General features: G+C 46.2%; 3 protein-coding genes across 5 annotated transcripts in view; 1 reads left to right on the top strand and 2 right to left on the bottom strand.

Moving 5' to 3' along the window:
* Positions 1-16,927, top strand: part of suclg2 (succinate-CoA ligase GDP-forming subunit beta) — a 76,183-nt gene extending 59,256 nt beyond the window's left edge. For both annotated transcript variants that reach the window (XM_053867797.1, XM_053867798.1), the window contains exons 10-11: positions 5,057-5,177; positions 16,402-16,927. In XM_053867797.1, coding sequence (XP_053723772.1) covers positions 5,057-5,177; positions 16,402-16,514 — 234 coding nt within the window. In that variant the 3' untranslated portion in view covers positions 16,515-16,927. The remainder of the gene's footprint in view (positions 1-5,056; positions 5,178-16,401) is intronic.
* Positions 16,928-46,251: 29,324 nt separating this feature from the next.
* On the bottom strand, positions 46,252-60,924 carry LOC128760478 (monocarboxylate transporter 2-like). Of its 2 annotated transcripts, XR_008414835.1 has the most exons (6): positions 60,839-60,924; positions 59,378-59,598; positions 53,379-53,522; positions 50,531-51,325; positions 48,022-48,381; positions 46,252-47,230 (listed from the first exon to the last, which is right to left on the bottom strand). XR_008414835.1 is itself a non-coding variant. In XM_053867910.1 (5 exons), exons 2-5 carry the CDS (start codon positions 59,592-59,594, stop codon positions 48,089-48,091), a joined length of 1,449 nt encoding a protein of 482 aa, XP_053723885.1. In that variant the 5' UTR covers positions 59,595-59,598; positions 60,839-60,924; the 3' UTR covers positions 46,252-48,088. The 2 variants fall into 2 exon arrangements, 1 of the variants encoding a protein (XP_053723885.1); XM_053867910.1 differs by having other exon boundaries at positions 46,252-48,381.
* A 2,030-nt stretch (positions 60,925-62,954) lies between these two features.
* Positions 62,955-69,649, bottom strand: kbtbd8 (kelch repeat and BTB (POZ) domain containing 8). Its single transcript, XM_053869294.1, has 5 exons — positions 69,602-69,649; positions 67,617-67,824; positions 67,244-67,550; positions 66,187-67,006; positions 62,955-65,168 (listed from the first exon to the last, which is right to left on the bottom strand). Exons 1-5 carry the CDS (start codon positions 69,615-69,617, stop codon positions 64,705-64,707), a joined length of 1,815 nt encoding a protein of 604 aa, XP_053725269.1. The 5' UTR covers positions 69,618-69,649; the 3' UTR covers positions 62,955-64,704.
* Between the last annotated feature and the right edge of the window lie 1,682 nt (positions 69,650-71,331).

Below are 71,331 nucleotides of genomic sequence, written 5' to 3'. Positions count from 1 at the left end.
AAAAACAGTATCACTTTATTTACCTTATTTATTCGGTGCTCCTGAGGAAGAGATGCTTCAGTCTCTGAGGATCCATCCCTGCCACCGACGTGGCCTCTCTGACATGTTGCAAAGACCCAAGAAGGCGCCGTCATGCTCCACCAGGCCGGACAATTATTTCCTTCTTATCTCCCCACACAGGAGCCGCTGGTGGCTTTTCAATAGATGCCAGTGAGCATCCCACTCCTCATCACCTTCTCTGTGTCTGTGTTCCCATCTCTGCTGCTCTTTACTCTATCCAGTCTGACTTTTACCCAAGAATGGCTCTTGGATTTCCAATGGTTTCACCCTGACAATAGCTTGTTGTTAAGTCATGATGGGAACATATTTGAGGAAACGCATGCACAGCTTATGGTGCGTCCCCAAACTTTGTTGGCGATGGTGATTTACATATTTTTTCCTTCCCACAATTGACCAACAACAACGTCCAATTTTGTTTCCAGCTGCTTGCTTTGCTTTGTCTTGTAATAGAAAATCCATTTGAATTTCCTGTTGGAAAAACTTTTACCTGTCAAGAAGTGGAGTCACTGAAGTATCGGAAAATAAAGGCAATTCCTTCAGGATACAAATATATTCTAAGTAGATTCAGCGAGAGGACAAAACTGTGGTGTATACGAATCGACGAAAGCCCGAGGACACGACAACTTCCTCCAAGTTTCATCGCACTCGGTCCTCAAGACAGAACCACTTTACTTGTCCAGTTACTCCGAGATATTTGATTATTGCTGGCAGGCTTGTCTTGATTTGGAACTCAAGCTTATAAACCTCTAGCTGCAGGGCCTTCACTCGCCCCTTCGACATATCGAGAAAACCCCCTGAAACAAATGAAGCAGTCCTGCCAGAGCAGCCGGTGACAGTACAGGCTGTCTGCAGCAGATAAGACAAGAACAATGGACGTTAATAGGCCACTGAGACACACAAGCAACTCCAGCCCTGTCTTTTCCCACTCCTATCTGCTCGCCATTAACAAAGAAAACAAGATCCCTCTTTCTTTCTTTCTTTCCTGCGGAGAGATTAGCAGTGCTTACCAGGCCTCGAAATGTGTATCTACGTGATAATTTAGCGACGCTTGGTCCGGAAAAGGATCCAGGCTCAACGAGAAGGAATACAAATATCCGCGGGGGCGATATTCACCTCTGCCGTATTTGTAGGAGAATTTTTCACCCAAAAGGTAGACTGATATTCTGAGCACACAGGCGTGACAAATCGTCTACGTTCGACTTCTTTCTCATCGTAAATCCATTTAGCTGCACTTACAATAGCCGACAGAAAATCCTGTTTCTCGTGTAAGAGGCACCTTTTCGCACTTGCAGCTCTGGAAGCTATCAAGTAGCAACCAGCAATGATCCTGAAGAGATGAATCGAGATTACGAATTAATAAAAATGTGGAGCTTTGTACATGGTGCTGTGATGCTGTAAATCCGCTCTTTGCCGGTCCACCTGCAAAGAATTTCTCTGGGGAATCAGGCTGGCCTGGATTTAAGGTTGAAGTGAGAAGAACCTGGATGTTTTTGTCCCAAGGAAGGTGTCGGAGACTTTGTTAGTAGGTTAAATCAAGGGTTTATTTTTTTTCACGCCAGAGCCATGTTAGAAGGGTCATTTCTGTTTGACTATGTCTTCATGCAGAGAGTAGTCAGACTAAACCAATAGCTTCATTTAGCCACAGAGTTGGATTGCAGGGGTTTTTCCTAGTTTACATGCAGCGGCGATACATCTGAATTGTTGAGCATCACTTCAGTGACAAAGGTGACGTCGTTTGGTAGGTTTCTGGATTAAAGTCACTATTCAGTTATTTAGAACAGACATGTTTTTCCACTCGTCTTAGCACGGCAAGGTAACACCACAAATTAAAGATGCTCCAATCGATCAGTCACCGATCGTGATCGGCAGATATCCATGTTTATCTATTGCTGGTAGTGATGCGTCCGCTCCTCCCTACTCGCTGCTCACTGGGCAGCAGTGTGTTTGCCTTGGTAGTTCTTTTAATCTGTCATGTACAGTTTGCATCCTGCAGTACATGAAAAATAAATACGCCATTTAAAGCTCTGGCACTTGATGGAGCACAGAGAGTTTTCCGGGCTCATGAAAGTGAGACCGCTGGTTCCTCTGCAGCAGGCTGTTAGCGCAGCAGGCTGTTAGCACAGCTGACGTTTCACAACACCTACTGGTCCTAGCAGGGAAAAAAAATTAACAATGGGTTCTATGGGGAGATCAAAGTTATTTTATGGTCCACTTTGCCTCATGGCCTCATATATATATATATATATATATATATATATATATATATATATATATATATATATATATATATATATATATATATATATATATATATATATATATATATATATGCTTTACCTCCATTTAAATGATAAATGATGCAACTTTCAACTACGTTTGTCATGTAATTTTTTGTTTTTGTTTATTGTTATTGTAACTACAAATCGATCATCGCATGTATAACGTCACAGCAGAAACCGTCTGCTGCGGCGCTGTCTAAGATTCTACTCTGTGTCTCACTCGACCGACTACCGCCGTCCATTGGAGTTTGGTAATACACATCACACAAAACCTTTTAGTGAAGTAACTTTTGATGGTGGTCGAAAATCAGTCCTTTCTTGGCATTGAAACATATCTTTCAAATTCAGAGACATCATATGTGAGATCTATGAAAAAAATCACTTATCTCTCCATTGACTCCCATTCGTATTTTTTGTTCGCTTAGATCCCGTGGGGCGGAAGTAGATGGGCAGGACTTAAGCTTCCCATGGTGGTGAAAACTGAATTTCACCGTACGGAGTTGTACTTGTTTCCTTGAGGATTGAATGATTTTTAAGTTTAAGATTTCTGTGGCGCCGCTCCATCCTTGAGGATCAGCTTGATTTCAGCTCAGTGACGCTTCACAGCAGCACAAATGCGGCTATCAGCCTCAGGAAACAGTTAAATATATTAGATACTTTGTCATCTTAACAAAGGCAGGAAATTCGAGTGTCCATATTTTCAATGTACGCTTCTTCCCTATAAGAACATTTCGCCCCAAAGGTGGCAAATTTGTGCACGTCAGGACACAAGCAAAACCAACACTCCCAGCTCGTACCTGAAAACACACCACAACCCCCACCACCTCCATTTTTTGGTGAAGTCCATTTACTTACCTGCCAAGCAACATAAATCATGTCCGATGTATCACTAATATACATGGATGTCAATAGGAGACGCTTGAATGGAAGAAATATGGCTCTTCCCGACTGAGACAGAGTTGAAAAATGAGCTGGAGAGAGGAGGAGAATAGAAGCCTCATGTGAGCCAACGACATGCGCCTGTGACTCTGCCGCCCCCTAGCGGGGACCTTTGAGGACCAGTGTGGGGGTGGTGTTTTTGAGAGCTGAATCGTTTGGACTGTTGAAGTCAGGCGCCAGTAAAGGCGTAGTAAATTGAATATTTGCTGTTTCACTAACTGCATAACAATTTCAACTTTTGGAAATGCTTCCAAATCTGGAAGCTGTTTGTATCATAGTGTATGCTTTATAGGAGCATGATTTAAAAGATCATTATGATGCCTCCTTTTATAACAAACGTGACATCTCTGTTCAACATTGTCATGATAATGTTCCTTGCTTCCTTACACATACTCATCAAGCTACTCTCGTGCTGATCAGAAAATCTGTTGAATTCAAAGTTCAAGAATTGAGCTGGATTTACCTGATACAACATATATCGCTCCATCCACCCTCCACCGTAGTCCTGCAAATATTCTGCAAATTGAATTAATACTGCTTCACCATTGTTTGTGATGATTGACCTTGTTGTGTTTTTAACGTCTTCTGGTAGTTTTGAGAGAGTTTCAACAAGAGAGCCCCCGAAATGCTTGTTGCTTCCTGTTGCTTCCTGTTGGTTAACCAAAAAAGTGCCGTAGGTGCTGTGTTATTGTGTACAACAACATCTTTTTCCATTATTGTGAGTAAAATAAATCATGATGATGAGACCGTTGTTAAAGTAGCGACCATAACTATTTAGTGCGTTTGTCTTTTTGGACATTTTTGGAAGAACTGGTGACTTTCATTCACTGATGTCACAAGAGTTTTCTTCTAGCAATGCTTATTTATTAATAATAGCAGTATTTTATGCCATCCAAAACACATACCTGCCACGTCCAGTGTTCCCTCCCTGCTGCAGCCCCCGAGCCTTGAGTTTGATGCACTTGTGCAACTGCGTCCCTGTGCTTCATTACTTGGTAGTCGCATTGTCTTCTTTGAACTGGGTCAGTGCAAGTCATCTTACATTACCTATCTGCAGCACCAAGGTTGGAATCAGGTGCCTGTCTGTGTGTGCTGCCCTGCACTCTTCGTTTGAAGCTGTTTTCTTCTCCTGTCTGTTTGTTCTCGCCGTCTTCCCGCCTGAGTGTCACTGTGTTTGTAATGAGATGTTCATTTGGATAACAGGGCGCAGACAATGCCGCCGTGATGGCCGCTCGCTCCCTGACTCTGTAAACATCATTACCAAAGACTGTCGCACCCGCCAGCCGCTCATCCGAATCCTCGCTAACAGATTAGCAGTGATCACAGACAAACATGAAGGATTAATCCTGTGCACTTTTTAAGTCTGCCTTTTACTACCAAGTGGACCGCGGCATCAAGTTCAGGAGTAGTTTGTGTAATTACACACATAAAGTGTAATGTTTCAGGCTGTAGTAAGCGCCGCTTGTGAGGTTGAGCGGCACAAATCGTGAGGGAAGCTCACTAGGGTTGTTTATGATGGCTGATGAGGACAAATGTGCAGCGTGACATTTGAAAAAGGTTGTGGGTGAATTTGCTGTACAAGTTAATTAGCAGGGACGGAATTGACTTTTCAACCAGCGACCGACTGTGGGAGTTTGATTATATTCTCCCGGGAAAGAGCTGCTCTTTCTCCGTGCCTTTCCTGCCTCCTGTTTAGAGAAAAAGGTTGTCGCATAAAAACACCTGTCTTCTTCTCTCGACTGTTGCTCCGTCTGACCGTCACCTCTCCGGCTCCTCAGGTGGAGGCCATCCTGGTCAACATCTTCGGAGGGATTGTCAACTGCGCCATCATCGCCAACGGCATCACCAAGGCCTGCCGGGAGCTGGAGCTCAAGGTTCCTCTGGTGGTCCGACTTGAAGGTAGGACACGCAGAGTACAGATTTATCGAGATCAATTTCTCAACAGCACATGAGGACAGAAGGGAAGTACATTCATAATTTAGTTAAGAACCATTTAACACAGCAGTGAAAACTGAAGGCAAACCTTGTGGAGCATTACAGTGTTGTGTCTGCTGGGTACTCTGAGTGGTAATTGTAAAATATTCTGGGGTTTTTGGCTGCCAGGTTTGACAGAGGCAGGGTTATAGTTTACTTTTCGTTCAGAAGTCTGAGGAGTTAGAGACAAAGATGCTTAGGTTGCCACTGGGCGTGACCAAAGAGGACCAGATTAGAAATGAGTCTATGAGAGGTGTAGAAGTTTGGAGACAAAGTTAGGGACAGATGGTTTTGACACGTGGTGAAGGGAGACTGAGATGGAGCAAGAATGATGGAGGTGAAGAAGGAGGTCATAGAGGTGTGTCAAGAGGATGATGAAGATAGATGAAGGTGCAGGCCTTCCTGAGCCACACACCTCTACAGGGGGTCTCCTGCTCTTCTACAAAGCCAGCATTCCGATTACCTTCCGCATCCCGCAACCCTGGTTGTCTACTGCTGGTCCAGCATGTTCTGGGATGACAGAATCCACAACCTGCCCGTGTGACTGTGTTATCTGCTGTTTCTCCGGTGTCGAGTCTCAGGCAGACACACACACCTCAAGGACGTAATATTGGGCATTTTTTAAGTTTGATTTTTGATCATCCGACTTTAAAAAAATGATCGGACAAGACTTGAACTCTCGTTCATACTTTCTTTCTGTGTTTGTGTTGGCTTTTAAAATCTATTCCTCCCTCAACTTTCCCACCGTCCACATCAAATGACATCACAACAAACTCACCGAGGTGGAAATCAAGGAACGCCTTTCATGTTCTCGGCCACACTTGAGTAAAGCCTTGTTTTTGCCTAGCAGACCCTCATGTAACCTTTTCCCCGCTGACACACACACTCACACTCTCTCACCCACTCACACACACATGCTTCACACTCCGCTCCAGAGGAGAAGATCATCCATCACCATCTCGCCCTGTGAAAGCACTTGACCTTAATGAAGGTTTTATGACTTTGGATGATTATAGCGACTTAACTGTGATCTGTGGACGAGTTTCCAACCCCCAACAGTTACCGCGTCTCAATGAGCAGTTAAAGCAAACTCTATATTTGACACATGAAGTGGTGTGCTGAATTTTAAATCTAGCCACTTGTATTGATATTTTCAAGTGAGTAATGAGCTGTAAGGGACGACCACTGGGACTTGGTTTTCGGCTCACAACAGCGTCTGTAGGACGCCCACAGTTTTAGTCTGTTTGCCTCTGATAAGGTACAACAACAGCAGGAGCGCTAATATGCTCTTATGCTATTGTCCACCTTGTTTTGTATTTGGACGTTTACCTGAAGTATGCAGTCTGATTATCTGCCGAGCCAACACTTGCGCTTTCATCAACCATTTGTACTTTGAACTATGTCCACTAGATGGTGGCAAAGTGCGTCAATGAGTTAAGTTTAAGAATTCAATTCAAGAAAACGTGCTGCGGCGCAAACTTAAAGTGCCAAATGTGTTTATTGGCACGGCCACAATTCACTTCACCTCACACTGTATACCATTATGCAGTTGCAGCTCAGGTCTCTGGAGTCAAGCTGTCTCCATCGTGGCCTGGAGTCCCAGTCTGACTCGCTGTGCATTCCTCATACATGTCACATCCTGCCGCTGCCGTCATTAGCAGCCACCAGGATAGCGGCACAGACCGCTCTGATTGGCTCACCTCTCGACCTGTGTATGCTAATAGAAGCAGCTATGTTGTGTGTAGGTGTGTGTGAGCGAGCCGAAGAGCGTCAGCGGCTCCCGGAGGCATCAGGCCAGTTGGTAGGTTAGCGTAATTGTCAAGACCCTGCTGAGTGCTGTGTGTTGGACCATGAAGCATCAGAGTGTGTCAGTAAACTAAATGGATTTCTTGGGAATCTTAGCCACGAACAGTCTTTCCACTCTTGTTCTACAATGACAATATACATTTTATTATCTTGCTTTTCATGTTTGGCTTTTTTTTTTCTGTGGGTTTAGCACCATTTCTTTTCTTCCCTTTCTTTTGTGAAGGCTTTTTGTGCGCTGTAATTCTTAGCGTTTACAGCATTTACATTTACAGCTTTGTTTTGTCTGCCCCTCTGTACCTGGTTCTTGACCGACATGAGAAGTAGGCACAACCCTGATGTCCTCATGAAGGTGCTGTTGAATAGATGGAAGCCTCTCAATCCGACTCCTGAACAAACCGATCCATGAGGTTACAGCCGGTGGTCCATCCAGCTGAGGTTCCCCGGCACCGGCCTAATCCAAGCTTTAGTTTCGAGTCATTACATCCTTAACTGCAGTCTTGCGAAGAAGATTGGTTGAGAATCAATCAGCTCAGCTCCCTCAGCTGTCTGCAGGGCTGCGGCCCCAGGCTCTTCAACTGGATCAGGATGGATTAACTGGCACACTTTTAATTGGGAAGCTTCTATAAATGTCCTGGTAGAGTGCTGCGGTTGGAGTCGTGCATCCCCGTCCGTGTAGGAGCAGCAGGATGTGGTCAAGATGCTAATAAACTAGTTGATTAAGACATGAGCTGTGGGACGCTCTTTCTGCTGTACGTTCTACCTCCTCTGACTGACTCGTCCTCAACTCAACAACCAACCTGAGATCTTGTCCCACTTCTGCTAATATAAAGTAAGCCTTTTTAATTCCCAAAGTGCTGCTTCTCTAGCTTGTCCATGGGAGTCATCAGGCGTAATAAATAGCTATTCTAGTTTATTCAATGCCGTCAATAGCATGACAATATTTTTTATCGTCTAACAATTTGGACCACTCGCAGCCAGACTATCTGCTGGGCCAACACTTTTGCTTTCATTAACCAAATCTTTTCACACCTCCTCCACCAGATGGCGGCAAAGCCCTTTATTTTGGATTAGACCTAGTTCTAGAAAGCCACTCATGAGAACTAAGCCAAGAAGGTTATGTTTCCAATTGCAATGGTTTGTCTGTCACTCAAAAAAAGTTTCAGGAAATGAGTGAAATGGCACAAGAGACCGTGATCCATGTCATTTTCAAGTCTCACGCGTACAGTATAAATGGTATACACTTTGGCCTGTGGTTGAGACTTGGACCTTATCCTCAAGTTTTAGCTTCTCAGCTGTCACCGTCATTATTTCCGTCAGGTATGTGTTTGCATTGGAACAAACCTGCAGAGCAGGAATATCACACTCAATTATCTACTGTGGCATGTGGTGTTTTAATCGTCTCCTGTCGCTGTCACATTCCCAGCATGATGAAAGTGTCTACATCACACTTTTCTGGTGGAGTAATCTTTCCTCTTATGTCTTCCTGCAGAAGTGATGGAGATGAGAAATGGCAGTTCCGAAGTGAAAGAGGCTTTGTAGTCAAACCGTAATTCATACAGCGATGTCAATTGGGGGCCCAAAGTCAAGTACTGCCATCCAAATCACTGCTGAGATTCTTCACTTAGTGCGTTCCTTCCTCTCTGACCATCTTTGTTGCTCATTGGGTGTCAACTCCGGCCGGGTTGCTCCTCACTCACTCAAATTTGACAAAGTCTGAACAAGGTCTGACGATGGTCTGATTTAGTGAAGCACGGTTTTGCGTGAGTCACTGAGAGTTCAATTCATAGCCTTTCAGAGAGTTGATGTGTGGATGATGAAGAGCAGACCTGCCTGTTTATGGAGGCGTTTCTGAAAGCACTGCACTGCCCCCTCTTGCCACAGTGTGAAAAGTCTTCAGCGTGAGGCTGCTCTCTGGAACCATGCGAAGCAGCCAGCAGGGTGAGGGACTGTGTTGGCTTCTGTTCCCGCTCTAGTGATCCTCTGCACTGCTCCCCAACTGTCTGTCAAGAGCTGCAGGCCGATTGCTCTCCTTGTCCAATCCTGAATTAGATTTATCCATGAACAATTGACTGTCTGAATTTAATTACAAGGGAAAATGGTTTCAGTCTCGAGCAGCTTCTTCGTGAAGTTAGAAAACAAACTCAAGATTTAGGTTTGATGAGAAGACTGAGCTACGAGGTGCCTCATCAGTGAGCAGATGGAGAAAGTGATAATTGAAGTGGTGTCTGAAGTCTTTCTGACACGTTGAGAGACGATGTTAAACTAACACCGAGAACTTCCACACTTTACGTGATGTCTTTATATTTAATTCAAATTCATACAGCCTGTCAAAGTCATTATTTCTTCAACTTCCAATATTTGGAATTCTTCCAGAAACCAAGCTCAAGATCTCATCTTGTTTCTGTTCGCCTCCTTTTAGTTTTCTTCAGGTCTCTGCGTTGTATGTGAGGTAGCCAGCATGTTGACCAGAATGCCTAAATCAGAGACCATGGTTCTCCATCACAAAAGGAGATGAGCTCTCCCCCTGGAAGAGAACTACAAGTATGTTATGGTCTTGTTCAGGAATGAAAGGAGGCTTCATATGGACAGATGCATCCTAAGAGATTCTTCATTCCTGAAGAACCTGTATCATGGTGGAGGAAGAGCTGAGAAGACCAAGAGCTAAAGCTCTAATTCACTAGTAGATTTTTCTTCTCACCTTCGGTCGATTCTGTCTGAATTCTCTCTGAGAGTCAGTCAGGTTGCTGAGGTGGCTGAGGCCTCCTGGACGCCCTCTTGGTGAGAGACACTCTGGGAGAACTGGATGGGGCTCCCTGTTGGTTGGCCACTTTTTCAGAACAGTTTTAGGACGTTTGTAGAGAGAAAGAAGCCTGGTCCTCTTTGAAAGCTGCCCCTTCGACCTGGCTTTAGTGTGGATACGGTTGGATATTAAAACTGCTGTTTAATAATGGATGCTAACTTTGTTGTGGGTTAGTCAGTTTTGGCATCATTCTTCCCTCTGTTTCTCTCAGCCATGCTGACCCACTTGCACACACTCCCTCTCCTCAAAGGCTGTCCACATGCAGATCTTTAGTGTTTCCCTCCAGCAGTGAGAAGCGCGTAGAAGACTGCTGTCAGACCTGAATGAACCAGATGACATCATTTGCGTGGCCGAGCTATCGTCACACGTTTAGTTTAGTTTAGTTTCGTCAGTGAAGCAGGGTGAGGGCAGAAGCACCGCTGATATTCTGAGCTCGGTCGTCTTCCGGTGCCGCCAGACTTGACAACGCCAGTCCAAACGCCACGAGGACGCTCAGATTAATGACTGGCGAGCACTTCAAAGAGACAGCGCCGCACCGTTCCACTATGAATTCAGATAAGCACCATTTGATGTCTGACCCGGGACGGCGAGGGGAGGAGTCGGGCTGGGTTTTGGCGGCGAGACGAGAACTCCTCCTGTTTGCTTGAGATAATTATGAGGATTAACAATCAAAGGGGGAATACAAGCTGATGAAAGAAGGCGGGCGAAGAAAGAAGTTTGTCAAGGTTATCATATTTTGGTGAAGTAATTGGAGCGGCCTAAAAACAGACCTCTCCACGACGTTTCATCTTGAAATGTAGGTCAACAGTTCTCCACATGTTCTCCTTGAATAGCAGCACAGATACAAGGCATTTGAAAAACATTCTGCTTGTTGCGGCTGGATCTATTTGAAAAAAGGAAAACGCTGTAAAAACCCTGCGTCACGTACAAGCACCGACACATACATAGAGCCATACATGCAAAAAAGCGACCTGCTCAGTGCCATTCCAGACCCCAAACTCTGAAGTCCACCCTGTTTGCCAGCGTCTGGACTGGCTCTTCACCGAAGTAAAAGTAAAGCATGTGCGTGTGAGTGTTTTGTCCTTATAGCTGTCCACTTTAGAAGCATGTTTGATGCCTAATAAAACATGTTCATCTCCCAGTAACGCTAGGAACCATCTCACTATTGTCCTTCACACCTCTTCAGAACCCACAAAACTCTTAGACCGAGGCACCACTGTTATATTTCCAAATGTTTTTGTCCTTCATAAATATTTAAATACATGGAGTAGCAATGAGGTGGTTTTATTTATTTGTTTATTCGTAGCGGACTGCAGGACCATTCAGGCGCCAGTGTTGCTCCTCACATAAAGCAGCACCGGCAGATCGAGTCTGGCCATGAAGGAGCTCCTGTAGCGCTCCACTCTGGCGAAGACCCAAACCTGATTATCCGCTTGAAAATACGGCGGCCACTAATTGACTCCCACATTAAAGTGACATTTCCACAATATCGCCAGCGAGTCGGCTAATTGGAGCGCGGCAGAGCCAGTTGTGAGGCGCTGGAGCTCCTTAATGTTCTTTTGTCTTTCCTGCTTTTTTAAAAACCAGAGCGGAGTGGAATCCTGAAGTTGAAGACATGATGGTGAGATCGAGGCTGATTTGGTCGGTGATCGATGGCAGCTGTTTTAAAAATGTGAGGGTGAAGTTTTGAGGTCCAACTGGTTTCTAAAGACAAAGGACTTGGGCATCCTTTTAGAGAACAGAGAAATATATTCATGACATCACCACCATGTCTTATGCATCTGGAATGTGTCACTGTAGTGCAATGCCAGGCCTCCAATGAACTGAGAGAAAAATGTGAGATGTAGAGATGGATGGAATGGTAGTGGATACGTCAAGGTCTGAGTCTGATAGGCCTTTCGTCCGCAGAAACCTTTTCAGCCACAGAAACCTTTTTCAACCTGATCCATAGCGGACAGGTTTTGTCCAAAAGTACAGCTCTTTAAAAGAGGCGATGCCAGCAGTAGTGCCCAGCTGAGGTTTGCATCTCCTTTCACTGCTCAATGGAGCCAGGAGGAAATTATGCCGACTTTTTTCTGGTCATACAGCACATACACACATTGTGTTCAGCAAAGCAAAAGTATGAGGCAGATTTACGGTTCATCCGCAGTGGTCAGCTACGTGTCGCTGTGCACCTCATTCCCACACTCTTTTCCAATTCTCATCTCCGCAGTCACTTTGCTTCCTCTCCACATTAATGTCGTAGCTCCACCCACTTCCTGCTCTGTGATGGAGGAACTGAACCTCCGCTGAATTTTGAAAATGCAGTAATGTCGGAGCCTCTCTTGCCTCATATTTTCACCCGACGGTCATCACATCGCCACCATGGTGGACGACAGAATAAGTTCTTGTTTTGAGCTTTTTCAGCTTCTTAGTATTTACACCTAAACTTCAGTAGTTTTCTTTCTGCTCTGCATGTTCATATTGGTCTGTGACTGTGTACAGCGAGCAAGCCATGTGTTTCACATGGGCTCGTAGATGTGTCTGATTAGGAAATAAAATAATTTCTGGTCCACTATCTTTACTGTCCAGTCTGAAATGATCATGATAAAGGCATTTTTTGTTTAGTTACCTAATGTTTAAGTGTCTTGCGGTCTTGTTCTCAAGTTGGGGCAGCATTGCATTGCAGTCGCTCTACCTCATTTACAGTCTTCATCCCGACCCTCAGCTATGGTCATGAGCTGTAGGTCATGACCGAAAGAGTTCCCAGATACAAGCGGACGGCAGACACCATCTATCTTAGAGATAGGTGTGAGGAGTTCTGTCACTCAGGAGAGACTTGGAGTAGATCACCGTTTTGCTGTGTTGAGAGGCATCTCATTGAACCACCAGGGTGTTCCGGGCATGGCCCGCTGGGAGGAGACCAGCGGGTCAACACAGGACCAGGTGAAGGGATTATATCTGGGAGCCTGGGAACGTCTTTGGATATCCCAGTCGGACCTGGTGGATGTTGCCCGGGATGGAGGGACGAAGCTTTGAAGCGGCTTCCCCCGCAACGGCTGAGCGGATAAGGATAGATGGTCGTTTTGTTGTTATTGAGGAGGCAAACCATGATGTTTGTTGATGATGTTGTGATCTCTAGTTAGAAGGTTGTCGAGACACAGTAGAATATGAGGCGGAGAGCAGAGCTGTGGAAGTCAGCTGAAGCAAGAGTGACGATGAGCAGAAGTGTTTGGGCTCCGAACCATTTTCAACACATGAAGCAATCTGTCAGTTCATACCCTGAGACCCTCTCAGTGAGTTCAGCCAGGTCTGGCCAAGCTCGTATGTTGACGTCTGTTAATATTTGAAGACATATTTATGTACTTTCTCTAATAAGAATGTGTGTTCAGCATTATGCTGAATTTCCTTGTGTTCATTTTCTAATCTTGAACAAGAGAGGAGACACAGAACACCATCTCATGGCCAGTGGTGATGCTCCGACAGTGCTCTTGAGAGAAGGTCTCTGGCAGCACCTAGTGGCAGCAGATGAGCACACACTCATGTACTTAGCATACACTATCCCTGGCACTTACACACACACACACACACACACACACACACACTCTCACACATGCACTCAGTGAGTGCAGCGGCTTCACGCTGGGCTCTGTCCTTGCTCATGCTGCTGTGACTTATCGGTGCTCCCTGCTGCTCACAGTGGAACTGCAGTTAGTGTTCACACACACACACACACACACACACAGCTGAGCAGGCACACGCACAGCATCACTTAAAGAGACGCACAACTCTGCCTCGCTGCACTCAGTGGGGCTTGAAACACACACAGCGGTGATTGAATCTCACTTGATGATGAGGAAGATGAATATCAGTAACTTTATTAAACACACACCCTTTTAAAGAGCAAAACTTGAAAACAGTGAAGTAAAGAATGCTTTTGTTTGAAAGAATAAAAAATTGCATTTGTATATTTATAAAACAGCTGCTCAAATGCCAAAGGTCAAAGTAAAATCAAGTAAAAGCTTATAAAATGTTACAGTGGTGAGATAAAACTAGAGCTAACACAAAAAGGGAGGAATTGAAAATAGGTAACAAGGAGCCTGTGTGTGTGTGTGTGTGTGTGTGTGTGTGTGTGTGTGCGTGCGTGCGTGCGTGCGTGCGTGCGTGCGTGCGTGCGTGCGTGCGTGCGTGCGTGCGTGCGTGCGTGCGCGCGCGCGCGCGCGCGCGTGTTCCTGCTGTGCTGCTAATGAACGACAGAGCAATATTGATCATTTGCAGCGTGAGCTGCAGAAGTGTGTTTGAACGACTTCACGTCCGCCGGACAAAAGAGATGAAATATGAGGCGCTAAGTAGCAGCGGTAACAGAATTCCTCATGAAAGGTCTATTGATCGCTGTGGCCCGACTGATGAAGACACACACATCAGGCAGTGTTAATTACACACTGGCCCGGAGAGCTGGGGTCACCTGGAAGTCTCTCTCTCTCACTCTCTCTCTCTGTGCTACTGTTGATGTCATGTGTCCGTACTAGCAGCTTTAAGGAAAGGAAGCTGACGTTGTGTCGCCTTGTGGCCTTTAGACGGCAACGGTTTTGTTTTCTGCTGTTTATTTGCTTCAACTTCCTCCTCAGTATTTGCTTTTTCCCATGATAGTAACCCAGTCTAGTGTTTTATTTTACTTAAATAAGTAACTGAAGTTACAACATTTTCTTAAACGTCAGTACAATTTTATTTTTTACTCTATGTAAAATAATGAGCCTCACATGTTCCTCCCTATTCTATGTCTGCGCATCTATATTGTCCATTCTTTTCCCCATACAAATGTTATTTGTTAGTTACTATATTCCACGAATCATTCATCTGTGACATACATGTACCAAGGTCATTGAAGTCATTTGCTTTTTTGTGAATGTAAAAAAAAAAAAACAATGAATATCACTAAACACTAGAGGGCGCTTTCACTCTCAAGCCATCCCTCAGTAACGGGTGCTTTGTGAGCAGTTGACTCCTGCTGGCATAATGAGGTATTACAATGGAAGTTCTGACTCCGGGTGATCCGTGGATCAACTGTGGCTGTGATATTCAGTGTCTTCTCTCCAGTGCTTCCTATGGTGTGACTCACCATCATCCGTCTGTTGTTTCTTTCTGCTGTGTTTAACCTTTTGCTCCGTCCTCTGTCTTGCTCGCCGTGCTCTTCTCGGCGCACCAGCGGAGCTGTGTTGTGACTCACTTGTCAGCTCTGTGTTTCGTCCTGCGACGCTGCGAGGTGTTCATCTCGACCTGCGTGGCCGAGGGCTCAGGTTTATCTGCGTGACCGATGCTCATCTTGGTCGCTGACCCATTCTCCTCTGACCTCAAACACCCAGAAGCTTGAGGCCTGGTGGAGGGAACCTGAGCAGCCACGGTGCCTTCCAGCAAGTTCTCCATGACCATGGAGGTGACTGATGACCGACAAAGTCCCAACTGGTTCACAGTGTTTGAGCACAGTCGAAGCTGATCTGTCCTTTTTCTGTCTTCTCCAATTTTCATCATGACTTTTTGCTTTCTGTTCTCCTCATCCCTGCTCTCACATCCAGCCAACCACAGTTGACTGGTTTTCTGGAAACATGTGATGTGATGTGGTCGTCATTTTTTGTTGGAATTCCAACCCGCACTTTCGCTTTTTTTCTAAAAGTATGTCACACCAGCGATGAAGTCTGGAACACGGGGGACAAGAAGGACACTGCAGGAAGTGTCCCATTCCTCCCCCTAATACTAGCATTTAACACGAGCACTTGGTTCTGAGCGCCCTCCACTATGAAGCAACCTCCGACGACGAAGTGAAGTGACTGATGTCCCTAAGAATTAGCACACCACTTCATGACGTCACGCGTAAAGACTGTGTCATTGGCTGCCGTGCTGTATTTTGTTTCCTGCATATTGAGTGTTGCAGACATTTTCCGACGTTTCTGCAACCTCTTGCATCAGCACTGATCATCTCACTTGGTTTGGTGAACCAACGGAGAAGAAATGGGCGGAGCCGAAGCCGGCTTCACCGCTATGTTGCGGTGATAGATGTGTTAGAGGTATGAGGATGCTAACGTTAGCCTGGATGCTAGCCCACTGTTGTTTGTTCAGAAGAAATAAAAACATACTGTTGTACATACATGTTGTATTGTTCATGTTGCCGGACACAGTAGGCCATTTGGGTCGCTAACGTGTGATACGAGAGAAAGCAGACAAGAACACTTGGTTTCAAGTCAGCTCTGGAGCTCCCTCAGTTTGAAGGGATCGTTTCAAGTGTTCGAGTGTAGTTCCCTCGCTCTGAGGAGGATTGGGACACACTACAGTTAGACATGACACGCACAACACGAGTGTCAGGGAGAGAAATGGGATGCAGCTTTTGTGTGCTGAAGAATGAGTCAAGAAGTTTCCTGCTCATTGCTGATGCTGTCACTTGATCAAGATGGATAGTGAGTTAGCATTACCGCCATGGAAGCTCCTGATAAAAACAGTGACGTGTGGGTCTGATGCAGCTCCATGGCTCACCACTGTCCTTGACAGATGACTCTGTTCGGTGTCCTCCAGGTACCAACGTCCACGAGGCCAAGAAGATTCTGAGCGAGAGCGGCCTCCCCATCACCGCAGCGGAGAACCTGGATGACGCCGCCAAGAAGGCAGTCGCCGCCATCAAGAAGTAGAGCAGCTTCCCGAAAGTCCCACGGGACTCAGAAGATCACAGGCAGTTATTTTTTTAAAGAGCCAAGACCTGAACTTGGGGGCTGCACTCCCACCTCATGACTGATCACACGTCTTCTCTCATGATCGATTAATCAAGCCTTTTCTTTTCGATCCAGTGAAACGCTCCTGCATTCCGTGTTTTCCATCATTGTCTTAGTAACCACCACGGACAGACGAGGTCTCTCTGACCGACTGGCCCGACGCCTTATCTTGAGACTCACCGGGGCAGTGCCACGTCACGCACGCGTGCGCTCTTGATCACTTTATGAATACTTTTGTATGATCGCAAATCTTAACTTGTGTGATAATTGTGTATATAATTAGAAGCATACAAAAGTACGAAAAATAAACACCACTTTGTTTTTTGGGTTCGTTTTCCATTTCTGACTCTCGGGACTTGCCTGGAACCGACGTCTGCAAACATGTCGTCACGTGAGGTTACGTTTCAGTGTAGATCGAAACTGAGAAAAACAAAGGGTTGTGAGGCAGACGAGACGCTTTTCAAACATCCGTGAAAGTGAGAGAGACTTGCTATTTTTCAGGGTACCGTGGTCACAAAATCTGGTGCCATCTAGTGGATCAGAAAAGACCCTTTTTTTCTACAGTCAGGACTTGCTGAATCGGCACTCACAAACTGATTTGACTAGAGATTACTTTAACGTGCTGCCTAAAACGTTTCTGTTGAGTCATGCAGTAGCATAGTTGCCTCATTACACAGCCCCCTGTTTCGTTCTGACAAAATGTTGTCGTACATTTACAATATTGTGAGAGTTGACTTGACAAATTGACAAAACATAGGCATCGGAGTGGAGTTTCCATTAGTGTTAACACCCGAGTCTGAGTCCGAGACCAATACTGTGAGTACTCGAAGCCAAGACTGAGACCCAACCACCGAATCCAGAAGCATAAATCTCTTTGTTAAACAGACACACACATGGATTTCTCCCTGCCGAAGTAATGGTAGCCATTTTTCCAAAATAAGTCCAGAACTGAAATGGTTTCATGTTCAGTTTGGTAACAGTCTTGGTTGGAGTCTCTCCTCTTCTATTGGTCTTGGTCTCATGGCCTCCTGGACTTGACCTCAACTTGACTACAACTCTAGTTTCCTAGTTTCTTCCCACTAAAACATTTGATGGTTACTTGAAGAGTGTCCCAGGCGTCACTCCAAGCATCACTGTACGGGAAGTGAAGGATGAATAAAAGAATGAATGAGAGTAAAAGTTGATAACACTGCAAGAAATGTTGAGCTTATGCTTTCAAAGTTAGCGATCGACCTCAAACCAGGCAAAAGCCGAAGGACTGCTTGTTAATATTTACATGCTCGCGTGAAGGAGGTCCGTTTGAGTCGTCACGTATCTTTTCTTAGAAGCCCATTCTCTCCGGGGGAAAGTTCCGTCAATCGATTCAAAGTCCTTCAGCGACGACTAAAGTTTGTGGAAACAGAAATTGGATTTTTCTTTTCTGCTCATTTATGAGACTCGTATGTTATTTCCCTCCATGACACTTGTCAATAGGTTGATAGGATGATTCCAGCCTGATAAGACAATCATGCCTGGGGGAGAGAGAGAGAGCCGGACGAGGACGAGCGAGGCAAAACTCCATATGGAAATGTTCTGTCTGCAGGCCTGCGTGTGAGTCGATGGTGAGCAACCCCTGTGCCTGACGGACACAGTCGCCGGCGGCCATTCACAACCCCTATTGCTTTTCTTTATGAACTCATATGTTGCCGGTAGTTGCTTTCAAATGACTCGATAAATATCCAATCCGACGGCCTTGACCTCCCTGTCGGACGGATGTTTTCAAATCTCCCCGGACGCCTAAGCGCCCGAGACGCTTCCATAAAGTGGCAATTACCGTTGTGACATCAATCCCTCGCAGCAGCGCCGGCTCTGCGCGGCAAACGGGACGATTACAGCGACAAACAAAAGTGCGGCGGCCTGATGATGAATTAAAGTTTGGTTTTCTGGACCGACCTCCAAACACTCTCATCTGTATTTATGACGGAGCGGCGCTAATTCTGCCACTAAATCAGCTGCACGTTCCGTCCTGACCTCCAGCTCTGACACCGCGTTAAACAATGCGAGCGCCGGAGCCGCCTCACTAACAGGCCTTCAAATCCCTGCGTCCAGAACCATCAGCAGGATATTTCTGAGGCGCGCGGGGAAGAGCATGAAATAAGGCAATTATTGAACCCTTCAGCTTCGCTTCCACGCTCGCCTGAGTTTTTTTTTTTTTTTTCCAAAGATCCTCTCTGGGAGATAGCGACAGTTAAGTTTGGAGACTACGAATCCTCGGGTTAACCTGCTGCTGGTCAAGGTTGTCGCTCCAAAGGAGCAATTACCAGGTGCCGCACCAGACGTCGTCCCGACTTCGACGCTCACGGAGAGAAACAAGTGACTTGTGAGTGAGAGGCGCACTTCAGATTGAGACTGCAGTGTTCGGAGGTGTGTGTCTGCTCTCAGATTCTCTGGCAGATAATCCATCACTGGCTCTGACAGGAAGAGGTCTCAGTCAACTGTTTCAGTGGCTCCGCTGCGCTCACTCTCCTGACTAAACCTGAGTGCCAGCCTCTCGCGCACGCTCCTGAGCGGTCTTATTAAAACTATAGATTTTGGCTGCGACCTCTGACCGCCAGCTCCGCAGCAGCTCGTGATGATTTTGCGACGCCAGCAAGTGGGCCATCCTGTCCTCCTCATGTCCTCCTGCTCTTGCCTTTCTGTCATGCATCTAATTGTTCTCTCTCTCTCCTCCTCCACTCTCCTCTAGCACTTCACCTTCAGCCCTCTGGACTGATCCCTCTCTTTTCTTTTGTCTCTCAGAGTTTAAGCCCCATCTGTCCATCATGTTTCTTGACTTTCATTTCTTTTCTTTTAACCGTGTTTTTCTCCTGGCTCCCCCACGCTCACCATCTCTACCTCTTATTCTCGTGTCTTGGAGGAGCTGATGCTCTACTCTGAGTCTGCCGGTTGACAGAGCTCTTTCTCTTGAGACGGAGGCCAGAGACAGTGCAGAGTAAAGCTGCCACCTATGTGCAGAGCCAGCCTTCTAACAGGCAAACTAAGCAGGGCTTAGGGCAACCTGATGCCCTCTTATTCATTCTTCAAAAAAAAAGGAATCCATTTGAAGAGGGAGCATTTTCATATTCTAGGTCTGACATTCATTCTTCACTCAGTCATTATGACCACAGTTTCAGTAAGAGCGATAGTCAGATACTGAGAGAAAAACCTTTTTTTAATGATTTTAAAACAATATATTTTTATGATGTGTATGTATGATTTCTTAGAACTAAAAAAAGAGGTCCAAGACACAACATTGAGACATATTCAACAGCAAGTGAGAATAAAAATGTTTTATGTTTAGGCTGTGTTTGAAAAGAAAAAACATATGGGTTTTTATTAAGGAGTGATTATTTCAGATGGTCCAGTCATTTGTTCAAATAAATGCAAATCTCACAGTGTCGTAGAGTAGCCTTGCAGCAAAATGGAAATTGAAATGTTTGTCATTTCAAAGTTATAACTGGTCAAAGGATGACAAAAATGGCTGACGTTTCATGCCCATCCATGGTTGAGATCATCGCTCAGAGCCGCTTGTCAACAAGCCGTGGCTGAAATGGAGCATTTTGTGTCTGCCCCATATTTGATATTTTGTAAAGTAAATTACTTGGAAATGGACGAACATGGTTCTTTCACACCTGCGTAAAGGTTCAGGTGACATTTCATCTTGCTGACAAAGTAGATAACTCTTAAAAGTTGTGCGCTACTGACTTTCTAATGGGAGGTTGAATGGGAGAGACTGATTCTCTGAGAGTTTTGCTTTCTGGTTCCACCTGACAACTAAAATGACACGGCGCCATGAAGTGTTCAGGACTCTTGGTGTTCAGTTAGGGGCGTCTCTGTTTTCCTGGAGGAGCGGAGGTTCTACTCTGAGTCTCTGCAGGATGACTGTGCTTCTCTCTCTAAATGAGTCCAGACAGACAAACTCTTGTTCTCTGGCTCACTCCAAAGCTGGTGACCAGAGAACCAGAGCTTTGTCTTGTGGCTCAGCTCTTTCGTCACCTCAGGACTGAAGATGCTGCACTGTTCTGGAGAGCTCTCCAGGATCTCCCTCAGATGTGAAACAGGAACCTCCTCACGCTGCTGCTGAGTAAAAGTGGAGGAACGATTCTTCGATCTTAAAATTCATGTATTCACTTGGCTGCCGAGCAGAGCACGTGTGAGTCGACAACAGAGCCGGCGCCTCGGGGTGAGGGTGACTTTACAGCTAATCGTGATAACACTTCCCCTGTTTACTCTCCTGCCGTTGCTCTGGTGAAGAGAACCTGCGCGCGTCAACCGCTGTTGCAGTCGCGGACGGAGGGAGGGAGGCGAGGAAAGTGGCCTGTCACCTGTGATTTTGGCAGCAAAATAAAGCGGCGAAGATGAAGGCCGCTGCTTCAAGCAGCCGCGGTAAACAGGCTGATGAAGTTTCACATGTGCAAAGATTGTTTTGTTTTCCTTCCTCCGCCGTTTGATGCGAGGCCGGCGGATAATCAGCACGGCATTTGTTTAAGAGTGTCGAGATCCAAATGAAAGTCAATCGCATGCGTGAGTCGTCCGCGTCGCTGTTTGTTCTCGGCGATGAGCTGCTCCGCCGTCTTTGAAGGTTTGTTTTCCGGTTTGAAGTGATTTACTTTCCTGTAAACGGGTAAACAGGTTTCACTCCGTGGCGTGTTTAAATTCCGCCGTGACGGTTTTTCTTTCTGACTGCGAGAGAACTCGGCCTCACCTTTGTTTAGCCGCCATTTGAAGCTCGCGCTCATTAGCGGGAGCTCACCTTGATCTTGTTTCGGACGGTCTGGCCAGGGTTGGCTGAACGACTTCTGAAACTGGTCTTGACGTGTGGAGTTTTCCACCCACAAAATAAGCACCTAGCAGCGGGCGAAAGTGATGAGGGTGAAATCCACCTGCAGTCTTCTTCCGTCAGGGCAAGTCCTCCACCGTCACCATGTGCAACACTCTTGGTCCAGGGGCGTCCTGGAGACATGTCCCTCAACTTTCACTCCAAGTTGCTGCGACAGACCAACAACACCATGAGGAGAATGGGCTGGAGATCATGGGTGGATGAGCTGGAACTTCTCGGATGACGACCACCTGGCAGTGAGGTCAATGAAGGTCCGTGAGAGGAGAATCAGTAGCTGCCCATCCCCCGTCAGATGATCAGATTGCCTCTCAGAACGGCTCGCCAAGAACCATTTTCCCTGCCATGTCAGATTGGCGGGTTTTAATGAATGTACAATGACAGTACTCGGGCAGACGCGCGGCGCCGCTGCCTCCATGAATTTACGGGCAGGTCACCCGGGTGCAACGTGAAAGAGGAGCCAGGGAAACAAAGAGGTGCAGGTCAGAAACTCATCTCCTCCCGAAGATTAAAAACTCATCTTTCACGGCGACGTGGCCTTATTGAAGAGGAAGTCTTGGACTCCATGCAAATGAAGGGACGATTAGGAAGGGGAGGCAGCGGGGGAGTCGAGCATGAGACGATCTGCGCGGTACAGAACCCATTAGTGTCGCAGAACAAGCTCTCAAACCTAACAAAGTCGGTTTCAGTGGAAATTCATTTCCTTTCTGGAGGCTTCTTTCATTGAAGGTGTCATGTGTCCTTCAAAAATGACGTGGCTGACTGCAGTCACCCCAAATAAAAGGCTTTCTAAAGTCCAGTTTCCACACACTCTATGTTGGTGTTCTCCTGCATTCTGACAGGCGAGGGTTTGGCCACGCCCCCTTCTCAACCATGACCAGCAGCAGCTTGAGGTTACACCTCCCTCCGTCCTGTGATGCAGCGTAAAATCTGTGTAGATAAACATCAGTTGGGTGTCGGTGTTTCCCTCCCAAAAATATCGACTAACACCGCCTGGTACCGGTTTACTCAGGCAATGTCTGTTTATTTTCAGTCTGTCATTGTGGCTCACGGTAATAATAAGCTTTGAATGTGCATCCATGTTTACAACATCAGCATCGGACAAAGAAACTTGTAATCTGTTTACATTATGAGTCCGTGTGAGGCTCCGAAGTCCCCCCAATATCTACGGACGGCGACTTCCGATTTTTCTCTTGATCTGTAGAACCTGAAATTAGTTTTGCTCTTTCGTGGATCCAGACAGCCCTGGATTTCTTTGTTGTTTGAAGGTGAACTGGGACGTCTGACGTGAAGATTTGTGATGTGCGTGAACCAGTCATGTCTGTATGAGAATCGTCACTCGTTCAACATGGTGATAACTATGGAGCCCTGGAAGTGACATGCATGTGTTTAGGTTTTTTTGGATGTGACATGCATGGCTTTTTTTTTTTTTAGCCCGAGATAACAGTTATCTCGAGATATTATCTCGGGATAAAAAAAATAAAGTCATGCAAGTTGCTTCCAGGGACGCGTAATACGTATAGCTTAGCCACACGTGGTATTATTTTGAGTAGAAGGCACTTGATCCGAGTGTTAAAAGCGCACAGACTTGCGGACAGTGACTGACAACATTGACGAACAGTTACGAAGCCATGGGAGACATAGTGGTTCCAGGAGGACGAATACAAAATGCTTCGCCAGAGAGGCAGCTACGCATGCGCAGACATTTACCATTGTATCTTGAGATAAAAATTATCTGGAGATGTATGTAACTTTTATCTCAAGATACGCGTTATCACGTGATAAAAATTATCTCAAGATAATTGTTATCTCGGGCAAAAATAAAAATAAAGCCATGCATGTCACATCCCAAAAAATAAACACACGCATGTCACTTTGGTCCCAAACTAACCAGCTGTCTTGTGCACTAGCCAGCAGGCGAAAACAGGGGCGGCCTGTGAAAAGGTGGCGCCATTAAACCCCTGTGGTGAAGTGGGAACTTTCTCAAGCAGACGTTACCACGCGACCTTGCAGCGGAAAAGTGGTGGGAGACGGTCGAGCGAGTGAAGCCAGGCAGGAATGGGCTTCATTGCAGCAAAGTGAGTTTCAAGTGTTTGATATTTCCGCCGCCGGTTGGACATCAGAGCAGCGGGCAGGCGTGTTCTCTCCACCGCCTTGGCGAAATTAGCCTTTGAAAGGGAAGCGGCGCTGTCTCACGTCGGTGTCATGGAAAACGAGGTTCCCCTTTGATGAATTCACGGCTCATTAAAACGGCGCTCGTGATGGCGCTTTAATGAAACGCTCCCCAGTCAAGCGCAGCCGCCGCCATTTCATCTGCGTTGTTTCCCCATTAACCTTAAATTATGCAAACGTGTGCGGTTCACATCTTATGGTTTGCTCTCACTGTAAAACCCCCCCCCCCCCCCCCCCCTGCTTCTCTGTCATGAGCTCTGGAACGGCGACAAGGTCGCGACACATGACACACACACCTTCTTCTCTCTCTGCTGCCGTGGACAGGAAGTGCTTGTGCGAGCGACTGTTATCACGACGCCCCACCTGTCCCTCACACAGCTACAGGTCCTGAGCTAATAATACGTACAGTATTCACCCCCCCCACACCCTCCCACCCCCACGCCCCCCAATGAAGCCGCTCCATGGATCGATGAGGATTAATGTCTCTCTGGAGCTCGGGTGACTCTCGGAGAGCTGCTGCGGGTTTTAGTCGCAAAAGGAAAGCGAATATTGAATTATCAGCGCAGGAATGTAACCCGAAGCTAAACTGTGTAATTAGCACTTATTTGCAACGACGTTTCGCTCGTCAAGCGGTCGACTTCCGTGGAAACATGAACACACTGATGTGCTTTGCTCAATAGCACCTTTTATCAATAGGAGTGATGTTTTTGAAAAATCATTTGGAGGCCGAGCAGGAAATTCGCCACCTGCTGGATGACGGGTGAATCAGACTCAGAATAATCTCCGCAGCTTTTTACTTCATAAAATATTGACTCCAAAATGTCTGTTCTGCTAAAGACTCCTGGATGAGGGGTCTGATCATAAGACGCTTCTTGAGGTGGGCGGAGCAAAGGTCCAGAAAAAAAGGGGAATGTTATGATGAAAAATAAATCGGCGGAAAATATGTCAATAACAATGCAAACATAAACTATATCATATTGAAAAGTTATGATCATTGAAAAATTCATTCCTCAAAGTCGGATGTCGTAATATAGTAAATTGTAATTACAGGTAATTAGGTAAAAGGAGGAAACAAAAAGGATTCATCCTGACCATGGAAATACTATTATCCAGGCTTTAAGTGTTTGGGAATGTTCCATAATCATAATAATAACATTCCATATGTGAGGGATGAAGATGGTGAGAAAAGCCTGCAAGGTCCTCTGCAGGTTGGAGATGAGATCATCCCTGGGTTGGGGTGTTCAAGTATCTCAGAGTCTTGTTCACAAGTGAGGGACGGATGGGCTGTATAGATGGATCTGTCCAGGGTCTTCAGTCATGAGGTGAAGAAAGAGCTGAGCCAGGGGGAAAAGCTCTCCACCCCTCTCACCTGTACTCACCAGCATTGAAGTGACCCAAAGAAGAAGAGTTTCTCTGTCTGAACTCTCTTAGAGAGTGAAGCTCAGTCATCCAGGCGAGACTCAGAGTAGCACCTCTGCTCCTCCAAGAGAAGGCAGTTGAGTTGTCAGGATGTCTCCTGGCCTGGATGGATGGTTGACTGGATGGATGGATCCGCAGAAGCTGGAGAAGGGTTCTGGAGAGAGTCGTGCAGAAAAAGAAAACTTGACCACTGACTCTGAGGTAAAAAGGTCAGTAGGAGCTGAAATAATTCCATAATTATTCTCCACATCTGTGGAAAAATCTAAATCAGAAACCTGGACCCTGACTGAGAGACAAGTGCAGAGACAAGTCGTCCTGTTAGTTATCGAAGCCTCTTTCGTCCAGTTAAGTTGTTAATCCTCAGAGTGTTCGCCGCTTCACTTGCCAGGGACTCGGAGCGTGAGAAATTCAAAACACCTTGAAGCCCTGAAACAGCTGTCACGGCGGCATCTTGCTGCTGCTACAATGTGGCATCACCAGGCTGAAGGATTCTTCCTCCACCTGGAATCTGACGGACGCGTTCAAGGACGCCAGGATTTTTGCTGACGGAGTTTGATAAAACGCGCTGCGATCCCGCTGAGAGTCTGGCCACAGCTGTCGAGGGCGACTTCTCTGGCGTGTGAAAGACAAACACAAAGAGCTGTGCATGTTTTTGTGACTGGAACAGAAGTTTCCCCGGCGTTTCAGGTGAAGTGAGGCGCAGACGGCAGGATGGAGGAGCTCAAACTCAGCGTGATGGTGATACACAGTTGTAGCCAGCAGCATGTATCGCAGCATCTCAGTCCAGCGGCAGGACATCCAAGTTCCAGTGTGGGTTCTTCACAAGTGTCCGGAAGCCAAACTACTTATTGGAGCAGTCTTTTCACTTTTCACTTTCTATTGAGTCCCATTTACGAGTCCCTCAACCATTTCAGTTCACGGGTTTGACTCTCCAATAAATTCGCTTCACATTGAGTTCCCGACCGCGTTTACGTGACGTGAAAAAACAAATGATTGCTTTTTATTTTGGGGGGTGCCTCCTGGTATGTAACACCAGTGTTACATACCATAAAATCAATATGTGCACGTTTTAGATGTTTATTTTGTTTGGTGGTGGGTTCTAACCTGTTTGACCTATTTGCTGGTCTTTAGGACGCTTTCACACTGCGGGCTCTGTCTCGAGACAAAGCTCTTTCGGCTCAGAAGTCCGAGATGTGAACACAAGTGACTCGGGTTTTGGCTGCGGACTTGGTCCCCGCTGGAGACCTGCACTTTGTCTCGGGAACCTCTCAGCAGGTGGTTCTGCGGGTGGTGACCCTCACACCTCTGGCGACTCGGCGCTAAACGCCGGAAGCTATGTGTACAGCGCGACTCCACACAAACCTGATAAATGCGGGGCAGTAAAGGGTCTGATCGCTGTCTGCGCGCACAACATCCTTCAAAAACAATTCAACACTGAGGTGTGCAGCTGGCAGCTGCAGGAAAATTGCGCTCTGCAGGGCAGCGGTGCGGGACTCGCGATGTGTGCGGATGTTTGATAACTCTTTATGAGGCTGATAAACACCTGATTTTATTGACAGACTTCGCTTGAATGAATAATGCTGAGCTCTACAGTAACTGTTTTCACTGCTGTGATCTCGCAGCTGTCTGCATGAGGATAGCGAAGAGGAAAGACGCTGGTTTTCCCCAAGTTACTGAAGATAACCAGACAATTCATTGATCATTTCTGACGTCTGGATCTGGACTTAAATGATTAAAATCTTCTCAATCCTCAGTAATCTCTCTCACTGTGTTCAACGTGCTGTGAGAGCAGCGTGGATCAATAAAGATGCTCCGTATTACGCAGCTTGTTTCCGCTATTTCCTTGTAAAATAAACATGACAAGACTCTTTCATGTTTAGTTTTGGCTGGGAAACACCACATTCTGTTCCAGCCGTGGCTCAGCTCCGTCATCAGTTCAGTTCTGAGGTGAGGACGACTCGCAATGTTAAGAAGTGACAGGTTGTCGCACGGCTCATGACAACTTCCTTGAGGCGTGCTTCGTCGTGGGTCACAAACCAGCTATTTTGCGCAGAGCGCCACCAGCTGAGGAGGAAAAAAAAGGACATGCCTGAGGTGCAGAGGTGCGAGGCTGCACAGCAGGGGGGGAATTGGACTCAGACCCCCCCGTGACAGAACCCACAGCGTGAAAAGCCCCTTACTCCTAAAGTGGCGAACACACATGCCGATAATCTAGTAGGTTTCAGCCCCTGTCTGACCCAACACGGCAAACCTAGACCATTCTCTTATAGAATCGTCCTGTGGCGTGAGGTCTTTTTGTTCTAAAAACAGTTAGGATGGTGATGGTGTTGCGTCATTTGAATTCGAATTGATCTGGTCAGTTCTCTCTGTGTGCAAGTGAAAGAGTCGTCTCTACCTGTCGCTCAGATGAGTGACTCAAAAGTGAATGAAGAGGTCCCAACACCACCCATAGCTACTGGACCTGTGCTGTATGACAGCAGCTGATTTCTTTGGACTGTCCTCTGCATGTCAACAAGGTCTGGTCTTTTCTCGACTGGTCCAGCTGCAGCAGACCCTGGAGTTACAACTGCTCTCAACTTTGTTAATGCTGTTTGCCATCACTTGTAATGTGGTACAAACAAGCTAGTGGAATCTTTGACTCTCTATCAGTATTTGAGGTTATTGATCGCTGTTTTGAAGCCATGTGTGTACTGGAGGACCACTTTCACGGACATGACTTGGCATTGCGATACAGTCCTCAGTGTTTGTCAGCTGGGCGAATGGTAACCAGACTTCGGTCAGTGCACGTGTGCGTCGTCGCTGAACTGGTCGTTCCCAGTTCTGGGAGAATCACAGTCTGAGACGCTGAGCTTAACTTGAGCCGTTGGATGGCAAAAAGTGGTGAGTGGGCGAAAACAGCGCACAGAAGAGCGTGTTTATTGTCCATAATCCGTGTGAGAGAACGCTGGGCTCCACTGCAGAGTGATGTCACCCCACCCTCCTCACGCGCCCCTCCCACCCCCATCCATTTATCTCAGCGTTACGAGCTCACACGCTCGTCGCCTGTTTCAGCGGCGGCACATTATCATATTCTCAGCTTATTAATTACTTTCCAATTACTTAAACAAATATGCTACATTGAGTGCCTAATTTTCCCGCTAAACTGCTGCAGACAGATGCGGCGCCGGCTGTGGGACGGCGGCGGTGTCACCAGCTCAGCAGAAAGCAGGAAGCGGCCACATTAGCTGTTCAGTGAACCTGGGAGAACAACAGCAGCGCGTGTCTGCTGAGGTGGTTTGTCATGAAAACAGAAACGCTGTCCTTGGGACTAAAAGCAAAGAGCGCCACCTAGAGGAACGATATGTTTTTGAGCCTTCTTTTTGTAACCTAAGTGTTGGATCATTTGTCGGCCTGAACATTTACGTCGTCCACGGAGCACTGGAATCATTAGCTGTGCTTGCAGTTGAACAAGGCCTAAAACAGCACCTTGCGGTGCCTCACAGGTGCCTGGAAAAGTGGTGTGCATTTGAGACCGAGGTAGCACTGAACACGATCCATGACGGAGGTGTAGAAATGCAGACGAACAATGTAACGTTAGCGTGACACCGGTGTTGTGACGATTCAGTCAGTGTTTGTCCTTGTCAAACTGTTGGAGAGACGTGCTCTCGAACAACGCTCTCCACATGAGCGATAGATTCTCGTCTATTTACTCTGGCGCTAAACTTAAGAGCTAAACTCTTCCGTCAAAGCCTGATGGGAGATTTCTCCGCTAATTAAGATGCATGAATAATTCAAGCGCTGCCAGTCTAATGAGCATTCCATCAGGCCTCCGCGGCGATGACAGCGCATCCAGGCTGCCGCCGCCACCGCCGCACGTGTGTGGACGCTTGATGGAGCGGTGCTGTTTCCGTCTGTTGCAGCATCAGCCTGGACGTTCCGTCTGAAGCTTGAGGAGGCCACGCTGTGGAGAGTGGTGTCAGGTTTATTCACCTGGATGCGGCTGCTTCCGTCACCAGCGCGGGGGGGTTAAACGCATGATTTAGCAGAGTCGTTGCCCCGCCGGTTATTGCTCTCCCTCTGAGGAACTGTCGCTGCTACTAAAGCAATAAAGAGGTGTTAAAATGGAAATTAAATCCTGATAAATCACTGAGGTTAACTCGGCTCGCAATAACGGCCCGCTTTAAATGAAATCCATTATTTTATTTCCAGCGTCAGCCTCCAGCCGAAGCGCAAAAGACACACTTTTATTCCCTTAAATCCACAAGAAGGCTCTGCTATTGCTGAGGAGGAGCTTGGTTCATCTAACGTTTTCACCTTTCAAGTCCAAAATATCTCAACAACATGACCCTGTGTGGACGAGACGTCGTCTTTGTGAGTGAAACTGGAGGAGCAGAGGTTCTCCTCTGAGTCACTCAGGGATGACTGAGCTCTTCCCTCCAAGAGAGTTCAGACATAAAAAAAACTTTGGGTCACACCAGCTTTAGAATGACTTCAGAGGAGAGGAGCAATACAGTGGATAGCTTTGTCTTCTGGCTCAGCTCTTTCCTCACCGTAAAAGTGACTTTCTTTTCCCTTAAAATTACAGGATGATCTGTAAAAGCCAGAACTGTCGGAGCATGACCCATATAAATAACCTTCGCCGCTCCATGGTCGGAATAGGGAACAACTCAGTGTTAAATATTTGCCTCTTCTGTGTAAAAATCTTGACGATAAACCCTAGAATACAAGACTTCCTGAACTGCAGTAACCACTGGTGTCTGTTCTTCTGCTTGCTTCATCTGGCCGTGCACTCACCTCTGAGTCTTTAAGCCTGTCATAACTCTTATTCGCGAGGATTTGAGGGAATTAGGAGGTTAACGTGTCCCAATAGGATTAATGTCAAGCTTTTTGAATGCAAATGATCCGACATTTGAGTCAGTCAGGTGTGAGGTATTAAACACTTGACCTGTGGAGACAGTGCCACACATGAATGTTTGCTTTTTTGGTTTAGTGAGTGACTACTTGATCCTTAACGTTGGTCAAATTGGCCAAAAAATCCAAGTATATTTTATGAGCAACTAATCCATCTTTCCTGACTCATGTGTACATTTCAAATGTGAAGGCCTCCACTCAATGATGCAGTGACCTTCAATGACCTTGAAGTTATACCCTTTTGAAGTCATTGCGCTGTAAAGTTCTCCCCGAGCGAATGAGAGGCAAGGAGAGTCTAGGACATCGATCTGACACCGCACATCTCAGCTACAACGCGTGAGTCATGGCGAGTGTGGTGTGAGAGCATGTAAGAAGCCTCAGTTGCGTGACTCTCACGCCAGACCTGCCAAAGGTAAGTCATGGAATGGCGCCACTTTAAAGTCGAAAACGTCCCGGGGCCACCGTCAATAAGGAGGAGAGCCAGGCCAACAATTGGCATCCCATGTAATTCAGTGAGGAGTGCTTCCAAACGTCTCCCTGTGCATCGCACGATGCTCCTCGCACTCCCCAGCGTTGCGCTGGGAAGGAAAACATTTTGTACTTGAAACATCTGTCATTGTTGCCAGTATAGGACGCAGTTCATGTTCCTGATGTCAGTATATGAAGCCATGTGAGTGAGGATGGTTATGAATACATGCATCATAGCTACACTGACTCTTGTCAAACAGGACTTATCTGGTCTCGACGCTCAGCTCAAACCACTCATGTTAAAAGACTTGGTTCGTTCGACTCTTGGCACGTTGTCAAAACCACGAATGCAGCTCAAACCAGCCACTTTCAGTCAGTGGCGATGATGCCTGTCTGCACTGAACAAACATCCCGGAGTGTGTGAAGCCACCTCCTGGCCTCCAGCTGGATAAATCCATAGAAGATCCGCAGAATACGAAGCCACCCGAAATAAACTAAAATAAACAGAAACATGATGCAAAAGCCGAAGTTCACAGGAAACACAGGACACAGATAATACAATAGATCATGGTTATGACCACTGAGAGGCTATTTGCTTTTTTAGGTAGAGTTACACACACACACACACACACACGGTGAAGAAAGGCTGAGAGGAAAGGCTGCTGGCAGCGTGTGAGCGTATGACAGTGGATCAATAGTTGTGTTTGTGGCGCCGCTCCCACCGGGCCGCCAGCACTATATGAAAAGCTGCTGCTGATGGCTGAAGGTTTCTCTCAGAACATTCCCCGTGTGTTTAGCCCAGAGCCAAGGTTAAACCCGGCACAAAGACGCCACAAAACCTCAACGTGCCTCCCGGGGGCCACGCACACTCACACAGACACCACAGGTCCTCGGCAGGCTTTCTTCTTTCCTTGTGTGTCGGAGTGTGTGTGCTGCATTCTGAGGTAGCCACCAGCTCAGCCATTCTTCATGACGCTTTCTCACATGCTCTGTCCGTCGGTGTGGATTATCCTGAGCCCTGTTTGATGACCGTGTTTTGGTCAACGAAGATGAAGGTGTTTTGTTGACACACAGGTACGATCTTTCCACACTTTCCAGTTTGCAAGAGCATAACATGATAAGCAGAAAAGGCTGTCGAGTTGACCCAGAACAGGAGATAGAACACATTGTCACTGACAAAAAAAGTGCAGTCGAACGCATAAAGTTGTGAACGCACAGATGTTGGAGTTTCTGATGGACCTCAGAGGTCCACCTCAGAACCCTAGCTGAACCCTCATGGACCCAGACGGGAGCTTGAATGATTGCTCAGTGATACTCACTAAGCTGGAACCGACTCGATCCAGAGGGCAAACTCAGCTGTTGACTTCTGTTCAGTGTCGGCCATTTAAACAACAGCGCTGATGGAGGCTGAGACATGCTGTGACTCACACCAGAAGACCAGACAGGACCTGAACATGTGGCATATAGAGCACCACTGAAGTGCCACAATGTCGCAGAACTCGTCTGACACCGTGATATCTTCAGGGTTTCTGATGAATAAACGTGAGCAAAGGTGTAGGGGAAGAGGGTTAAAGACACATTTAGGTGTGATGAAGGAGCAGAGACTGGCGGAGCCAAGAGCAGGCGACAGACCGATATTTTTGTGGGCAGGCGTGAATGAATCCTTCTATGCAGGCTGAATATAAATATCTGCCATTTCCACATCATAAATATCATCTCGGCTTAATGCGCTCAGCGGAGGGCTGGAGCTGCTCAGTCCTCTGGGGGGTGGGACAGACGGAAGGATGGCTCGGGCTTCATCCTCTGAGGAGCGGCTTCATCCCTACAGCAGGTATTGGTGCCGGTCCCACTGGGCCAGATGTTCCAGATGCCAGGATGGACAAAGAGGGGCATTAATCATCTTCTGGCTGATGTCTTCCTCACTGCTGACGCGTGCCAGCGAGTGTGTGACGTCCCTGACACTCCGTACCCTTCCTGACTTTTTTCAATTACAGCGAGCGGCGAGAAGGTGATCCTGTGGGTCCCACTGTCACGCTGCCGCTGAAAATAGCAGATTCCGGTGGCTTCCATCTCTTTGATCCACTTTGAACCGAGTGGTGACTCTGCGGTGCTGACACGTGGAGGGGTGAGCTCATTTTTCTGGATGTCAGGCCTCGTCCCCTCTGATGAAGCCGGCGGCCTGGAGGCCTGGCGCAGAGGTGATTGATGAGAGGAGCCAGCGTCTGATTTCCCAGAGCCGCCGCGATCTGACAGGTCCTGATCATCCAGCGGACATGTGAACTGGACCTTCTGCTCGGAGCCCTGGCAGGTTTCATATTGAAGCAGCTCTGACCACTGCGAGGCGGCGGGACTTGCCACTCTGACTCAGGTCTGGCTTCTAAAAGTGATTGTCTCTCTCCGACCTTCTGCTTGACTCATCTTCATCATCCTCCCTGGTCACGTAAACCTCACTGTTGCCTTCCTCTTCATCTCCACCACTCTTGGTCCAAAACTTGCTCCTCTCTAAACAGTCTGTCCTCCCTACCTTTGTCTCCAAACTTCACCACACGTCCCGTGACAAGATGGTTTCTGATCTTCATCTCCGACACTTGTGACTCTTGTGTCAGAGCTACTGCTCATCTGAGGGTCATCTCCACCTGTGCCACCTTGTCTGCACCCACCTCCTCGCCTCTTTAAATCTGAATCATCACCCTGTTTGACTGCTCCCAAATACACGTCTGTTGTCATTTTCTCTTCTCCCTCATCTTCCTGCCTCCCTCTCATCTTCTGCTCTGTCTTGCATCTGCTCAGCTTCATCCCTCATCTCTTCAGCTCATACCTCTACCTCTCCAGCTTCTCATCCAACTGTGAACTGAGGCTGAGAACCATTGAACTGTATTACACACGAGCAGCATCTTGATGGAGAGATGTGAGTGGATAGACTCCTCCCACATTTCGTTGTCCAGGGACTTTATTTTTTGCTGGCATTTTTGGAAAAACTCTCATAGCAACAGAATAGTGCTAAAGAAGGTCACATCATTTTATTCACGCCCCACTTTGGTGCTTGATAATGCTCCTCTTCACTCCACCAAAAAATATGTTGCAATATTTCCTGATGACTACGTCTTTGTGGCAACACAAATTTATATTCATCCAAAACATTTGGAACACTGAGAGGGAAGGATTTTGTCCCTAAATAAACCCAAATGTGACCTTGACTTTTCTCACTAAGCTACTTTTCCATAGTGATTCCGTGTGTGAAACCGTGAAAGTAAAAACACAGACAAATGGCTATAACCATTTTTGAATCAATTCTCTGGAGCCTCCTAGACACAAACCACCAAGGCACCAAAACACATCTACATCTACAGAGAACGGTCACCATCCTTGCCGTCATGCATCTCTCCACAACTTGAGCCATTCAAGACAACAATGGCCGCACAGCTCCTCTCCAGCCTCCGCCTCCTCTCTTTGCCTGGGTGTGAGGTTTCAAACCGACATGACTGCTCTCGTCCTGGTGGCCCAGCTGAGGCAGCAGGATCACCATCACCGCACACACATGCCATGGCAGACTCACCAACACAGAGGAGGCTCGGCCAGCCAGAAGAGGAGTTAGGACTCGCTCACTCACTGTGACGAGTCGACAGGAATTTTCTCTGCCATCTGTTTTCAGACTGATTCGCTCTGTGTGTGTCCAGAGACTGTCCTCCATCGCTGCTAGACACTGGGTTGCGTTTGGCAGATCAGTCCCATCAATGGATGACTTCCTTTTTTCTCTCACAATTCACACACAAATTAGCAAACGTTTGCTGAGCTGAATTCAGAGGACAATTAGCCTAAACTTGACCCCAGCATTAATCTAACTCAACCCCTGGTCCAGCTGTGTCCAAATCTAGCAGCCCAAACCCTGGTTTCAGCCTTCACTCTCCATCACCCTGATGCCACACAGATTTTCTGACAGATGCCGGAGGGACCGCAGGAGACTTGACACGAGACTAGGGCTCACTCAAACTAACTGTAACCCTCATGCTCACCAGAAGAGAGAGAAAAGATGGACGCGCTGGGCTGGCAGGCGTCCCAGTCTCTGGTCCACCAGATCCCAGTCATAGAGTCTATCGCATTATTCTCCAATTTCTGTGCCCTCTCGCCCTCCGGACCCCTGGGCCTCCCCCTGCTGACGGACTGTTTCCTCTGCGGCCATCTGTGGTGATGAAGGACATATTGGAAATCAAATCAAGAACAGGAGGAAGGTGAGGAGGGCAGGTCCTGCGGCTCCTGACCGGCTCCTCCAAGACCAGCAGCCACACACACACACGTCACACTTTACAGCTGCTGACTGGATCTGGGCTTGTGGAAAATGGTTTCCAAAATAAACCGAAGTCGAGGTTGGCATTTCTGTGTTCATCATTTAAGTCATCTATGTGTGAGACGCGTGCGTACTTGCTGGCTTTCCTCACCTCTGGGTGGAAGCCCCCGTCTGCTTCTGTGCGCCGTGTTGTTGAGAGTGTCAGGTGATTACACCAGCAGCCTGACAGCTTCATGAATCATGCAGCCTGAACAAACCCACCAGTCTCCGGTCAGTCGCAGGGTCCAGAGGTGGAGTGGACTGAAGGCTGAAGTGGATAATTCACCGGTGCGGCGAGCGTCTTCTGTATAAATAGAGCGACATGACTGCTCCACGGGAGAGCAAGGTGACCACTGGAGCAGCCAGCGGGAAGTGAAGGAGCAGCGGAGGATGGAGGCTGATGATGAAACGTGTTAAAGTGTGTGTCGATTACGGCGACCGGGTCAGACGATGGCACCGGCGAATCCTCTGGCCGACCTTCAGTGTGGCGCACGGATGAGCGCCAGCGCGGATGCACAGCTCACCTCTGGCCGCTGCCGTTCGCTCGGAGGCAGCTCTTTGTCTTTCTGCTGACAGAGTGAAGTTGATGGAGCGTCCTGCACCTCCAGTTTCACGCCGCAGAGCGCAGCAGAACTAATGCCAGGCTCCAGCCAGTCGGACTGTTTACACAAAGAGCTGTGTGTTCCATGAATTCAAATGATATCCGTGGTCCCACGTTGGTCGTCTTCCGCTGACGTGAGAACTCACCAAGCTCTGAAGCTGGTTCACCCCACCTTCAGAGCTGCCTCACGATGGAGTCAAACCTGCGACCCCTTTGCTCTGAGGCTGTCAGGAGCCTTTCACTTTGATTGACATGCTCCCGAGTTCCCTGGTTGTTCATGTGAGACAGCCCCTGGTCTGAATCAGAACCAGCTCATGAGTCCAGAGCTGAACTAGCCATGCAGTCATCAGGAGTGACGGCACACACGTCTATGACTGACCAGCGAGTTTCAGACTTGATGAACGACTCACCTATCTTCTGAATGTATTCATTTGTGGTGCTGTGACTCAAGAGTTGTGAGTCCTCACTCATCAACTGAGGCATGACAAACAAATCCCCACCTGAGAAGACTCATTTGTCACATTCATGCTGGAGGCTTGTACAGTAACATATGCAGAGAGGGAGAATTCGTCGACAGGAAGACGTGAAATGGAAGAGAAGCAGATATTAGCAGTTGCTAACATTCATGACTCACCCAGCTGCAGCTCCTCTGAAGATTCTGATGGACCCAACAACACCTCCACCCAAGTCTTTTGTTGCTTTAATAGGCTTCCACAGAAGATAAAGGGCTACAATTGTACCTCTCTGATCCGCCATGTTGACTCGCCACCGACGTAAGACCCGCCCCCATCAGACTGATCAACTTTTTTAACTCCTTTAAATAAGCATTTTCAAAAAACTGGTGGGATGTGAACAGTGCAAACAATCTTTGTCTAAAGTGAGTCACTTTCATGTCACCAGTTCAACTCACCTCCTGAGACGGCTCATTCTTCACATTCATGCTAAAGACTTGTTCACAACTTGATGAGCCAGAGTGAAGAGGTGAACTGGATGAGTCATTTCTGACGATTCCCACCTGCTTTGCTTGCTGGTGAATGAGATCGGACCAGCTCATCTTATTGAAAGACTTGTTTTTCGCGTCACATTCAGTCACTCGTGTAAATTATGCTCTAAGTCTTGGAAGGTTCATAGTCTACTACTAAACTGGAGATGGAGAGCGACTGAGGAGTCTTCCAAGCAAGACCGGACCTGAGCCAGTCGTTTCTAGGGTATTTTTAGGGAGAACGTTTGCATCGTATATGCAGAGAGTTCTTCGCTCAGCCGAGTCATTCCTCCCTTTCATATCAAAGACTGTCAGCTGGTCACTTTTCTCCCCAGTGCTTTAGCAGCATAAGGACCATCTACACTGGGGAAATCCCAAAGTAGGTGAAGTTTGTTTTCTGCTTCTTTTGTCAACATGTAGTGAAACATGACTCGTAATGTCAGTGCTCCCTTCCGTCAGTCGATCAGGACTGAAAGGGTCCTTAAAGAGGTTGTACAATTGGTTCTGCTTTTGTGTGGGTGAAACCAACTCTGAAGAGAGGTTCCCTCTCACAAGTGCTCACAAAACAAGCTCATCTTTGACGAAAATGACTCATTGTTCGCATCACATGAATGTCAGCCTGCTAGTCACTTCCACTGAATCTTGGCTGTGAGGAAAGCAGCTTGACTTTTTTAGCAAAAGACGGGAGGTGAACTAGTCATTTCTATGTCAGATGAGAAGCAGCGTGTGGAGCTGGGACCTGGTGAAGGAAGATGACTTGGCCGCTCTCACAAATGTATCAGTGATTGACTAGAGATGGAAGCTAGCCCACATCTGTCTCGAGCCGTTGCGTGATTCAAGTCGAGCGTGCACGTCTCCTCCCCCTCTGTCCTTGGCAGAAGTCGGACTCACCAAGACCGTAGGAAGAGAAAAGCCACGGAAGCAGGCCGATGGATTGGATTGGACAGCGCCGCGGCGCCGCTGACTGCAGCCTTGATCTGCGGGGAAGCTGGAGATAAAGGCAGGTAGCAGAGCTCATCCTCCCCTCCTGTAATATCGCATCTCCAACACAGCTCTGGCAGCGCGTTGACAAGCATGTGCTGGAAGATGGAGTTTGGCTGGAGTCCCCGGAGGGAACACGCTCTTGAAATGATTTGTAAAGCGGCGAATCAGCCGTGTCTTGTCGAGCCAGATAGACAGCGAACATATGTATGTGTGCTGGGCCTTGTAATCAACACATGGCGCTGCTGCCAAGCCACGGCGGCCCGTCTCCCGCTCGCTCTGTACTTCTCTGGAAATTGGGTAAAACACAACACAAGCTGATCCAAATTACACACATGCACGAGAGTGTAAACAGGCTCTGATGCCGGCGCCAGCAAGTCTGGTTTCACTTCTAATGGAATAAACCAACGGGAATTGGATTCCGACTCAGTTAAACACACACACACGCGCTGGCGATGTTTAACTGCAGCCACCCCTCACGCTCTTATGAAGCTAAAACCGACTAATTCGTTTTATTCTCTGTCTCACCCGCTCTGATCCAGGAGGCGCCTCCAGTGGGTGAGACGTGATTCGTATTCATCCGCCGTCGTGACGGCGCTGAGAGAGTGGGCGACGGTGACCCTCCGGGCGAGCGCGGACCCCCACGCCTCCTCGCTGTCACAACCGCCGACAGCTGCTGTAATTACAGTTCAGCCGCGCTCATCCTGTCGTCGGAGGAACGTGAGGATGACGAAGGCACGGACCACAGCTCCACAGGTGTTCAGCACACAAGACTCACTATTACTCATCTATCTAGCAGAGATCAGCTCCTGAGTCCTGATCCTCCCGTGGTGGGAGCTCCAGTCCATAGCTTGCAGGAGGCCGTGTCTCTTTCAGGTCACCTGCTGATGTCTCAAATATTTCAAGAACCCAAGTGTCTGTCTGGAGAATTCTCCTCAAGAGGATCAGAGGTCTGTTTCTCTTTGTTGCTTTCATCATAGAGTGAATCCACTGTCGCACAACAAGCTCTTCCTCTTCCAGAATGACTTGGTCACGTCACGTTTAAGACTCCTCACGCGCAGGCCGTCGCCCCTGCCCTGGACTGACGCGTCCCGTCCTCTTTCCCGTGTTGACTTCCTGTCAGTGGCTCCTGAAGCCTCCAAGCAGCTCCTGAAATGTATTAATAAGATTTACATAGAGATGCGGCAGAGAGAGTCTCTCTCCGAGCAGTCAGAGTGTTATGTGTGTCACCGGCCTGGGGGGCCACCGGGGAGAGCACAGGGCGGCTCCCTGGAGGCCCCCTGGCCTGGAAATGACACGGAGTGAGGGAAGAGCCCCCACATCCCAGAATCAGTCATCACATCTGCAGGAAGGACAAAGATGCACGGCCTCACCGCGGGCACACACACATTTCATTGACTTTCATACTGTCCCCAGCCTCGCAGACTGTTAAAAACACATGGCTCACCTTAACCAGGACTGTGGACCAAACACAAATCCAGTCATAATCACCCAGTTATTTTGAAGTCTTCATCCTCAAATTGAGGCTTATCCTTTTGGGGACCAACATAATCTAGACGTGCTTCCAAGAATTGGTCCTCACAAGTGCAGATAAACCAGGTACATACACTCACTCTGACACACACGCTGTCACTCCACATGAGCTGCACAGCTGGAGATGTGCAGATGGTTGGACCTTCAGTCGGAGCCAGTCCAGGTTGTTTGCTCCATGTTTTCATCTGTGTTCCACCCACACTGGAGTCTTCTTAGCAGCCTGATCGATCAGTTTTGTCCCAGTCATGTAGCAGCTCTTCACCCTCAGCTGGGACTCTGAAGATCCATGGAAGTTTGGAGAAGGCAGCCCAAACCTGTCATCATCACAGTCCTGACTCTGTCGGTGTCAGAGTCTAGTTTTCTTCCTGGAGATAGGTTGGACCTGAGGTGGAGTAGAGGGCGTTAGGTTTGGTGAGGATGGATGGTCCTCAGAGAACTGTGGAGTGCTCTGTCCGGGTTGGAGGTGAGACCTTTGCCTGGTGGAAAAGTCTTGTTAACAACTGAAGGACAGATGGAGATAAAGAAAATGGTGAGCAACTAAATGTGTGAAAACAAAACTTTAGGCCTCTGAGGCACATGATGAATTCAAGAACTTCAGAGCAGTTTGAATCTAGCGGGGGGTTTCGACCAGAGGTGTGTAGTGGTGTAAAGTCCAACCACAAGGTCCATATCTGGCCTGATCCCAACACTGATCCGCAGCTACCTCGACAGCCTTTTGATGGCAAGACTTTTGAGCAACTGCTGCCAAAGCCCTGGAGGTTTGGCCCGACAGCACCAGGGGAAAAGAGCCCACTGTCAAACAGGCCGATTTGAAAATCTGCTTTGAGAACGCGTGGAAAACATGGAGCAGAGGGAAGCGGGCGAGCTGCAGCCTCCCCCCCCGAAAAGCTTCATCTTAATTACCCTGTAAATCCGATTGGCCGTTTCTGCCAGGAAATTCATAAACCGCCGCGCGATATTAATTACTCCGGCTGGATCCAGGCTTTATTTGATATGCAGCAGGCGCGGCGGCCATTAGCAGCCTCGCGTTTCAGCCGCGTGTCAGCGGTAATCAAATCTACATGTTGACAACAACACATTTGCCGATCAATACGGGACGGGAGGCGTCGCTTGATGGGGCATTTTAATCTCCCCGCCCCGGTGTGTGTGTGTGTGTGCGTGTCTTAATCTGTGTCAATATCCTGTTAGCGCTGCTCAAACACGCCGCTCTATTAATTCCCCGCTAATGTGCCCGTTGGATTTCCTCCTTTAAGGAAGCTCTTTTGTGTCGCTTTGTTTAGAAAGACGGCAGATTAAGAGGAGTCAAAGCTCATTATTGCGTGGTTGTTTGGCGAGGCCAGGCGCGCAAGTCTGTCAGTGGTGCGAAGTAAAGCCGTGCGCAACACTTCAAATATGATCCGGAGACTCGGCGCCGTGGAGGGAAACGCAGTGAAACAGGCAGAAGATGGAATGAATGCAGAGGAGACAGTGGGAGACTGTGGGGCGTCATCAGTGGAGCAACACTGACATCTGCTGGAGCCCGAGTCTGAAGCGTGCTGGAGCAGCCCGGGGCCCCACACAGGCTCACCACGGCCCTGGCTCCCAGGTCAGCGGCAAAAGAGGAGAAAAATACCAAGACACTTGTGTAACTGTGCGACCTACATCTGGGAGGTCAACATGTTTGTTACAGCAGATGAATTCAACACTTTCTTCTCTCACATGGACAAGAATTTCCACAACATTTTAATGTTTTATTTTCTTTCTTTTCTGTTTTTGATCTGCATTCGGTCTTTTTTAACTCTGCATGCTTTTGATTTTTCTTTTCTCTGAGAGCAGCTTTATGTTGTATAATTCATATTTTTAAAGATTATTCGAGAGCTATTTCTATTAAATTGTAATGCCATTGCTGTTGTCTTGCCACAGCCTTTAAGTGATCTTCTTTTTTTAGTTATACTTTTATTATATTTGTCATACATTAATTCACACAATTTGAAATCTATTATTTAATCAAATCTTTAAAATATTTTTAAGTAATTTTAAATTATACATTTCTTTCTCTGATACATTATGATTTGCACCTTTATTTCAATAAATAAATAAAAAACAGTGGCATTTTTTGTGTTTGAATCTCTTATGTCTAATTTTACTGACTTTCCACTACTCCATGTTTATGATAGTAACTTTTTGTATTTCTTTGTCCTGTAGTCAGTTCAATTACTCTCGATTTTTTTTTTAAAGGTTAATATTGTTTATTTAATTCTCGTGCCATTTTTTTTTTGCTGTTTATTTTATAACTAAGGAAATCCCTTTCTCTCACTATTATAATGTTATGCTTTTTTATTTACACAATAATACAATAAATACATTGTTTTGTTTTACTCTGTTTTATTTTAATTTTTCTGTCATTGAAAAACCAAAATGTTTTGTTTCTACTCCTCCTTGCTCTCCTTTTTTCTGCCATCAACATTTTCAGATGGTGAGTATTACGATTGCAGTCCTCCATTTTTCTTCAAAATTAATTCTGATTTCGAATATTTGGATGGCTTTCTTTGACTCAGTAAGTTCTAGTTTTTATTGATTTTATTTTTTCTATTTGATGATATTTGACGCCAGTTGAGCGATGTTTCAGGTCTGCTGTGAAGGTCAGGTCTTGCAATGGTCCATAATTCTGCTAAGTAACATGGGAGAAGTAGAGACAAAGGTTGTGTACATGAAAGCTAACTAAACAAGTCCGTCTACACAAACACTCATATGTCATTTGTATTCAGTTGACCAGGATGGTGTTGCTGTATGTGTGTGTGTGTGTGTGTGTGTGTGTGTGTGTGTGTGTGTGTGTGTGTGTGTGTGTGTGTGTGTGTGTGTGTGTGTGTGTGTGTGTGTGTGTGTGTGTGTGTGTGTGTCTGTCTAATGGTGACTTGGCTTGGTCGTCCACACTCTGGCACCTGATCCTGCTGGCGCGGCTCTTGCTGTCGTCTGATACGCCCAACTGGCTGAATGTCATGGACACGTTGGACTGAACTCTGGCCGGGAACTTCCCACAGCCAAACTGACCCGTGATCAGCTGGCAGAGCAGCCCGGACCACAGACTCTGCAGGGATCCCCCAGTTTTGTCCTGTCGGTCTTGGAGACACTGGCATTGTTTTGTCACCCATAATATTATTCTGCCATGACTGAGTGAAACAATGACCAACACATGCTTCTGCAGATGGAGGCTGAATCCATGAGTTGACGACCAGTGTGTGTGTTTTGTGAGTGACGGCAAGGGTCAGCGGGCTGCTGTTGGACAGAGGCAGTTCAGGGGTCGAGTCCACCACACACAACTCGTAATCACGAGTCACACATGTTTTCACAATGACTTGACTGCTGCTTCTCTTTGTGTCTATAATGCAAATAAATAAAAATATTCTCTCGGTTTGTGGATAAAAAAAACAGGGATTTATTTTTTCAAGCATTCGATTTGAAATTAAAATAGGAAAGTAGGTGTTAAAATCATCGCTTTTAAATATATTTGAAAAAGTAAAACAACATTAATGTTATATGTATAATGCAAGAGAGGAATTTTCATGATTTATTCCATTTAGACAGACATAGATAGATAAAGTAAATCAGTCCAGCAGCATCTTATTTGACGTGGATGCGCGGATGAGGTTTCATGACACAGTGTCCTAGTTTTCAGAGGCCATTAGATGGCGCTCTCTGTCCCATAGTCCGACTAATTCAATGAAATTTCATATCCTTTGAAACCCAGACCACTGTTTCATGAAGCCTCATTGTCGGTTCATAACAGAAAACAGAGTCGGTGGTTCGACCATGTAAGGTAGGAAAGGCGCTCACATGGCTAGGATGCTAGAATCCTGGCTCTGCTAGCGTTAGCATGTTAGCAGAGCTGTTGAAAAGTTGAGCCAAGGTAACGCCGCTCACCTCTGATGCTGGAGGATGACGGGGTGAGTTTATCAAGTGTGTGCTGATGTGTTCGAGGGAGAAATGCAGAGGGCATTTTGTTCAAACGGAGTGTATTCAAAGAGCAGCCGGTTTCAAAGGCCGACAGTACTGAGGGCACTCGTGTTTGAACTCTGTTTGCCACTGAAGTCGGCCTGGAAAAGAAAGACTCCTGCAGTAAACTCACTGCAGAAGGGAATAGGAAGACAAATAAAGATGGTGGAGGAGGTGGACGTCTGAGGAGAGCAGATCACTGGATGACCAGAGAGCGGGAGGGAGCTGGAGAACACCAGCCCGGGGCGATGCGACGTGCTCAGTCTTCAGAAAGCAGGAGTGAAAACCTGCGGCGGGACCTGGGGGACGCGACCCCCTGCGCCACACGGTGCCCGCTCGTGCCAGCCCAGCTCCCATAATCAACACACTCCATCAGCCGCCCGGCCACAGCGCCCGAAGAGAGCATATTAATTATAGATGTGTGTTAAATGACTTTCATTACCGGCCCCGCTCCGCGGTCGGGGCCGAGACGGGGCCCATGATGAATGGACCGGGCTTCGCTTCTTCTCCCCGAGTAGTGAACGTCCGCTCACATCTTCATGTCCTCTTTGTTCTCCCATTGTTCTCTTTTGTGGTTTTAATTTATTCACCTCAAGTTTCTTCCCACGGGATCTTACGACGCCACCAGTCGGTCTCAGGCGGGAACTTCGGGAACACCTCGCATCACAGTGACCTCCGACGCAAGAACCTTGACAAAAAAATGAAGCGTACACCTTTGATGAACCATTTGATTCTCTTCACTTTATCTCGATGGCACAGCTAGAATCGACCGCGGTGAATATAGCAAAATAGGACAGCTGCGCTAATGGCTGCGTTTAAAAAAAAACTCATGAAAGCTCGTGTCATTTGATGACAAAGTAGTACAAGTTATTACGCCGACTACTGGAAGATCGTTGGGAAGTGGAGGTAACAGGGTCCTTGAACTCAACTTTGGGTGTGTGAAAAAAACAATGGAAATCGCCTTTGTGTATTTTGTTATCGTAGGTCGGAGGCAACATCGACCCCTGAGGGTTATTGTATATAATGGTAGCAGCTGAGGCCCACTATCTAGTGCTCGCAAGCTAATATGTTGCTTCATATTCCACTTTTTCAACTACAAACTTTGACTTTACAGTTCAAAATAGCATGAGTAGCTAAGGCGCCACAATCCTCTTTCCAGTGCAAATGTGTCTGGGTCAAGGTGAGCCATGTGTTTTGGACGATTAGGTTTAGGGTGAGAGGCTGGGGAAAGGGTTATAGCAATGAGCCGGCCTCAAAAAGAAGGAAATACAAACGTGTGTGTGTGTTTTTCAAAGCTTTACTTCGAGACACCAGTGTTTGCTCAACGCCCCACACCATTCTAATCTCTGTGGCTCTGGAAATCCATTTTATTTAAAGATTGTCACTGTAAATCACGTCAGTCATTTCTATAGGCAAAACAAGTTTAAGATACTTTTACTTACTATTCATTGAGTAAATGAAACTTGAAATGAAGGATTCGACGGCACTTTCAACGGCAAACATTTCTGGCTATAACCATTACAGAAAAATCGGAATCGAGTTCTTAATATAAAGTGAAGCATCGCTGGAGACACATTTATTGATTTCATTCATTGGGACAATTTGCTTTGTGAGGACAATTTGGACTGTCCTCACAAGGATTAAAGCTTAAAAAGTCAGTCAAAGCAGTTAGCAGTTATAACTGGGTTTCAGTTTGGTTCAGAGTCCTGGTTAAGGTTAGCCATGTGTTTTGGACGGTTAGGTTTAGGGTGAGAGGCTGGGGAAAGGGTTATGTCGTTGAGAGGTCCTCACAAAAATAGCAAATGTTCAAAGCTTTACATCAGGACAGCGGTGCTTGCTCAACGCCCGGGACCGATCTAATCTCTGTGGCTCTGGAAATCCGGTTCAGTTTCATCTGTTGAGTGACGCAGCGACTCTTTGACTCTCGCAGGAAAACCGTCCATGACCCCACAGGTCAGCAGAGGAGCAGCGTTCACCCGCACGGACGCACTCGCTCCAACTGAACCGCACACCAGTGCGTACTCCGTGCAGTGAGCTAATTCTTATGAGACACTTGTAAGCTGCTTAACAAGAACAGACACTTCACTGAAGGCTTTCAATTAAACAAGGGGAGAACGGAGCTGCTGGAACTTCCAGCTCGACAAAACCTGACATCTTTCATTTCCCGTCACGCTGCTGACGGTTTGAGTCCAAACCTCATTTTAAACTCAAGTGTAACACACAACACATGTGTTGGTCAGTGGCATGAAAATCATCTTCTGCAAAATGTTTTGATCTGTCGGTCTAGTTGAGTAATTTAGGTTTTTATTATTATTATTAATGATAATAATAATAATAAATAAATAAAACAATTCTTTACGTACAAGCACCTGTTAAACAGTCCAGGGACACAGAGTGCTTCACATAGTTAAAGTTAAAATCAACAGGAAACGCTGAGAACAGCATAAAACTGGAGTAAAGGGAAAATAAAGGAGAACAATATGCAGCATGCCCGTAAAAAAAATGCATTTCCCATCATCGACCTGATGCTGGCATTTAGCTTCAGTGTCTTGTATGGACCAGTAGAATGGGTGCCAGCAGAAAAGAGGGAACAACCAGAGTTGAAATATGCAGAAGCAACCCTGCTGAGTCTCTGAGGAAGCGCCTCACCAAGACCTTCTACAGTCCAGGACGTGTGGAACAGAATGCAGGAGAAGAATGCAGGTTGATGCACGCATTTCTAATCAGTGTGTGTGTGTGTGTGCGCTGGCCTGGAACATCCACGCTGTGCTTCATTAGGTGCTCGCTGACATTTCCAAACTTGTGCTCTAGACTTCTAATTGTTGTGAAGAATTGGACAGTCAGACAGTGTGAGACTGAAGTCTCATCGTTCATGGTTTGCTCAGCCAGTTCTTGCTCTGTGTTGCTTCAGCCCTGCCAGTTCAGTCTGGGTCTGGTCGCGGAGTCTGTGACTTCAACTCGCCGCTCTCACGCTACCAGCATAATTTATAGTTAGGGAGAATTGGGAGGGCAGGAAAGCAGCTGTGGAAAGTGAAAGTGAACCCGAGTGTATTATGAGTGTAGTCATGAACTCAACACATCAATGTACGTGGACAGTTGAAAACACTTGTAATGAGAAAAATGTTGTTTATAAGTTTATAGTTGAATTGTAAATGATTCAAAATGTGGAGTGTCCTTTGTGAAGTTTGTGATGTTTTGAGTCGTGACAGTCGCGGAGCCATTTCTCCTCCTACTGTGGATTGTGCTATTAAAAATTCAAAAGTACATCTCGAATATAACACAGGTCTTCACTGTAATGTGTTTCAGTCAGCTGCCGCAGTTCAGACCTGTTTGATTCACCAAGTGTCATTTCGGTGCATGAAGACATGGTGTATCAGTCAAAGACGTCAAGTATTTTCTGAATAGACTGAAGAGACTTTCGTAGAAATAAGCACTTGCTGTGAAAATGGTGTGCTGAATGAATACTTTTATTCATGTGTCGGAAGTGGATCTAAAAGACGTCATCAGTGAGATGTAACGTTTAAAAAGTGCACCTGCGGGGGTGGAATTCAGAACAATACACAGTAGAACACAATAAAAGCGCATGGATTTTAATTTAAATTCAACCGTTTCTTCAGTCATCAGTAGCATTAAAATACTGTCGATTCACTGAATCATGCATTTTAAAACAACGTTACAGAGGCACATTGTGTTCACTTGAAGGAAAGAAAACCTAACCTTTTTTCAGGGTCATTTAGCCAAGTTTTTTTGTGCTCATTATTACTATTTTCTGTGCAATGGTTTTCATGCCAGTTTCATTCCACCATGTTTTTTGGACTCCAATTTATGCTGAATGATGAAGACACTGGAAAAACACCCTTAACAAGCAAGATAATTCATCTGCAAGGAAAAAAAAAAGAAAAATCGATTGAATAAAAAAAAAAGAATAAAATAAGTTACTTTTAAAAACAGAAAAAAATTACTCAAAAAAGTTTAAAAATGACTACAAAAAAGTAAACCCAAACAACGGTTTCTGTCCTTCTACAGCAGGTCGACTCAGTCCCAAACATCAGCTCAAACACTGGTTGAATTTAAAAAAAATAATTTAAGAAGTTAATAAGAGGAGGTAAAAACTTCAGCTTTCCATTTGCAGAATTGAATGTTACTACAGGCAGAGAGGGTTAACATCATAAATCTCATCCCCTGAGGTGTCTTTCGAGGCCTCTGATCAATAAAATGCAGGATAAAAGTGCAAAACACTTAAACATGGACGAATGTAGTGAACTATTGTTTTCAGAGTACAAAAAAAAGAAACTTTTTTGACAGGGCCTCAGGCTGCACAGCATCATACATCTTTACATCATTTCCATGTCTCTAACAACAACGTGCTGCGCTCCCAGCAGTAAATACTCTTTTGATAAACAAGTCTTCGTGTCGGCGCACCTTCAGCTGCACAATTCTGGGAAACAAAACACAAACTTCAGCGCATGTAACTCATCCGTGCTCTTTTGTCGCGATGCTAGCGACAATAGCGAGCAGCAGACTGAGCGTCAGCCGGTTAAAGTCGTCCATGACGGAGTCAGACTCGACTGAAAGGTTTGAAACACCTTCATGATGAAAGAAACGCGTGTCTGCTGATTTAAAAGCTGCCCATCACAAAGGAACTTTAAGGAGCCATGTCAACCTTGTGGCGGTTTTTCATGGCATGTTATGTCCAGATATTTGGTGACTTTTCTTCAACTTTCTTTTGTGGGAAGAAACTGCAGGTGAGCTTGAAACGTTTAACAAAGTTTGTGAAAACCGACAGAAAGCCTATGAGCTGCTGGAGTAGTTATGAGTTTCTTGGCATCTTTGGCTCCCAATAACTGAGGGTGCACCAGGGGGAAACAACAAAAACACCATCACCCCCAGCCTTTAGAAGGTCGATAAACAGGTGTTTGTGCACACTGGCACACCTGACATTTACAGTAGATAATGGCCCTCCATGATGTCAAGACAGGACTTTCTAGAACTTCCTTCATGACTCAAAGGTTCACCTTCAATTTTAAGAAATCTTTGCCGGTAGGTTTTTTTTTAAACACAAAAAGTGGAGGTCCACTTCAAAAACATAGTCTAAAATCCTGTTTGATTTATGTTACTGTGTCTGTATCAAAGGAAACGAAAGGAATAGTTAAACACAAACTCTAAACAAGAGGCCATTGCTGACTCAGCAGTAACAGTCTCAGTGCTGTGCAGCCCAAGTGGAATCACCTGAGCTCCAGTGACCTTCAGTCTCAATAACCTGAGGAGTTCAAGTTTTTTGGTCCGACTCACAGAGCTACACAGACACTCCGTTGCCCTTCTTCTCGTGCTCGCTCATGGGAATGTCCTGCTCTTGAGGTTTCACTTCCTCCTCCGGGTTCGGAGCGTCTTGGAGTTCCTTTCCCACTTCTGCCTCGGCGACAATCTCGTGACCTCGACTCCCGCCACCGCTCGCTCTCCTCTTCTTCTCCTTGTCCAGCATGTGATAGTTGAAGAAGTTCATGATGAAGAGGAAGACTCCTCCGGTCAGGGTCACAGCACCACACATCAGGTAGAAGTACCTGTAGTCGTACATGTCCACCATCCGACCTGTGGACCACAGAAGCCAATGTGAGGAGCTCTTCAGAGGACACAGCTGTACAGCTGACAGGACTCTTCCAGGGCGCGACAAACCTGGTGAACACACGACTACACCGCGGCTCCTTCAGTTTCTACTGTTGACTGTAAGGTTTTCATTTTCTTTGGCAGTTATTTTGTGACTTTGTGTTTGTGGAGTTTTCAGTTTTATATTTAGTTTGTTTATTATTGTGCAATCTTGTTCACTTTTTTATGACCAAAGGTTTTTATCCAACATTTTAGAGGGATAGCATGTGCTCAGGTGTTTAGGAGACAAAGTCAGAGAGGCTAGACTGAGATGGTTTGGACATGTACAGAGGAGAGAGAGCCAGTACATTGGTAGATGAAGATGTTGAGGTTGGATCTGCCAGGCAGAAGGTGGAGAGGAAGGTCACAGAGGAGATTGATGGAGGTGGTGAGGGAGGACATGAGGTTTGTAGGTTTGAGAGAAGAGGAAGCAGAGGACAGGGGGAGATGGAGGAGGATGATCCGCTGTGGCCACCGCTGAAGGGAGAAGCTGAAAGGAAAGATTTTCAATGGCAGACTTTGACACAACTTAGGTTGTGTGTCATGTGTCCATTGGGTTAAGGCTGACAGTAACATAACATAGAGGACATGACAGACAATGGCATTCACAGTTACACAAAACCATGCATGGGAATACTGGGCTGAACGGATGTTACACTGCTCCTTTTCCATCTCTGTGGACTGCGAGACAAAATGTTGCTCACACTATACGTATTGCATCAGAAGCAACGTTACAAAACGCAAAGAGATCAGTCATGAAATATCAAATGCAATTCACACACATTTGACAAGACTGAAATGAACATGAATATTTTCCCACTGCTAACTGTTTTTTTTTTTTTTTCACATTGATATTATGGGGCTTCTGTCTTTTTTCAGCCCACTTAAATTAGGTCACCGACAGTTCAACTTCTTCCTTGTATTTACAAGGGGGAAACAGGGCAAAGGTTGACAGGATTGTACTGTACGTGCAGAAAATAAGTACCGCAATACAATAAGGGGATGCACAAGTTTGGGGCAACAAATGAAGTGAGAAATCTGTACCCAGGTGACGCTTGCTAATCTATCAGAGCCCTGATATTATGGTGTCGTATGCAGTGAGGGGGAAATGGAGGGAAATGGCAGAGAAGCTGATGGTAGCACTTACAACTCCATCCTAATCATTTGTTGCTTTAGTGGACTTCCTCAGTGGATAAAGGGCAACAATTCTGCCTCGGCTCTGTCATGCTGACTCTTCACCAAATTTAGCGCTGCCCCCTGCTGACCGAGGACTTTTTTTTGAAGTTGTTATGGTCGCCGGGAACCAACGACTCCTCAGGTGCCCGTGTCACAACAAGCATTACAAAATGTCAAATGTGATGCGACACACCTCAAGACCAGCACTGTTGGTACTTCTGACTCCTCTGTTAGTTGAATACTTGCTTGCTTACAGAAGAAAAATGCACTCACAACCAGGTTTCTATTCTTTGGTTAATGGGCTAGTCCTTTTTTTGTTTCCTGCTTCTGAGCAAACTTCTCCCCCACATCTCAGGTTGTGACGCAGCAGCAGGGTCAGCGTAATCCCCGTGGACGTGCGCTCTGATTGATAGTCCTCATCTGGTAAATGACCACCACCCTCATTATGACACTCCTGGATTAGCTGAACTGTAATGACATCCATCTGGCGGGTGGCTTGTTCCTGATGCTCTGGCTGCTTGACGGTGCTGCAGGCACGGCACTGTGGCGTCCACGGTTTGAAGCCAGCCTCACACAAACACCCGGAGCTCGGAGGATAATTACTGCTGCTCACCTCTGCTGCACCCTGATGGGATTGACCCCAGATTTGGGGTGGTCTAATGACGGCGCCCTCTGGATGGGCGCGTTGACTATGAGGCTTTTTATTTACCACTTTAAATGAGCCCGGCGGAGCAGGGTGCGACCCGAACCAGCGACAGTTATGGCTCATTAAAACAAGTTGGAAGATAATGAATGGGTTGTTTGGGTCAAAGTGCCAAATAGCGATGAGCTTTAAAATGGAGATGTTTCATGTTGTGAGTGAGTGAGTGCAGGAATCAGCAGGCGAGTCACTACACGTGTGGGTCTGCAGTGCGGTTACCTGCGGCAGGAGGTCCCAGCAGCATGGGGAAGCACTCGATGATGGTGAACAGCCCAACAGCACTGGGGAAGCGCTGGTTCCCCATCAGGTCCATCAGACACTCAAAGACGAGAGCGAACACCATCCCGAAGCCGACGCCGAACATCACGGTGTAGAAGACCAGCAGGCCGTAGCTGTGCATCAGTGGGCAGACCAGGTGGCACACGCCGTTGAAGAGCACGGCGAAGCTGAACAGGTACTGCACTCTGGGTCGGATCCACTTGCTGTTGGCAACAAGCCCGGTGGTGGGTCGGACCACCATGTCTACAAAGCCCATGATGGAGAGAAGATAAGCCGCCGAATACTCCTCAACGCCCCGGCTGATGGCGTACGAGGACATAAACAAGATCGGAGCGTAGGCGCAGAAAAAGAAGAAAACGTTTCCGATGACGTAAATCACAAAACCGCGATCCTTGAAATGGGACAAATCCAAGAAGCCCTTAAGGCATCTGCTTGCCTGGGCTCTTCTGTCGCAGCTATCCGTCTCCTTTTTCGGCATTTGGGCAGGAGGTTTTCCAGGAAGAACGGGTCGCATGAGGCTGCCGGCGACACAGCAGTTTAGCATCAGGCCGCCGAAGATGATGAGACTTCCTCTCCAGCCGTAGTTGTTGAGCAGGAGCTGGTTCAGAGGGGCCAGACACGCCAGGAAGACCGGACTCCCCGCCATCGCTAGGCCGTTAGCTAGTGGACGCCTGACCAGGAAGTACTTGCTGATGATGGTGACCGAGGCGTTCAGGTTGAAGGCGAGGCCGAAGCCTGTTGGCGAGGAAAGAGTTGTCCAGGTCAGAAAACTGTCACTTTGAATAGTAGCATTTTCCTAAAGATGCTTGGAAATGGCGACCTCGATGCCCAGTATTTCTGTCACTCAACAATTCATCAGCTGATCCTAACACTGAAGTAGTCCATTCTGTACTCACAGTTGCATCACAAGTTTGAAACAAACGCGGCGCACAATAACAATCTTCACAATGTTTTGGGTCCTCAAATAACCATTTAAAGTGCCCAGGACTTTTTCATGTTTGCTGTTGTGTGAACCCCGAGACATGTATGGGGAGCCTTTCATTTCACTCCACACTTTGCCCGGAGTATCAGTGGGGAGGAGAGCAGGGCACAGGCCCCTCCGAGCGCCACGCACCTGCCCTGCCCCCTGCTGGGACTATTAATCCTTCAGCGCAGTCCTTGGCAGGGTAATGAGCCTCTCTGGGTGCCAGGCAACCCCCAACGTGACAGCCATGATCGCAGCCTACGGGACAGTGGCGAGGGCAGTGGAGACCGCGCTCTCTGGGATAAAGGATGGATCTGTCTTAATTACCGCTTTGGTCCAGGTCCCTTTGGGGGTCTGAGCGCACCCCTGGAGTGAGGGCAGGCACCTCGGGGGGGGAGAGAGTCGCACAGCTGGCAACCCAACCTATTCGTCCGGATGCAAGACGATAAAAGTGATGAAGGCCGGCGATGACACAGAGCTCATCAACGAGATCCAAACTTAATGACTCCTTCCTGTTTGGTGTAGTCACAATGGTCTAACTAGGACGTGAAACTTCACCAGCTAGTGTGCGCACACATGCCGTGCTCCTCTTTTGCGACACCTCTATGTTTGAACAAGGGCTGCAATGATTAGTTGATGTCATCGACAACGTCGACAACAAAATTTCGTCGACATCTTGGTCTGTGGGTCGATGCGCCGTGTTGCTGTTGGTGTAAACACACACGGGCCACACAAGAACTGGCCGACTGGCCAATATCACATTCTCTGGAATGATTAAGATATGTTCATTTCTGTTCCTTTGATTGGTTCCTGACTGAGGTCGGACTCCAACTGGCCACCGTGGCAGCGCGCCCCAGGCTCCGCGTCACCACCTCCGACTGACCGCCTCAGTCACAGTCACCGAGGAGTTTGTGCGGCGACGGGTCGTGGTGTTCAAAAGTGGGTTTTTTTTGCAAAGATAACGCGTCTCAAGGATGAGCAAACCCCTTCAACCCCATGGTAGAGTGATGAAAGAGTGTTCTGTGTTTGGTCTGTGACACCACACACCCTCCAGCTAACAGCTAGCATGTTGGTTAGCACGGAGCTAACTTGTTGTAAGTTGTAGCTGTAGCAAAGTGTCCACGGTCTCTCTCCTCCTCCTAATAACCAGAACTGAACTAGGGAGCAACACCGAACACATGGTTTTAGGTTATTATTCAAATAAGACCTTTTGATGTGGACGTTGATCAGATATTTTATATGGGACACATATGTGTAAAGTGATGATTTCAAATTCTTCTCAAGGACCAATAAACCTCAGTTTTAAAGAACTAGAGCTCTGTGTCAACTGTTTCATGCTTCACAGGGTTGATATGTGTTCCTGGATTACGTGTCATTATTTTAATATACTTGTTTAATGTATGGTGTCTGAGTATCACTGTTACATGATTTAAGCAACTTTAGGTTAAACAGAAATAGAAAATAGGTCCAAACAAAGGTAATCGCAATTAGTCGACTAATCGAGAAAAAAAAAATGAATAGATTAGTCGACAAAGAAAATAATGGTTAGTTGCAGCCCTAGTTTGATCCCAGCGCTTGAATGGATGGAGGGTGTGCTTGTTTTTGGAGATGAGAGGGCATCAGAGGGCAATGTGGCAGCATGAGTTCAAGAAACAAGATAAAGTTGTTTCTTAGTTTCTTGAAGTCCAAGACTGTCAATCATGCACTGATCAACTCCAAGAACAATTATCGGTCTGAAATATCACTGACAAATCGATCCCCACTAAACTGGACAACATAGACATTAATAAGCTAGAGTTGAGCAGAGTTCAGGTGGCTCCCTACCTCCAATGATTCCGATGCACATGTAGAGGGCGGCGATGGAGTTGGCAAAAGAAGCCGTTACCATGGCGACGGCGCACATCAGTCCGCCCAGCACGACGATCGGCCGGCTTCCAAAGCGAGTGACCAACATGCTGCTGATAGGCCCTGAAAGGAGGAGACAGAGTCGATGGTTGGTTTTTATTTGGCATTAAAAAAGGAAGCGATTGATGGGCACCACAGCTGGTGATGGAGAACATTCTCCAATCAGCTAAATCCATCAGCAATTAAACAGTACGTCACCCTTTGATCCGTCACCTTGGAGGGCGACATTGAACCAGGACCCAGTAGCATGTTGACGTAATGAGCACGTCCTTCATCTCTGGTGTTTATTCTAATGACTCCACGCAGGAGAAGGCAGATACATCCATCAAGCTGGAACTGAGAGGCCACACATCTGACAACCTTCCAGTGGGTGAGAAACCACGGCAGTAACTGACGTCCCAATTGTGTTTGAGAGACGACGTGACTCTATGTGGAGACCCCTGCTGGGAAACAAGAGGAGGAGGAGGTATCTGAAAGCATCTCTTAGCCAGAAACAGTGGACAGCGCTGAATCACCTAAAAAATCAGCGGGTTTGAACTTGGACCTTTTTGAGGAGCAGGTTTGCCCCTGTCACCTTCTGGTTTCTGTTATTAGCATGTTACCATTAGCACGTACAAACACGCTGAGGACAATGCTTCTTACAGTTTCTGCTAGGTGGCGCAACAAAACATCATTACACTGAAATATCACGATACTTAACGGCACTATATTGTATTCATACTTGAAGTGATGAATATTAAACAAATTTTTGCTATGGCCTATAGAACCAGATCTTGCAAGTATCACATAGTTTTATTGCACATAATATTAGCTCACAGCTATAATAAGTGTTCTGTACTAAAGTAATGGGTGTTATTACTGCTGACAGGGAGGTTATGTTTTCAAAGTCACTTATTATGGATGGATTTGGAAAAAACAATTTTCAAGGAACAAACGCAGGAAGTGCAGACTGATAACAGACTGATGTTTTTTCTTTCCCATCCTGACTAAAAAGGAGATCATCAGCAGAACTTCAGCGCTCAGTGGAAGTTGAGTGTGACACTTTTTCTCTCCGTGTGTGTGTGTGTGTCATATTTCGTCCAGTATACTGGACACACCCCATTGCTCATAGCGTTTACCACATGGTAGCAGGGTCAAACAAGGATCACATTTCTCATTGCACTCGTGTCACAAAAGGGGATCCCACCCCCTGCCACCAATCGCACCTCCATTATAACTTCATCATGGGGACTCATCGAGTCAGAGGTTTGGAGGAAAAGCTGTCACGCGTCTCCCGCGGGACCCTCACGTCAGACCCCGGTGTGCCGCGGCCTCCTCTGATATATTCCCTGCTCCTCTTGCTGACATTGCGAGACCCCGTCAAGGACAACATGATGAAGTCTCATGCCTGCGCGACAGTGGAGGGAAATATTTCACCAGTTCAGCCTTCTCACCTTGAAAAGAGCATCTGAGGAACTGGTGTTATACTTTTAATAAACCAGACATTCTTTGACTCCTCGTCATGGCATAGGCCCGTGCGCACTCCCTCACATGACCTTGTGACAATTCCACTCCCGAGGACATGAACCAGGACGCATGGTGCAAACTTTGGCCAGAAACACGAGAGCAACTCTATTTAAGAACAGACGATGGTCTGAAACAAGCAACATGTGGAGCTCACTGGGCACAAATGGCTTCTTTATCTGGTGGTTTTACGGTAATGAGCCACCAGGCACAGAGAAGCAGGCAAACTGTGGTGGATCAGCATTAGCTGCCATTCGCACCTTTGAAGGAGAACCAAGTTCAACCAGAAACACCAAGTATTGTTTAACAAACCTAGTGTTTTTTTCTTCTTCAGTAATCAATCAAACTCCCAGAGGACCTTCACATCAAAACAATTTACACTGAAATGTTTATATTCACCAAGTTGTACACAAATATGGTAGACACTAGCCTGCCTACGTTAGCTAACCACACCTGAAGAGAAAACATCCACATTTGCGGCATTCAAAGGGAAATACATGAGCTGTGCCACTGGTCAGATGCGCCACGCTAGAATCAAATAGTGATGGGACACAATAAACCCGTGAGCTCAGTGCCACGGCTAATGTAGCGCCACAGCTAATGTAGCGCCACAGCTAATGTGGAACAAGGGGGTGCTACTCAGACAACTTTGGAAGTAATATTGTTAGTTTTCCGTACACTGTTATTCCCTTAAAACAATGGCTCTTCTTTACAAATATTCCTTTATACATTACACATATTATCTCGATACACTATGATAAACCGTACCTTCATGCTCACGTCAAGATACATATTGTATCGCCTGTTTCCTGCCAATACACAGCCCTATGGGGATCAGGACTGACTGGTTAACAAAATGTTTCCTCGCACCAAGTTGCAGAGCCACTGAACTGTGCCACTAGAAATGGGACAGAATTCTATTTGTTGTCACGAGTCAAGGCAGTTGAGACGATCGTTCATACAGGAAATCAGTAGACAAAGGTAAAAGTACTCCTGGAAAAATTCCAAAATAAAGCACTATTCGGAATTTGAAACAAGGAATACAATGGTACATACATGCACCAACCCTTTCCCCTGCAACTTGTTTTTGGTCTCTTTAAATGTCATTGTGTGATTTACTGGTGTTTATGACCATCTTTCTCATCAACTGTTGAGTTTTTGAGTCTAACTTACAGTTAACTTTACAATGACGAACATTTTTTTAAATTCTAAAATGACTTGTCACGCTGTCTCATGGTGACAAAACTGCGGTGAAAAAGCCACACGGGAGTATTTAACCCCACTTGCAAATGAGAAAGCAGCGCATTAAAATACATTAACCCCAAGCATCACATGTTCAGTCATGTGATGACAAGAAGCTGAGCATCCAGCAACTTCATAGAGATCAAATATGAGTGACGAAACAAGACATTTCTGTTCCGTTTTAATCCTTCACAGTGGCGTTTCATTGGAATGGAATTATTAACGTCACGTTTCTCCATAATGAACACAACCCGTGTGTCATCTGACCTGAAACTATATAACAGCGTGATTGACTTCACATGACACGTGGCGTTTGCTAAGAGGAAATGTGTGAGCGTGTTCCTCACCTGACTTCGGTTTATCCAGCATCGAGAGCTGCGCCACTGATTTTCAGAAGGACGGAAGCTGAGGTCTTCATGGTAACTCATATGTTAAAGGAACTTTTTACAGTTGTAGCCAGATAAAAATGTGATAGTCGGTTAGCATCCGAGCTAACGATACAGGTTGCTGAAGGGCCACAAAAGACTCCAACATGAGGTCCACAGCGTGAACAGAGGTCTGGAGTGCGACGCCTAGTGATATGATGCGGATACTGCAGAATAATGTTGCTTTGTTAATACTGCAGCAAGAATGTTCTGAGACTTTGGTTACACACAGTGGTACCACGATTCTCGACCACAATCCGTTCCAGACGGCCGTTCGAGAACCGAATTGTTCGAAATCTGAATGGATTTTTCCCATTACAATGAAAAGAAACAGAAACAATGCGTTCCAAGCCTTAAAATAGTCTTTTGTAGGAGTGAATGTAGAGTGTCTGCTGCAGGTGCGCTGTTCCTCTATGTGTGTGGCCGCTGCATGTGGGAGGGGTTGCCGAGTGAGTGACGTCTCTCCAGAAGTGAAGAGGTGCCCGGTGCGTGTCCAGCTCTGAATGTGCGCTTCTGTGCAGTTTGGCTGTGACAAAGTCATAAACCAACTCACGCTCTGTCCCAGACTCGCCTCATCCCTGTCCCAGCTCCAGCCCACAACAGGACATCAAACCCTGGAGTGCACGCTCCAGCCTCGGAGGTGTGGAGAGTGAGCACCTGTGACACTCTACCACGGTCCAGTGTGGAGACAGGAAAGGTTTTACACCTCAATATGAAGAAAAAACAGTCAGTAAACGTAGCTAACGGGACACGTCTGCATACAGAGGCTGCGTTATACACAATGACAAAGCGCGTCGTGGGTCAGCTGTTTGGTCCGCGCACGTTATATTTTTTTCCGGCTTTTATGGGGGGCGTTCCAGTTCTGGATTTTTGTTCGAAATCTGAAGCAAAAAAAATCTCGAAATTTTTTAAGTCTGGGACGTTCGAAAACCGAGGTACCACTGTATTTGATGAGTTACACTTGTTAAATTCTTCTTTCAGCAATGAAGTTGACGCCTCCTAGTGGCAGCTGCACATAAAGACTAAATCAGCCTCAAGCTTCTGCTCGCCAAGTGAACGATACAGTTTCATCAAGTCCAACGGAACACAGTGTTTCTCTTATTACTATATTACACAATGAAAGGCAACACAATGAAAGACATTCTCAGTGAATACAATCTGCTACTGAGGATTCAAGCCTGAACCTGAAGACCTGAAGCTAAACCTTCTTCGCTAACTCATGAATGACCAAAATATCTCTAAGAAACAACTTCAGCAAAAGAAGAATAAGACAACTCCGACAACCACACCAGAGTCGGGAATGTGGCGTTCTGTTGGGCAGACTGCAAACTAAGAGGTTTATCCCATTCAACAAACCCTGTTTGGCTTGGCTTAGCCCCGTAAAAAATTAGCATGTGGATGCAAATATTGATTTTGTGATGCGAGACTAAACTTTACCATGGGCTGGATTAGACCTTCATACCACTATGACTCAGCAGCAAGAAGACAACCTCATCTATGATCCCCAAAGATTCAGCTCGCTGTACACACCTGGTCCTGTTTCAAAAGGTACACAAACCAAAAATCAACATTCATGTGTATGGAAGTGGTAATGAGCCAATGTGTGCGAGTCTAGTTAACCACCTGGTTTGGAAAAGGAATTGGAGGTTAGCAACAGCTAGCATTTACTAAATAGCTTTGTCATCAGTCAGTGAATGTAGCTAACGGGACACGTCTGCATACAGAGGTTGCGTTATACACAATAAAAAAAGCGCGTCGTGGGTCATCTGATCGGTCCGCGCACATTATGTTTTTTCCGGCTTTTTCGGGGGCGTACGAGTTCTGTATTTTCGTTCGAAATCCAAAGCAAATAAATCTCGAAATTTGTTCGAATTCCAGGACGTTCGAAAACCGAGGTACCACTGTATTCCTCTTCAGAATCAGCACCAATTTTCATGCTCTCTGCGATGCATCCACAACCTCGCTCGTCTCTGTGTCCATTGCTCTAAAACTCCAAAAGAAGAACACCCCGCAAATGCTGCTCAGTAAAGTTTGGCTTGTTTAAATGCTGCCTGTTGCAATGTAGCGCCTTCGGCGGCCAAAGGTTTAAACCAGTCAAGACAACACGCACAACAAAAGCTAAAGACGACTACACAAGACGTCCATGTCTCATGAGCTCATGTGTGACAACAAGCTTAAATAATCCATCAATAGTGACTGACTTGACACTGGACTGTTGACTCGGTCGATCATTTTTATCTATCTTCGTCTGAGCTCTAAGGAACAACCTTTATCTGCACACCAGGCTCTCTGATCATGCCAATATTGACCTTATTTTCCAATTATTGTCGTATTCGACTGAAGCTGTCCACTTACAGAAAAACTGCCTTTGCAGAGTAGAAACCTCAAGACAACCGGACTCCCAGGAATGCAGCTGAATACTAATAAAAACGTGACAGTTTTGAAATGGGGTCCAGTGTCGAGGCTGATTACCAATGAAAACGAAGTGACGTTCTGAACGGGCATCATGCTGCCTCGCAGCTGAGAGCGACTGTGGAGGCGGAGCTTCTGGAAGCAGTGGCTGAAACGGGCGAAAACAGCGCATTGAACGCTTTCATGTCAGTAAAACACCTGTGATTTCATGACAAGGCTTAAAATTCATATGGTAGCCAAAGTAGGGCTTTAGAATCCAGCAAATTCATTAATCCAACCAAGCGTCTACCCCAGGCCCGTTGTTTGCAGTCGGCCTAAGGAACAGCATCCACTCACCGCCTGCGTACATGACTGCCAGCATGATGGAGGAAATCCAGGCGATGTCACTGGAGCTGGCGTCGAGGTCTCGCTGGATGGACTTGAAGAAAATGGCCAGGACTTTTGGGGTGGCGTACGCGAACCCGATTGAGATGTGAGCGGCGAAGACCACCACCCAACCCCAGCCGCCATCCAGAGGCTTGTAGTCCAGGGAGTCTGTTGACACAGCTGGCATGGTGCTGTGGAGAGACAGGACGGTCAGAGCAGGTGAGGACGGCCATAAAGGCAGCTGATGAGGTCAGAGGTCAAACACATTTCATCATAGGACAATCCTCGATTAAAACTGAAATGAATTATCATCTCCACTAGAATAGAACAGGCTTCATGAGACGCTCTTGTGCGCTCTGTTCTTGTTTCGTACATCAGGTCTGTCCCTCATCCCACAACTAGACTTTTCCAAAACTATTTTCCAAGCTTGTACCTGGGCTTGAATCCTGAAACTAAAACAAAGTAACAATAAAAAAAAAATCAGCAACAGATGTAAAATCAGGGCAGATCAGATCGGGACGTGTTCTTCCTGGGAAGTCTTGACAAAAGAGCCGGAAAATCATTCACAATATTTTTGACCCTGAGAGCAGACTTGGGTCCATTTTTCAGTGTTTGCACGTGAAACAGTTACACGTCTGACTTTGAGATATTGATTGGTATTTACATTATGCAACAGTTTAAATGACCTTACTCACTGTATCAACACCAGTGTCAATTTGTTTGGGGGTTATTCGGCTCATGAGTACATTACATTTTGCTCACAGTAGTTTTATATAACCCTGTATTCCGAGCGTTTCCCTGCCATATTTGCTGGAGTGTAAAGTCTGTGGCTCCTTATGTAACTTGGAGCAACACAGTGTGTGTGTGTGTGTGTCAGCCAGATAAAACGGCAATAATGGTCGATGTTGAATCGATAACGAGTATCAAATTGATTCCTTATCGTTCAGATAACATCATCACACGGCGGTATCTCGTTTGGCACCAGTTTTAATTCAGTCTTGTAAAGTGAAATACCAAACGATTGAAAGCTTTCACAGACATTTTTTTCTCAAGAATGACAGAGCGCGTATGTTTAGATGTATTCAAAGGGTTTGTAAATAAAGACTGGAACGTTGATAAAACGCTGAACCAGCAGGTTTAACTGGCAGTTTCCTTTCACAACTTTCGGAATTTTTCGAAGCACGAACGTCTCAGAGTGACAACCGCTGTTCAAACTAGCAAACAAAAACAACAAGAGAACACACACACACAGATGGATGATTTATTGGCTGGAACTCAACACGTTTTTTTGTTTTGTTCAAAACCGTAGACGAAGCAGCCACGCGGCGGATTCTCATAAAAAAAAGGCGTCCACGTGGATAAACGCCGCCATCAGAGAGCACCACAAAGGTGACGTAATTCATAAGAAGCCACGGTAAAGAGGCACCTTACCGTTCACTGAGCGTCCACGCCGCCTTTCACGCTACTGAAGTCTGAGCACAAACTTTCCGCCTGTTCCGTCGTCGGCCGGTCACGTGACACGCGGTGGCCTTTTGGGTCCCCGCTCGCTGCCTGTTTCAATTTGAGCGTCTTTAAAATCCTCAAATGTGGGGCCGCGCTTGGTTGTGCTTCTGACGTGTCAGTCGCCACTGTACTCGTTTCATGAGCTTGTAATATTATTTATACATAATTCGACGTAGCTGACGTCTGGTTACGTAAGTATGCGACCGTAATTTTCAATGTCGTTTTATTTATTTGACATGACTCCGCCAAATTTCTGCCTGAAGAAAGAGAAAAATGCCGTCATGAAAGATGTGGCGGCAAAACAACAACCAGTACAGCTCAGTAAATATAAAAGACATTTGATATTGAAATGTCTGTCAGCACAAATGAGCGAACAGATTCAGTTAAACCTGCCATGCCTTTTGGAAATCTTGTTATTCCAAATGTACAAAGACGTACTTGAACTTATTGCTTCCAAACGTGAAAATTTCAGTCATGGAAGAAATGCTTATTTAAAGGTGATGACTCTCCCGATGGTGAGGTCAATGTCCATCATTTTATGTCATCTTTTATGTGAACAGTCACAACATTGGCTTTAAAAGTGATTGAAATGAGGGTGATGAAAATGCCGATATAACTGTAGCTATACCTCCATTCATCCATCAGAGGTCAGGTCGTCGGGGCAGCAGTTCTGCACCAGTTCTGCCACCATCAGCAGCTCACGTCACAACCAGCACTGTCATTCCCGTCCTCTTGCAACAGTTTCAGAGAATAAGAAACATAAATAGTAACGAGTTTTTAATCAGCAGTATAGGCCACGGAGATAAACACATGCTTCTTAACTTAGCTGAATCATATGATAGTAGTTCCACAATGAGGAGTTTGTCCCATTTCATTTTAGACGGTCATTTCATTCTAGTAAATGTAAAGTGTTTAACTTGTGCAGGCCTGGCCAACCCACGGCTCCCGAGTCGCATGCGACTCTTCACCAAATGAGCCGCCAAACAGGCTGCGATTTTGGTCAAGTTGCTGTTGAGATGATGGTTTATACAGGAAATAAGAGGAAAAAGTAAGAGCTATTCCGAAATATCAAAATATTGGTCAAAGAATTTGACTTGCGTTTCACTTTGAAACATAAACAATAAGCCCTCCGCCCCTTGGAGCACATTCAATCCCGATGTGAGTCACAGTCCTAAGACTTATCAGATCCAGGATCAACACCATTTACATGACTTAGTTCCACGTTTGACTTTGTCATTCCCTAAACTAAAGGTCTGGCATGTGTTTCACTTATGATTCATTGTTGATCGCTGTGAAGTCCATTGAATTCAGTGGAGTGAAGATGAGATGCTCCAGTCTGCAGCGTGGCTCACACACACACAGACCAGGGGCCACGTTATTGGTGGCAGGGGCCACGTCCAAAAATAGAGACGTCAAATCAATGGCGCACACATTTCTATCTATGCCACTTGATATTTCCAGGAGGATCGTGGTAAATGTATGAATTTTAAAAATACATGCACAAGAGACATACGCCGGAGGCGATCCAGCAACCTTGTGACACACAGGGATGTGCTTTAACCGCTATAGTGCTGCTAAGTCACGTGACCAGCTGTTCAGGCGAGATGTGGCTCATTTTAGCTACACACAAAACAATGTGGCTCTTAGCCTCTGACTGGTTAGCCACCCCTGAACTAGTAAATAAAATCTTCTGATTGTTCGTCCAACATATTAACCAGAAGAACATACCTGTTATAACATCTATGATCAAACCATTAACTTTAGTAACCACTGAAGGATTCAAAGTCGCAACCTGCTCGTCTTCACCATGTTATCGCAAATGATTAAGAATCTATTAACAGCCTTTTAAACAGATTATTCCAGTAAAATATATAAACACTTATGTATTTATGCTAAATCCTTTTGAATATTCCATCAAAGTTACACAATCGAGCATTAAAACCATCTCCATTAACAAGAAGAGAAATCGATTCACTTTTCATAAGTTTTATTTTCAAAATTATGTGCAATGTGAATTTCACAGTTGAGCTCAACCATTACTATAACCTGCAGCCCTCCCTCCCCCTCCCCCCGACAAACAGAAAATAAAATTGCAAAGTAAAAATAAGAGACACAAAAACAAGAGCGGATGAGAGATGTTTGTTCTATAGCATGTGTTATTTAGCTTGTTGACTCGTAATGCATCGGCCTGTGAGAAAGTCAATACTACCCAAGCATAAAAATAAAATCACTCGACGTAGCAGGAACATTCTAACTAAATAAATGACAAAAAGGAAAAAAAAAAGAAGAAAAAAAAATCACATCTATTATTCAAGTTATAAACGAAAAATGAACTGTGCAAGAACAGCAAACCTATAGTACAGTATGTTACACAAACTTTAAATACAGTACTGTGTGTTTCAGTAGAATCCTGAGTTCTCTGCTGCTGACTGTTATCTGTCCCCCCCGTCCCCTTGATTGACAAGTGTTTATCAGATCACTGTTCAGTTAAAAACATCAGTTGAAGAGTTGTGGACACGTGCTGCGGTGTGGACTACAAACTGAAAAGCTTTAGTGCAAAGATGACGGCTGCTGCGAGGAGGTGGCGGCGGCGGCGGTGTTGCCAAGGTCACCAGGTGCCGCACGAGTGCTGCCATCTACACGAGATTGTCGGAAAGTAAGCGTTTGAAAAGCAGCACCGTCAGCGTCCGTCCCGGTGCTTCCAGGTGACGTGAAGGAGGTGGGGGGGAGGGGAGCGGTTCAGCGTTAAGACACGCTACAGCACCGATTGGAAAACAAGTCCGGGTGAACACAAAAATATTAAAATCACTCAAGAGTTTGAAATGAGGTAAAAGTTACGACATGTAACGCGCTGCGCTGACGGAGGATAGTGATTGCACAAAGACATTTTAGATTCAGTTTCAACAATAGCTCATTTCCCAGGCTGACTGAATCGGCTACAGACACACACCACCCACTCAGACTGCACCGGTAGAGCGACAACACGATGGGAATTATTGCTACCACGACTCATCCGAGAAGTCACGGCGGCGCTCCACCACCAGCTGAAACGTCCCTTTTGTCCTTATCAATGAATTCTGAGGTAAAACTGTCGGTTGGTCTCAACTTCCTCGCTAGTGTTGCCGCACGCCTGCATGACTCCAATGTGGAGAACTAAACCTGACATATCATTGAAGTTGTCTTCGCATGTAACACAAATGGACTCGGAGCAGAAGTGTCTGACACCCTCCCCAGCTCAACTTTAAAACAGCTTAAAGTGTAGTGTAGTTGTTTGACACTTGTGAAGGAACAGCGGCAACTTAAAAGCATCACATAAGCAAAAACGGTGACAAAAAATTCACTTGCACTCTGAATAAAACCCAGCTGCTGTAGAAATCCTTGAATTTGGCCGACAACCTCCTCTGATTCCACCAGTTACCCGTATGAATATATCGTTTATAGACCTATTTCCTATATAGATTTCACTTTATGCTGACATGCAGCATCTGTATCTGCCAAGGGGAACGCGCACTCCCGCTCGCCCACCCCGACACACACACACACACGCATGCTAAATGTTTGTGAGAATCACCCGACCAGTTAACAGCATGGCTCAACAAAAAGACAAATAGTATAATTGCACTTATGATTCACTGAAGGGTTTTTCAAGCAAGCGTCAGTGTGGGGAGTTGTTGCCGCCCAAAGAAAATACTGCAGTCCTTCCAAGCACCCCCGTTTGATCGTATAGAACTTAAGACTTTACCACTAAAATGCTCCTTGTGGTGGGAACACAAGGCAACACCAGGCACATGGCATCAAAGAACCTTCTGGAGACACTGCGGGTAGAGTTTGGCCACCACACATTCAAAATGGCGCCCTAAATCCCAGAGGCGGTCTGGCGTCTCGTAGACTTTGGTCCATATGTCAGCGTCGTCGTCGTACTGGTAAAGAGAGTTCTTGCGGCTGGTGCGGAACACGTGCTCCTCCACCATGACCTGCGTGGCCCGGACGAAGAGGTGCAGCTTGCCCTGCAGCAGCATGGCCTTGATGTAGGGGCTGGTGGCCTGGTCGAAGGGCAGGTCTCGCTTGCGGCTCCACGCGTTCCTCTCAATGTCGTACACCTCCACGGTGAACGTGCGCTGGTGGTTCCTGCAGATGCCGGCGATGTAGTAAATGCAGTTCCTGTGCAGGGCGGACAGGCCCTGGCTGCGGGGGACGCTCATGGGGGCCAGGTGGCTCCAATAGTCCTTACGGGGGTCGTAGCAGAAGAAATATTCACCTGTGGACAAGCAAACGTTAGAGGTGGCGCGTAGGAATTTGACCACCGATGACCTTCTGACTTCTAACAGACCTTGCACCTGACATCCTCATTTCATCATTTCTATTTACAATTCTTTTCCACTTCTCATCAGGTCATTTGGATGGAAGGCAAGATTGAACCTTCCACCTCTGAAAATGTATGTCTGGAAACTGCAGTTTTCCCAACAATTCCAACTAAAAACTGTTTCCACATGAGCAACTCTGCTCATAACGGCTTAAATATATTGAACAAAATCTTATTATAGGCAAGTCCAACACACAATGTTGCATCTGCTGTCCAATATAAGCGTATTATGCCAGCACAGACCAACAAAAGACTTTAAATAAGATACTTTTAAAAACATCTTTTCAGAGACAGCACTCCTACTGCGGACCTGCATACTGGACAAAACAAAACTTTACATTTGTGGAAAAGACTAAACTTTCTTGCTGGTCTCACTAGCACAGCGGCAACGCAAAGGCTGTGTTGAGGAACATTAGTGATCACGTTAACTCACTTCATTGAGGTTTCTTGAGACAAGTGACAAAAGTATATTTCATTTCCAGCACTTTGCTACATCAAGAGGTCTAGGCTCAAACATAGTTGAAACATTTGGCTACAATCTCCAACTCCCTGGTGCAGGTCACTTGGCAAAATCCTACCTGAGAGTCCTCCACGTTTTTCACACGGTGTATGAAAAATTCAATACTATAACAACGTTGAACCACTTTTTTTTTTCATCTTTAAGTGTTAATTTAGATTTTCACCGTCTCTTTTCAGAGTTGAGGAGAATGTGGTCCTTGAATGCACCTTGACATGTGTTGTTTGACACAGGTCACAGATAGAAGTAGGCCAAAATATTCAAAACAATGTCTTTTTTGTGCTGAAGGATGACATTTTGTGTCGCCAATTATCAGCTTGCGAATTGAAGAATGTAAATAGCAATGGTGGGAAAAAAAGGTGCATGTGAAAAACAAAGCCATCGTGGCTGAGGTACCTTGGAGGACGTAGATTCGGTCTCTGTACTCCACAGCACTGTGGAACTCCATGGCCACGGGCATCGGACTGACCGCCGTCCAACAGTTGTCCCTCGCGTCGTAACACTCGACCGACTTCAGCGCGTTGCGCCCGTCCCCCTCATACACCCGGCCGCCGAGTGCAAAAAGCTTCCCGCAGCAGTGGACCAGTCTGCAGCCTATTCTGGCTCTCAGTAGAGGGGCGCGAGGCAGCCAGCGGTTTCCAGCGTGCTCGTACTGCCAGAAGTCACTCTCAGCGCGGTGGTCGATGGAGACCTCGCTGTTGCTTGGTCGGTAGCCGCCTGCGATGAAGATGTCGTTCTCCGAGGAGACCAAGATGCCGACCTCTCTGAGGTCATTGGGGGGCTTGCAGAGCTTAAACACTCTCCCTGTGGCTGTGTCAAGACAAGGCACCGTCTGCTTCTTCCCTGAGTGTTTGTGAGCGGCATCGAAGCAGATGACCATCTCTGAGGCCGTCATTCCCAGGCGCTGGGGGCACCCATTGGTGCCGGTGAGGCGAGACTTGACGTCAGCAGGGTCCTTCGACAGGGACAGAGCACAGGCGACGGGAGCGGGTATGCGGCTAAGGAAACCATCGTCGAGCAACGGCAGTCGGATGCACTGGTAAAAGACTTCGGCCAGGTGGACCTCACGACCCAGGGGATCGTGCTCCAGCCACCGGATGATGCTCTCATAGACGTGTTCCTCCTTCTCCACATTTAGGTCATCGTTGTTTAGAATACTGACCAGCTGTTCTTTGGTCATCTGGAGAAACTCCTGCTCCCGTGAGACACACAGGAACTACAGCAAAGACACAAGTGGCAGAGAAGTCCGTCCATTAGAATCATTGAATCATCAAACACTGTAATTGGATGAGGGTTTTCAGGAAAGTGCTTCGGTTTATCCAAAAATTAAACAAGCCGTCCTGATTTTTCAGAACTTCCAAGCAACTATTGCACATTAACGTGAGGTTTAAAGGTTTTGTGTTTAATCTCTGCTTTATTTTCTATGACTAGCATGTCTATCATTTTCACTAACCTTCTTGCGTATATAGTCCTGTGATCGCTCCCTCAGCTCTTGGTGCCCATAGGCATCTGCAAACATGAACACCCCTATGCAGTTCTGCGGGTCGAGTCGGCTGATCATGAACTGTGCACACTGGTCCTGCAGAGGAGGGATCTGGAAAATGCTGGCTGCCGTGAACAAGGCCTGAACGTTGGACTCTGAGAGCGTGACCCTGGAAGTGTAGGCATAGTCCAGGACGAGGTGCATGGACTCAGATTCAACCCCGACTATCCGGACTTCGCGCTGGCTGCTCTCCGTAAGGCCGCTGGTGAACATGGACCTGAGGATGAAGGGGAAAAATACAAATAAAAGCCAGGGTTTTAAGGCACTTAACATGAACCCATACCTAAAGTAGGGGCTGATGGCAGCGAGGACGTTTCGGTGGCATGAAAACGTCTTGCCATGGTCCACTTCTACAACTATGTCTGTGAGCTGTGCTTCATCGTACAAGGCTTTGAGCTGCTGAAGGATGTTACAGGCATGAACGGCATCTACCCCATTATAGTTGGTGCATGGAGGCGTCCCATTTTGTACTTGTAACAGCTTCCCAACCTCTGCAAAGACAAAGACAGAAAATAAGATCAGCATTTTTTTTTGTTTTTCTTTATAAATTTAGGGGGAACACATTTCTTTTTTTTTTTATCTCCTTTCATGATGCATTAGTCCTGATTTTTACCAAATATCTTGATGTTACCAAGTTCCATGAATTCCAAACCACACCTGAAAATAGCAACTAAAAGTCGTGCTGTGAGATCGTCATGTTGGAAATAAAAAATAATGGTGAAAGACTGGTGAATTCGTCGGCGTGTGATATGTAGTTGACAAACACAGACTTGTCTGATTACAGCGTTGTAAATACTTGTTAGAAAGGGGGAAAACATATGTAAATTGTCTTTAACACTAGTTATGTGTTAAATCAACTCTTTGTGGTTCGTGAACTTGTTGGCATCTGATTGAAGTATAGTTAATAGGAAAGCCTAAACAATGAATGAGAATCAGAGAACCAGTCCGACCCATAAACCCAAATATCCTCAGTTACACATGCCGTCATGTTTTTTGACTTTAAGATGTCGAATCAAACACCTAGAGTTTTCATTTTGTATTATTATTTTAATGTTTTTACCATGTTGCACTCACGCCATTGAAACCTTGATGTTTTGTCAAAGTAGTTGCGCGCAACATCAGTGTTGTGGTGTTTTAAAGTGTCCTATTAAGCAGTTCACATCCATCGACCAGATCCGACTGACCCTCAAAGACGCAGTATCGGAATGTCATGTGAAAACATGGTATTGCGCTGTACTGTACTGTATCTGTAGCTGAACATGGTAAACACTTGTATAGTGTTCTGCGCCGTTTTGAAACTTAACTTTGTAATTGCTTAAAATATAGTTTGAATAGATCGTTGTACCGACGGACTGGAACCCCAGCAGTCGGCTGATCGATTATATCCAACAAATCAAATCATTGCGGCCATCACATTGAAGTTAGCAGGTACCATGAAAACACATTCAGCAACGAAGGACTGGGTTGTGTGGGCACCATGAAGGGAAACAGTAAACAGCTACAACGACAAAAAACACAAGGTTCAAAATGATCCCACAGACATGCAACATGTAGGAAACTGGTGGGTTTAAACAGACAGGTAAACTTCTCTTCAGTACCATACAACACTCAACCTCACGCTTCGTGACCTATGAGCTCAATGATGAAGCCGAACACCTCGTGTTGCGCTTCTCTAGCTTATCTCATGACAGGACAAAGACTGTTGATACATCAGAAACCCTACTTTCAGCAGGTGGTAGCGGAGTCCCAAAAGGACTTACAACCAGTCTGATGTTGAGTTGGCGCTGAGCTGTTCTGCTGCTCCAGACGGTGTTTGCGGGTTGACAAGAACGCTAAACTTTTAGCAGACAGCCGGCTAATGCTAGCCAGCCTTTTAAAAACATCTGTGAGGAGAAGCGCCGATACAAGGCTTCCATGAACACATACTCGAGCGTTCTGAGGAAGTCAGTGAGTTTGAACGGTTAATTCGACACTTTGCTTCCCATGAGCTCAACTAGAAGCTCAACTTGTCCAACCTTTGTCTCTGGTCACAAACAAGTGTTTACACCATCAGCTGTGGGAGCAGCACGAGCTAGCCGGCTAACGGTAGCCGCACACCACAGGAAACACTTTTGAGGAGTCGTCTCGAACGCCACCGAGACGCAACACGCCACGAATCTCGAGCACGGTCAACAAAACTGTGCGGCGCGAACACACAAACACCAAGTTTAGAACTTTACGGGCGGTATTTCGAGCACGATTAGCAGGCGAAAGACGGTTGTCGCTAACCTCCACTGGCAGCCATTCTCTCCAGTCTGTCTCGGGGCAGACCGTGAAACGTCATGAGCACACGCAGACGGGAGCCCCGGAAACAAGATCAGCCAATCGGCTGCCGAGCACCGGCTCCACAGCCAATCGCATGAATGCAATGAGGAACCTGCTCAAGCGTTGACTCGAGTCCATCATAAGTTTTAGTTGATAAACATTTACGATCAAACTTCTTCAGCAGAGAACATGACTCAGGTACTCTGCAAAATGTGTTGTTGAATTGTACATTGCAAAAGAGTAATAGTGTAAGTAATATATGACAATATATATAATATATATAATTGTTTCTTTAAAGCTATTTTACAATGCAGTTTTAATTTTATTTTTTAAATAATTTTAAAGTTGATTTAAATACTTATCCCTGAGTTCTTGTTTATTTTTCTGCTAATCCGGTATCTTATTTCTTCTGTTCTTCTAAAATAGAGCAATGAATAAATACATATTGATCTGAAATTTATTATGTATGAGTAAATAATTTTTGCACACTATGCAACAAAACACTGGACTAAATGGGATTTTAGTTCAGTGTTTTGTGGCATTTGCCTCCATTTAATTTAGGAACTTCGGTGACAGGCTCTCCAGAAGTCCAGACCAATACACAGCGGGGAAGTCTGTTTTAAAAGACTATATTTAGAACATAAACAGATCAGTGATCAGCAGCAATTCGGTCGGATCTTTAATCGATCAGTGTTAAGATGTTGAATTTTCGTCTCATTTATTTGTCAAATGCTTTACCTCCTCACCGCTTCACCACCATCAGTCTTCGCAGTGTCCCATTTGGCGGTTGGTGTATCGACGTGTCCAGCTTGAGTTGGCGTCTGTCAAGAGGAATCACCTAAAAGCTGATATTGAACCAGTGTCATTCCCACATTTTATAAACCTGCCACAGCAGTTCTGCTTGTTTTTAATTAGAATTGAACGACTCGGTGTGATTTGATTAGTTGTTGTCAGCATAATTGAATCACTTGTTGTTCGAGTGCTCAGAAATCATTAAAATAAAATCAATCAACTCTAGATTCGTAGCGGAGAGAGAAGAGAAAACTCTGCAAAGCACTGCAGGCATCTTGATCACCCTCTTGTCGCACCGCTCCTCTTCATGAATGCGAGCCATTGTCTTCCTTGTCGCCAACATCCTCATCCTTCATCGTGTTTACTCTGCTGAGTTTTGTCGACCAATGTCCCCTGACATGATACCTGGATTTAACACTTGACCTACTTTTATGAAAACAATACACCACTTGTGTCCCACATATTAGCTTCCACTTATGTTACAGGAAAAATGTCTTTTTACATATATATCTGACAGGCAATTGCATTGAAATTCGACCATCATACATACCAGTCCATAATACATTTTAACTGCCAAATAAAAAAAAAACAAATACCCTTGAGACACAGAACATGTTCCCTTGTGACATTTGTCCATACATTCACATTCATGTTTAAATGACCCCATAAACCAGTGCTAAGGGAATTACACCGAGGCCAAGGGCTCTTGGAAGTATGCTGTCACCTGTTTCCATCTTTTTAGGAAGATGTCCATTTTTAACTGAAGCTGTGCTGTTAATTTTTCCATACAGTATACATCGCTCATTTTTAATGGATGGTGGTGCAGGTTTCTTCCAGTTTAAAGTGTTTCACTTTTTTGCTGTCATTAAAAAAAAAAAAAAATAACAATTATATATATATAT

This window comes from Synchiropus splendidus, chromosome 6 (assembly GCF_027744825.2).
Source record: "Synchiropus splendidus isolate RoL2022-P1 chromosome 6, RoL_Sspl_1.0, whole genome shotgun sequence".
Classification (NCBI taxonomy): domain Eukaryota; kingdom Metazoa; phylum Chordata; class Actinopteri; order Syngnathiformes; family Callionymidae; genus Synchiropus; species Synchiropus splendidus.
The sequence above is the reverse complement of the archived record's forward strand: the minus strand, read 5'-3'. Positions and strand labels throughout refer to the sequence as shown.

What these genes read in the sequence shown, in the direction of transcription:
- LOC128760478 (XM_053867910.1), bottom strand. Translation starts at nt 59,594, where the DNA reads ATGCCAGCTGTGTCAACAGACTCCCTGGACTACAAGCCTCTGGATGGC. An exon ending in GGCAGTCATGTACGCAGGCG is followed by an intron (nt 53,523 to 59,377) that starts GTGAGTGGATGC and finishes TCCTCCTTTCAG; the next exon opens with GGCCTATCAGCAGCATGTTG. An exon ending in GTGCATCGGAATCATTGGAG is followed by an intron (nt 51,326 to 53,378) that starts GTAGGGAGCCAC and finishes CCTCGCCAACAG; the next exon opens with GCTTCGGCCTCGCCTTCAAC.
- kbtbd8 (XM_053869294.1), bottom strand. An exon ending in GCCATCAGCCCCTACTTTAG is followed by an intron (nt 67,551 to 67,616) that starts GTATGGGTTCAT and finishes CTTCATCCTCAG; the next exon opens with GTCCATGTTCACCAGCGGCC. An exon ending in AGGACTATATACGCAAGAAG is followed by an intron (nt 67,007 to 67,243) that starts GTTAGTGAAAAT and finishes TCTTTGCTGTAG; the next exon opens with TTCCTGTGTGTCTCACGGGA.